This window comes from Cannabis sativa, chromosome 5 (assembly GCF_029168945.1).
Source record: "Cannabis sativa cultivar Pink pepper isolate KNU-18-1 chromosome 5, ASM2916894v1, whole genome shotgun sequence".
NCBI classification, from domain to species: domain Eukaryota; kingdom Viridiplantae; phylum Streptophyta; class Magnoliopsida; order Rosales; family Cannabaceae; genus Cannabis; species Cannabis sativa.
The window spans coordinates 35,287,225-35,339,559 of NC_083605.1; the positions used below are offsets into that span (position 1 = coordinate 35,287,225).

Genomic DNA, 52,335 nt, shown 5'->3' on the forward strand with positions numbered 1-52,335 from the left:
CCTTGCTCATGTCTAATTTGAGTGCTGAAAACCCCTTTTTACCACGTGTTCGATGTTGAATATTGTGTACAAGTTCAAAGGCAACAAGCACATTATCGGTAATTAATCGGTTAGAGAGAAAAGCGTTTTGTTTCCGAGAGATTACTAAAGGGAGAGCTTCTTTAAATCGTAGCACAATCATCTTGGAAATGATCTTGTAAATGACATTGCATAGACTTATTGGGCGAAAATCTATCATGGCCGAGGGTGAAGTAATTTTCAGAACAAGGGTGATGATGGCCATGTTGATTAAGTCCATGTTTTGACCGTGGTTAAGCACTCCCAGTACCACTGCAGTTACAGATTATCCAACTATATGCCAGTAATTTTGGTAGAACATTGCTGACATGCCGTCACTACCAGGACTCTTATCCAGGCTCATTGTCTTTAATGCAGCAAAATCCTCTGCCTCAGTGAAAGGAACAGTGAGAGAGGCATTAACTTCAGATGTTATCGATGTTGGGATGGTGGCTGTAACTGCTTGTATAGCAGATTGATCAGCTCCTGTAGCAGTAAAAAGTTCAGCAAAAAAATTCGTAATTATGTTCGACATTCCATCCTTTGAAATTATTTTGGTACCATTACTGTCCAAGAGAGAAGAAATTCGATTTGAAGCTTTTCGAGATGAAGCATATGCATGGAAGAACTTGGTATTTTGATCTCCACTACTTAACCAATCAACACGCGACCTTTGTTGTCAATATTGTTCTTCTTGTTCCAATAACTCATCCAAAATACTTTCAGACTTTTTTAAATCTTCAACCAGTATTAGAGTTCTTGTTGGTTGATTATTCAATCGGGTAATTTGTTTCTGGGCAGTAGCTATTTTCTCTTTCATGTTTCCAAAAGTAGAGATACGCCATTGTTGGAGAGAGGAAGAGCAAGCTGCATTTTTTTGCAAAAAATTTTCCATGGCAGACCCCGATCCTTGAGACAACCATTGCTGTTCAATAATGTTAGTAGCTTCTTCATGCTGAAGCCAAATTTGCTCAAACCTGAACCTGGTGCGTCTATGATGCTGCTGCTGGTTGGAGTCTTTCAGGTTAACATTGACAACTATAGCCCGATGGTCACTGCTATAGTAGTCTAAATGTTTAGTCACAATTGGAGTGAAAGTAGATGTCCAACAATCATTCACAAAACACCAACCAACCTTTCATTAATCGTGTTTAATGATTGTCTACCTTTGATCCATGTATACGGGTCACCCTCATATGGCACTTCATTTAAGTGGAAGCAGTCAAGTAAATTACGAAATTGCTCCATTTGAGTTTCATTTCGAAGAGAGCCTCCCAATTTATTATCATTTGAAAGGATCTCATTAAAATCTCCGATAACAAGCCAAGGAGATAAAGGTGAGACATCTTTGAGTCTTTCCAACAAAGTACAAGTGAGGGATCGTAATTGTGTACAAGGAGCTCCATAGAAGGCAGTAAAATGCCATCTTGGTTGGTTAGGAAAAGAAATATAACAGTCAAATACATTTGCATTATAATTTAAAATAGATACATCAACATCATTTTTCCATAACAACATCAAACCACCCCCCAATCCTACCCTAGGGACTTCAAGTCCATTATTAAAATGTAAAACATTACGAAAACGGGAAATAACATTCGGACCTAATTTAGTTTTCATAAGAAAAAGTACATGTGGGGATTGCTCTTTGACAAGCAAACAGAGATGGCGAAATGCACGTGGATTCCCCAATCCACGTGCATTCCAACTTAGGATTTTCATGGTTGATTGCGTGGTTGAGAATCAGCCACCGCTTCAAGGTCAAGAGAACCAGAAGAATCCATATCAGCATTGGAAACTTGCTGGTTTTGTTCATCCCCAGCTGACAAAGAAGGGGTGAACCGAGGCTGAGGCAGACCTCTGCATCTCTTAAGGGTTTCTCTCATTGGATTCCTATCATGTTGTCTCTTGAAACTTCGATTTGGAGAGCAATTTTCTTTCCCATAATTGCAGCTTTGGTAGACACAATAGTTGAAGGAGAGGCTAATGAATTGGTAGTAGAAGCATGAAGTATGTCGGTGTTGTTGCATGAGGCAGTGTGAGGATGGGGTGGATAGGTAGCAACAATATTTTGGTCATAATGTGGACCTGTGGGTGGAGTATATATTCCAGATAAGTCATCGTAGGAACCCAGTTTAGAGGTTAGAGAAGTGTTATGCACATCAGATTGTGCATGAGTAACAGGCCTGGTCTGTGGTGCTAAAGTAAATTCGGGTGTTGAAGTGTGAATTGTGAAAGTTGTAGGTGCCAATGATAAAGATCTAGAAGGCACTACAAAAATGAATGGAGCAGTAGGTGTCATACCAGAATTATGTGTAAAATTTTGCTTGTTATCATGTGACAGTCCAAAATGGGAGGCCTGAGATTTTGTTGAGAAGTTGTTGGATGGAGAGGGCATTGTGGAGGTTGCTGGTACAGAAATCATACGTGTTGTAATGGGAATTGTGACAGCAGTAGAAGCAGATGGGAAAGTCACCGAATGCTGCATAACCCCTGGCACATTATGCCTTTAATGGGATGACTCTCCATGGTGTAAAAGTGTTGGATGTGGTTGTGGACACCCGTTAAGAGAAGGGACAACAGTAATGAGTGAAGTTCTCGCTAATCGAGTGAGCAAAGGCCAAGCATTCCCTTTTCCAAAGTCAGTTCTGTACCTATCATAACCGGATGTAGGCAGTGGAGATCCCTTGATAGTAGGCCTATACTCAAGTTCAGGTTCTTCACCCCTATCAAGCTCTTCAAGGAAGGTTGTGCACTTATTGTAAGGATGACCCATTCTCCCACATTCCATGCAATATTCAGGTAATCTTTCATAACAAAATTCAACCCAGAATTTGTCCCGAACTTGGGAAAGGGTAATCATACGCCCTTTTAGGAGTGGCTTTGTTACATCAATTTTGACACGAATACGTAGGAAAGGTCCCTATCCTTCAAAAAGGGAGTCTTCAAACACATCAATGAATTCACCAATTAAGTTCCCAAGTGCTACAGCCAACCCTTTAGTTTTACTCATGAAAGTTAGCCTATAGACTTGAACCCAGAAGGGTACGAAAATAAGGTTGGAAGAAGAGACATTCTCACCAATAATAGGAGAAAATAAAATAACATGATGGTTCTGAAAAATGGAATGGCTCTTTCTCTAAAACTCTTTGTTTGTCCCCTTCACAACCAAATGTTAACATAAACATATCATCAACCTCAGAGATCTTGACAGGGAATCGTCCATCCCAATGCTCAACCATTTGTCTTTGAAGAGTAGATAACCACACTTTCTTGGAAGTCATGATTCGGGTGTAAAGCACATTATGGCCAACTGAATCGGATGAAAGAGTCTCACCAAAATCAAATTCGAATACACTCTGCTCCTCCTCTGTAAGTTTGATTGGGGCCTTCATTTTGTCTTTAAGAGGATCCATAGTTCAAATTGAAGGAGAACAAGCTTCAGGGGATACAAATCTGTTATAAATGATCTCGGTATATGATGAAGAATGTATTTGTAATTGAACAAGGTATGAAAAGAACCAGGAGAAACTGCAATAAACTGCTATGTGATCAAATATTCTACTAAGAAACTGCTGTAAACTGGCTTGAATTTAGCCAAAAAAATAGTTAAAACCACGAAGGACAACTCAACTGCCACATAGCACAAGTTTGGGCAGACGTTTTTCTTTCTTTTTCATTGTTGTTTATAAATACAAATAAACCAAAAAAAAAAAAAAGTTAACACTAATTTTCAAGAATTATCTTAAATTTCTATTTTTCACTAAACAGAAAAATAATAAAAAAAATAAAAAAAGAACACATTATTAGAAAGATAAAGATAGATATTAAAAAACATATATCAAAGAGAGAAACAAAAGAAGATAGAGAAGAAGGGAGGAGGAGAGATAGATTATTATATTAGTGGGATCCATATCATTGAATAAAATTAAATAATGAATTAATAAAAAAATAATTATAAAAATTGGTTAGATGATATGCTATATGATGGACACGTGGGAGACAAATAACATTTCTCAATTAAATAGCAAATATCAAAAAATAGAGCTGAATAAAAAAATATTTAAATTAATCTTAGTTTAAATATGTTACATTCAAGACCAAAATATTACAATGCACTTACTCAATTAGAACAAGCTATTAAGTACTCTACAAATAAGGTATTTAGAAAATTTCTCATAGTAAAAGAATCCTATATATAAGAGATATGAGGTGTTGACATAACATTTTAAAAACTCTAAATACCTCTATTTGCTATCTTCTTAATTCTCTCATTTTTTTTTTTAATTTTTTTATTAAGTTCATAAGATCATAAAATATATACTTCTATTTATTATCTCCTTAATCTTCTCATTTCTTTTAATTTTTTATTAGACTTACAAATAAAAAAAATACATTATACTAATATATATATATATATATATATTTATATATGGAAGAGGTTTCAATGGTTACATTTTTATTGTAACCATCATAGTTACATTTTTTTTAAACCATTGGATTACTATTAAATAGTTGTGATTAATTTGAAAATTAAATAAAAATAAATAATAAATAACTTGTAACCTAAAAGGAACCTAATAATTTATTTATTTATAAAACTTTAATTACGATTAATTATATTTTAAAAGTAAATTAATTATAATTATTAATTATTTTTTTGCAATTTATTACTATATAGGATCTTTTAGCAATTTAATTTTTTGCCCTTAAATTATTTATAATTTTATAGCAAAACATTTTATAATTTAAAATTATACACATATAATTTCATAATTTAAATTTTATTATACTTGTAATCTTAATATTAAATTATTACACTTAATTATTTAATTTTTTTATTTAAATATTTAAAAAGTAAAAAGTGAAATAAGTTGAAGAATTTTTTAGAAAAAAATGGCTATACTTGTTATCGATTGACTAGTTTGAGGCCTCATACTTAGTTCATCTAATTGTAACAAAATAATTAAATATCATTTAAAAATAATTAATTATTTAAAAAATTATTATAAGAATAGAATTTTATAATTTGTGTAAAAAGAAGTTTGATTTTTGTAAAAAAAATTATTGTAAATATTATAATTAAATGGCTTAATTGTTAAAATAATTAGAGTAAGGATTTAAATATAACTAAAAAATTATTTATAAATATTAATTGCAAAAAGAGGTCTTGCTAAATATTAATTAATTATTTTAAGAAAATAGTTAATTATAATTAATTAATTCTAAAAAAAAGAATGTTTACCTGTTAGTAACCTGCTATTACAAGTAAAAACAAATGTAACCATGATGGTTACAATAAAAATGTAACTATTGAATAGTCACCCATATAAATATATATCATTTTTTTAATTCCAATTATTTAAAACTAATCACATTATTTATTATTTTCTTAATATTTTCTATTTTTTCTTAATTTTTTATTAGACTTTTAAAGAAAAAAATAGAGGAAATTACACTTTATACCATTTTTATATTGTCCTCTTCTATTTTTACCTTCTTTTTTAAAATTTATCATTTTTACTTCTTTTTTTAAATATTGTACCAATTTTATATGTTTCAATTAAAAATAAAATTAAAGATAAATTTGATTAATTGGTATTTTCCAACTTACCCAAAAAAAAAAAATAATAAGTAGACTCATATATATTACTAGATGAAAATAATAAATTTCCCACTGCCATATTACTATATTAGAGTACCGTTCTTTCTTCTGCATCTTCTACGATATTGAAATGACTACCATAATTTGTATCGATGTCTAGTACACCCGTGAACTTAGTTTTAGCCCATGGTCCACTTCTCCACTGTGGCGTTGATCTGTAATCCAAATGAGAGCTTGTGGTGGTTTCAATTTTCCATCAAGTCAAGACAAAATCCTTTCCAGTTTTGACATTAAAACCTAACTCTGCTCATGGTAAGAATGTGTCTCTGATTATGAGCCTGTGTTTTCAATTTTCAGTTTTTCAAATTGTATTTTTAAAAGTGAAAATAGAATACAATTTTTTGTCATTTTAAAATTTTAATAGTGTTTGGTACAAGTTTTTTAAAATTATTTTTAGATTTTTTCTTACTAAAAAAAATCAATATTTTAATACTATACCATGACATGAACTCATTTTGTTTCGGGTTTAGGATCCGAGTATGTGAGCAAAAATGTAAAATATAATATGTTAGACAAAAAAAATTAATTTTAAAAATTGAAAACAACACTTTGATGTTTTCTGTTTTCTAGTTTTTAAAACTCAGTTTTTAAAAAATGTTGCCAAACGACCCCTATTATTTTTTAAAAACTGTTTTCAGTTTTTTAGAAGCCAAACAGCCTAAGCTCCCCATAAGTCATAAGTTCTGTGTACCATCTTTTCGATTTTAGTTTCCATAATCTGAAAGAATTGCTACTGTGGTATTATTAGATTGGATACATATATCATTATTTTTTAATTTCTATTATTAAAATTAAAACCTAATTTATTTTTTGTTTTTTTTTAACATAATTTTTTTTTTTTTTGAAGTAGCTTATATTGGAGAACATTGTCCCACATGGATTAAATGTAAAAGTATTGAGCCATATATAAGAATATGGACTACTCCACTCATTGCCAATTGATTTTGAGATGAAACCCCATGATTCTCAACATGGTATCAGAGCTATATCCCAGCCGCACGAGATGGTGCAAAGACGCCTGAGATCCAAACAAAAATAGCCACCATCTTGAAGGGGATATTTGAGATGGAACTCCATAATTCTCAACCGCCTAAATTCTTATTTTTATCATATATAATATATATAATTAAAAATTAATTTTATTAATCTTAATTCTTATATGGTGGATGATAATTTTTAAAGTTTAAGAATCATCACAACCATGAAGTTACGTACTTTTCAATCTTTTCTACCTACTTTTTGTGTGATTTTTGTTTTGATTCAAAAATTTTCATTCCAAGAATTATACATTGATATACATGTGTTTTTAATTAAAAATCTTAAAGGTTATTCATAATAGTAATAACTCATTAATTTTAATATTTAAGGCTCAAAATTATTATGTGATAATATATCTGCACTTATATAATTGAAGAATTATATTTTTTTAAAAAATAATGTGCTAAAGCTTCCTCTTCAGGCATGTTTACTAATAAATAATGTGAATCAATCGTAAGGTAATTATTCCTTTACATTTGTTTACTTGTATTATTAAAATTAGGAAAGGGAGAAGTTGATTAAATAAGGGAGAAAAGAAAGGGAGAACTTCCCCCACCAATTTTGTAAGGAATGCCATTAAGGGTAATTGATTTTTATTATTTTTATTTTATTTTTAATATTAAATATATAATGACAATTTTGTCCTTTAAAATATGTCTTGCAAAATAACTACCATATAATATAGTTTAACTCAAAAGGGCAATTTAGTCAATTTAAGCATTCCAATTACGTTTCCTAATAAAGTAAACAAGATAAATCACAACTATTCCATTTCTAAAAAATTTTAGTAAACAACATATTACAAATATTGATTCCGATTATTTTTCATTTATTCCGTTACATTTCTCCATTAATTTATTCCGATTCTGATTACTGTATAGTAAACGTGCTATTATTATGTAAGTTAAAGCTTATTATCAAACTGTATATTTTTCTCCAATCTTATTTTTTAGTCTATTATGCATACTACATTATTATACGATCAATTTTTTTTGTTGTGTGATGATTTCTTAGTTGAGTTATTTTTATTAATTTCAACATGTTTAATTGGGATGATTTTGTAAGAAGTTATTGTATAATATTAATTCTCTTTGAGGTGTACTACCGTCAACCTCCTGTTACAACCTCTTAGTCAACTTCCACGCCCGAAAACACATGTCAGTATATTTTTTTTCAATTTTTTTTTCACGAGAGTGTTCGTTATGCTTACAACATCATCCCTATAAATTTTTGAAATTTTTTGAATAGTTTACAGTGCCAAAAATACGTTTGAAGTTTTTTGAACGCGCGTGGTAAACTGGGATATCTGGAACTCTATTTTCGGTACTGTAAACTATTCAGAATTTTTTATAAATTTACAGGGATGATACTGTAACTATAACGAATACTGGTATGAAAAAAAATATTTCGGCATGTGATTTTGAACGTGGAGGTTGACTAAGATCAGGTTGTAATAGGAGGTTTTGATTAGCATTCCTCATTCTCTTTTATTCTATAATGGCTTAGTGAATGTTGATATTGAGTTATATATGTCATAATTTGGTATATTGAGTTATGTTATAATTATTTCATTTACTAATTAGTTATTTGTATTTTTTTAAGAGCCACATTCACCGAGTTAGGAATTCATAATAAAAATATATCTTGAGAACTAGGGCTTATCTTGGCTACCACGAACATCAATTACTTGGGGCTCCTGCTCTTTAGATCTAATCGCAAGGATGCTGATTTCAATTCCATCCTCGACAACCTTGTTTCGAAGTTACATGGTTGGAAATTGAAATTATTGTCTAAAGTTGGTCGTGCCACGCTTATCAAATCTGTGGGGCTGACTCTGCCAGTGTACACTATACAAACTACCAAGCTCTCCAAGAAACTTGCTTCGAGAATTGACAGTATGATTAAAAACTTTTGGTGGGGCTGTGAGCAGGGTAATCGTGGCTTGTACTTGAAGGCTTGGGACCACCTTTGTCTTCCCAAATCTAGAGGGGGTCTTGGTTTTCGTAAATCCATGGAATTGAATCAGGCTCTCCTGGCTAAGTGGGGATGGGCCCTTCTTACTGTGGAGCAAACGCTATGCTGGAGGGTGTTGAGAGCCAAATACCTGAAAAGTAAGCCTTTTTTTGGAAGCAACCTATAAAAATTCAGACTCTTGGTTCTGGAAAAATGTGGTCAAGACTAAACCTATCCTTAGAAAGGGCGACTGTAATTTTGTCTCAAATGGTGAAGATACGAATGTTTGGAAGACTCCTTAATTGGGTTGTTCATGGAAAAGAGTTTTACCCGACACCCATTTCTTCTTGTCATGAGAGGGTGGTTAAGGTGGCAGATCTACTCATGAGTAATGGAGACTAGGACATCTTGTTAACTCAAACTTTTTGATCTCCTTGTTTTGATGATTAGCAAATATTTGATTATTATTTGTTACTAATGTTTTATTGATTTTGTAGCAAATTTAAAAGAGAAAATAAATATTTTGGTATTTTTACCAAACTTTTAAAAGCAACACTAAATGGACTCAACAAGCATATCAAGAGCAAAAGATTCATCAAGGGATCAACAACTCAAGACCCTATTCAAAAGAGGTCTTCAAAATCCCAAAGTCAAAAAGTCAACCCGAAAGTCAAAGTCAAAGTCAAAGTCAAGGTCAACTCTCGGGAAAAATCAACTTGGGATCAAAAACATGCAAATCAAGCTAGGAGGCTCTTCTACATCAAGACTACTCAAAATTAAATGGTATAAATCTACTTTAGTCTTGTTAAAGTGATTTGCATAGCACACTAAGTTTTTATAAATTTGAATTTTAGCCCATTCACTAACTTGTGCAACAAGTTTTCTCACACGATAGTTCAAAAATTTTTTTGATTGAATTTCTAAATTACATTTTGTTTAACTAAGAGAACAAAGTTGGAATTTCTGAAATCGGATAATCGAGTAAGAAGTTATGCGCGTTTAAGTCCCGAAAAATGGCACTTTTGCCTTCCGGTCGGTCATCGAATTCCGGATGGCAACCGAATTCCGGTTGTAATCAATCCTCTAATTCCGGTTCCCCATCCGGACTTCCGGTTCATGGCTGACCTCACCTCGGGAAACGTGCTAACGGCTATAAACGGCTAGTTTTTTATCAAACACTATATAAACTCGATTTTTCTTTCAAAAAATAAGTTGGTTGAACATTTATTACATATATCTAACCTATCTAAGTGAGATTAAGGAGCTTCTAAGTTTGAAATCCAAACCAACACATTTCACACACTTTGAGCCAAAATTTGATTTTATTCATCTTAAGTGTGCTTGCTTTTCACTCTAGGTTTCCATTGTATCATCATATTTCTAGGTGATTTTAGCTTTCGTATATCAAACACATTTCCATATTGTGATCGAGGTGAGGTTGGCACCGGCTTTTGTAAACAACCCGAAATAGTGAGATTGGCACTTTAACAATCCGAGAAAGAGGTTAATAGTCCTCGGGGGGTGCGAAACTATTGTAAGAGGTTTGGAAATACCTTGGTGAAAATTTCTCGGTTGTAAGTGGTTAGTCAAGCCCGTTAACTTGGCTCGATATTGGAACTCAAAGCTAGGTCCATACTTTCAAGACCAAGGACGTAGGTGGCATAGTTCTACCGAACCTTGTAAAAATCGAGAGTTTGCATTTTCTAATCCTTAAACTCTTTACTTTACAAGTTTAATTATTTGTCTTAATATATTGCTTGCCATACTACTTCGCTTTTACTTGATTAATTGACTAATTGCATAATTTTGTGTTAAAAGTTTTAATTTTCCGAAATTAGTTTAAATTTCCAATTCACCCCCTCTTCGGGAAACATATCTTGGGCTAACAATTGGTATCGAGCAAGGGCTCAAATTATTTGATTAGATTTCACAATCTAGAGCATGGCGTTTCCAAGTAATTCACAAAATAACATGTTAGAAGGTTTTAGCAAAAATAGAGCACCATACTTCAATGGAGTAGATTTTCCTTATTGGAAAATTAGAATGGAAACTTACCTTCAATCTATTGACTATGATTTGTGGCATATTGTGTCTAGTGGTCCTTATGTTGCTAAACATGTCATAAATGGTGTTGAAGTAATTAAGACTTATGAAGCATATGATGAAAATGATAAGAAAATGCTTTCTAAAAATGCTAAAGCTAAATATGCTCTTATATGTGGTTTGGATAAGAGATATTTTTAAAAATATTGAACAAGCCTCTACCGCTTATGATATGTGGAAAATGCTTGAAGTTACTCATCAAGGAACTAGTGCTATGAAGGAAACTAAAATTCAAATTTATTCCACTCAATATGAGAACTTTAAGATGAAATCGGATGAAACAATTGCTAATATGTATACTCGCTTCACTACAATTACTAATGGTTTGAACTCTCTTGGCAAGGTACTTACTCAAAAGGATATGGTGACCAAGATTTTGAGAAGTCTCACCAAGGCTTATCAAGGAAAGGTGGTTGCCATTCAAGAAGCCAAGGATCTCTCAACACTTCCCTTGGAAGAACTAATTGGCTCACTCATGAACCATGAAATTTTCATGAGTGCTCAAGAAGAAGAGGAAGTTGAGAAGAAAAAGAAGACTATTGCATTCAAGTCTTCCTCCTCACATGTCATTAGTGAAGAAGATGAGGAAAGCTTATGTAGTGACATGGAGGACTTGGCACTCTTCTCTAAGAAATACAAAAAGTTCATGAAATTCAAAAAGAACTTTGGGAAGAGGCCACAAAGAGGGAGTGACTCAAAAGAAAGAAAAGCAAAGATGATCCACCAATTTGCTTTGAGTGCAAGAAGCCCGGACATATGAAGATGGATTGTCCAATGAGAAAGAAGAACAAATACAAAGGAAGGGCAATGTTGGCGGATTGGCTCAATAGTGACGAAGAGGACTCCGAAGAAGAAGGAAAGAATGAAGTGGCAAACATGTGCATGATGGCACTTGATGATGGGGTAAGCATTTCTAACCAAAATGATTGTGATAGCGAAAATGATGATGATAACTTAGATATGTCATATGATGAGTTGTCTAATTCATTTAAGGAACTATTTGATGATTTTGGTAAATTGCTTGTTAAAAACCAAACCCTTAGAGAGAAGACCAACATGCTTTTAAAAGAAATTGAGATTTTGAAAATAAATGAAAAAGAACTTATAGCTAAATCTCAATGTGCTACATGTGCTTCACATAAGAAAGAAATTATTGATTTGAAAGCCCATGTGAGAAGCCTAAAAAATGACATATATACCTTCACTAGAGGTAAGGAAGGCTATGATCTCATGGTGGGAAACCAATCATGTGGTTTTTCAAAAAATGGTATTGGCTATGATCCTAGTAAGAAACAAAAATTTTTGAGAAACTTTTGTGAAATCATCTAGTCTACCTCACTTTACATGCACGTATTGTAACCGAGATGGTCATACTATTTCCTATTGTCATGTAAAGAAATTTGCATATCTAGGCAAGACTAAATGGGTACCAAAGGGTTCTAGAACTAACATAAATGGACCCAAAGTTATATGGGTACCAAAAGCCAACAAATGAACTTGTTTTTGTAGGAATCAACAAGAAAGAGCCAAAGCTTATGGTTCTTGGATAGTGGATGTTCAAAGCATATGACCGGTGATCCATCAAGATTTTCAAGCTTTAAAAGCAAGGAAAGTGGCTTTGTCACTTTTGGAGACAATTCAAAAGGAAAAATCTTGGGCATTGGTGATATCGGTAACGTATACTCTCCATGTATTAAAAATGTGCTTCTTGTTGATAATCTTAAACATAACTTGCTTAGTATTAGTCAATTATGTGATATAGGTTTTCGTGTTGTGTTTGAATCCTCAAAATGCTCCATTGAAAATGTTTCAACCAATGAAGTTATTTTCCTTGGAGTAAGGAAGGATAATGTGTATGTTATTGATGTTGATTCTTTTGATAGTAAAAATAAATGTTTAACCGTTATGAATGATAATTCTTGGTTGTGGCATAGAAGATTAGGACATGCTAGTATGGATTCTATTTCAAAATTGGTTAGAAAAGATCTTGTTATTGGTTTGCCATCTATTCCGTTTGTTAAAGATAAACTTTGTGATGCATGCCAATTTGGAAAACAAATTAAAACATCTTTTCATTCCAAGAAAGAAATTTCAACTACTAGACCTTTGCAATTGCTTCATATTGATTTATTTGGTCCTTCTAGAATTGCTAGTCTTGGTGGTAAATACTATGCTTTTGTAATTGTTGATGATTTTTCAAGATTTACTTGGGTTATTTTCTTGACTCTTAAAAGTGATGTTTTGGAAAACTTTGTCAAATTTTGTAAAAATGTGCAAAATGAAAAAGGATATTCTATTACCTCCGTTAGGAGTGACCATGGTGGTGAGTTTGACAATGATGCCTTAGAATTGTTTTGTGATGATCATGGTTTTAACCATAACTTTTCGGCACCAAGAACTCCACAACAAAATGGAATTGTCGAAAGGAAGAATAGAACAATTCAAGAAATGGCTAGGTCAATGCTAAATGAAATTTCATTACCAAAATATTTTTGGGCCGAGGCCGTTAATACCTCTTGCTATATTTTGAATCGTGTTTTCATTAGGCCCAACATGAATAAAACCCCTTATGAGCTTTGGAAAGGAAGAAAACCCAACATTGGTTATTTTAAAGTTTTTGGATGCAAATGTTACATTTTAAACACCAAGGACAACCTTGGAAAATTTGATGCGAAATCCGATGTTGGAATTTTTATAGGGTATTCAACACATAGTAAAGCTTATAGAATTTATAACAAAAGAACTAATGTTGTTGAAGAATCTATTCATGTTGCTTTTGATGAGACTAACCCGCCTACAAGCAAAAGTTTAGATGATGATGTTGTAGGTTTGGGAGATGAGGTTCAAAATCTCGAAATTGGAGAGACTTCCAATGCTCCTTCACAAACTCCCAAAGAGGAACCACCCGTGGAAAAGGTAAATGAAAGCCAAGGTATGAACTCTAACCTTCCACATGAGTGGAAATTCAAAAGTGCTCATCCTATAGACCAAATTCTAGGTGATCCTTCTCAAGGTGTCACTACTAGAAACTCCCTTAGAAACTTGTGTAATTTCATTGCTTTTATTTCTCAAATTGAACCAAAAAATTTTAAAGAGGCCGAAGTTGATGAATTTTGGCTTCTAGCTATGCAAGAAGAAATAAATCAATTTATAAGAAATAATGTTTGGGAGTTAGTTCCAAGACCGTCACATCAATTCCAGTGATTGGAACAAAATGGGTCTATAGAAATAAGGTAGATGAGCATAAGGTCATTGTGCGTAACAAGGCTAGATTAGTGGCCCAAGGTTACAATCAAGAAGAAGGAATTGATTACGAGGAAACCTTTGCCCCGGTAGCAAGACTTGAGTCCATTAGAATGTTGTTAGCTTTTGCATGCCACAAGAATTTTATCTTGTATCAAATGGATGTAAAAAGTGCATTCTTAAATGGGTACATTATGGAGGAGGTTTATGTCTCTCAACCACCCTAAGTTTTCAAAATCATAAATACCCTAACCATGTTTACAAATTGAAAAAGGCTTTATATGGTTTAAAGCAAGCTCCTGTGAGCTTGGTATGAAAGATTAAGCACTTTTCTTATTTCAAATGGTTTTTCAATGGGTAAAGCGGATAATACACTTTTTATAAAAAGAAAATCCAAAGACATTATTATAGTACAAATTTATGTTGATGATATTATTTTTGGTGCTACTAATGATGCTCTTTGTGAAGAATTTTCTAAGTGTATGCATAGTGAGTTTGAGATGAGCATGATGGGAGAACTCAACTTTTTCTTGACTTCAAATCAAGCAACAAAAGGATGGCATATTCATAGGTCAAACTAAGTACATTAAGGATCTTCTTCAAAAGTTTGACTTGGCAAATGCAAAGTCCATGAATACACCCATGAGCACATCCATAAAGATGGACAAAGATGAAAGCGGTAAGAATGTGGACATCACCAAGTATCGAGGTATGATTGGCTCTTTATTATATTTAACCGCTAGTAGACCGGATATTTTGTTTAGTGTTGGTCTTTGTGCTAGGTACCAATCTTGTCCTAAAGAATCCCACTTAAGTGTCGTTAAAAGAATATTTAGATACTTGATAGGCACAATGAATCTAGGACTTTGGTACCCCAAGAACTCAAACTTTGAAATAGTTAGCTACTCGGATGCCGACTTTGTCGGTTGTAAGACGGATAGAAAAAGTACTAGTGGAACTTGTCACTTTCTAGAAAATTCCTTAGTGTCATGGTTTAGCAAGAAACAAAACTCGGTAGCTCTATCCACAACCGAAGCCGAATATATAGCCGCGGGAAGTTGTTGTGCACAAATACTTTGGATGAAACAAACTCTTAAGGATTTTGATATTGATTTTGAGTGTACACCCATAAAATGTGATAACACTAGTGCCATTAACCTCTCTAAGAATCCAATATTGCATTCTAGAGCCAAGCATATTGACATAAGGCACCAATTCCTTAGAGATCATATCCAAAGAGGTGATATTATGCTAGACTTTGTAAGCACCGAATTCCAATTAGCGGATATATTCACCAAGCCTCTTAGTGATGAGAGATTTAGTTTCATTAGAAGAGAGCTAGGAATGACCAACCTAAATGAAACATAAGGTTTGTTAGCTATAAAAAAAAATTCATGTCTCTTTACTCACTTATTTATGCATAATTGTTCCAAATATGATATTAATGAGATTTATATGCATACATGTGAAAATTTATTGATACTTGACCTATATGAACTATCCTTGTTGAAAAACTTAAAATTATAGGTCAAAATGTGGATTTTTGGTGAACTTTGGACTTGTTTTTAAACAAGTGAACATGTGAATTTTTGCATATTTGATTTTCTTATGTGTCTATATGCTTGAATATGTGAAATTGAATGTATTTAGTATGCCTATAGGTTTGCCTTGATTGAAATTTGCATGAAACAAATTTTTGGTACCTCACTTGTTGAATTTTTAGATTTTTAGGCCTAAAAGAGTGTTTTTCGCCAAACTCTCTCATTTTTCAACATTTTTCGATTCCGTAAGTTTGTACACCTCACATTTTATTTTATAAAACTGCTGGAAAAAGAATTTTTCAATTTCGTTGCATAAAACTCATTTTTGGTACGGTTCTAGTTTTCTTGGCAATTTTCGAAAAACTTACCGTAAATCGTCATTTTTCATTATTTTTCAGATTTTCTTGTTTGAGAAATTTTGTTTTATCATATTAAAGGTATTAGAATTGGTTTGGGGTCATTTGGGTCAAAATTGGATTTTTTAGCACATTTTTAGGAACTTTTTTTCGGTCTCGTACCAACCTAATTCCGTTGTACCATCCGAATTCCGATGGCACAGATCGCAAAAGGGGCATTTTTGTCTTTTTAATGCGATTTTTTCCCTTTTTAAACCCTACCACCGAATTTTTCCTCCCCCATTCAGATATTTCAACCCTAATACAGCAGCCACTCTTTTCTTTTCTCTAAAATTCTCTCTTTCAAAGCCTCACTCTCATCTTCCAATAATTAAAAAAAAAAAGAGAAGTGTGTTCTTCAATGGCTTCCTCATCAAGAGCTTCCAAGAGAATGGCTAGTGCAATTCAACAAAGGGAAATAAGGGCAAAAGCAAGGCAAGAGCCCACTCTCTTCTTCAATGATGAAGATCACAACAAGTTTGTCAATGATTTCTCCTCTAGGAAAATTCTCAAAGGTAAAATTTGTGATCTCCCTAGCCTTGATTGTGTTGATTTTAGTCATCATTTTGATACCCTAGGATGGACATCTTTTATTCAAATTAATACTCCATTGTATCCTAGGCTAGTTCAAGGTTTTTATGCTTGCATTAAACCTACATTAGAACCTTTAGGTGTTAGAGGAACCCTTAGAGGAGTAGCTTTTGAACTCAATGTAGAATCTCTTAATGACATGTTAGGAGCACCAAATGGTGGCATATTACTTGAACCCAAACTTTCTCTCAAAAATGATGCCATTTTTAACTTTGATGAGTGTTCTAGGAATATTTGTGGTGATGGCCCTTTTATTATGAGACCAAAAAGACACCAACTCACTTTAGAGGCTAAAATCCTCCACAAATTTATTGTTGCAAATCTTGCTCCTAGAAGTGGCCACCAAGATGAGATCAATTCCATTGATCAATTACTCATGCATCTCATCATAGCCAAAACCACACCCATCAACCTAGGCTATCTTATTTTAAAATTCATACTTGATGTGGACAAGCCTAATATGATTAAGGCACTTCCCTTTGGTTTTCTTCTTAGCTACCTTTTTCCTCTCTTAGGAATTCCTACCCTACATGAAAAGAAAAATGATCCTACCTCTAGTGACATTCTAGGATCCAAAACTTTCAAGGCTATGGGTTACAAATTCCTTAACAATGAGTGGGTGTTCACACCCAAAAGAGGGCAAAGAATGCAAAATGATTTGGAGAGTGATGATGAAGAAATTAATTTGCCCGCAAGTGAAAGTGAAGAAGAAGAAGAAGAAGAAGAAGAAGAGATGCCTCCTCAAGCTCCTCCCATGCCTACTTTTCCCCAATTTAACCTTGAGAAAGCTTTTACTCGTCTTCACACTTCGGTTGACAACCAATTTCAAACCTTGAGGAATGATCTCAACTCACAACTCACCAACCTCAACAATGACATCAACACCATGAGGAGTGACATGGTGCATGGGTTTGCTAATGTGCAAGAGGAGATGGCACAATGGAGGGCATACATGGATCGCTTTGGCCCCCCACCAAACTAGTTCTTGCATTATTTTTTTGGCTTATTTAGTCTCTTTATATTTTTTTTGGTTGTGTGCAAAGGCTTCATGCCTCTTGACTTTGTGTTAGTTGGTCCTTTTTCTTTGTTTTATTTATTTATTTTTTTTTTGTTGTTTGTTTGTTGTGTTGAATGTTATTTTGGATGTTATGTTTTTTTTTTTAATGCATTGGCATGTTGCTTTGTTTTTATTTTTATTATTTTTTTTTCTCTTTTCTTTTATATTTTGTGAATTCCTTGCCACCCTTTTTGATGAATCAAAAGGGGGAGAACAACTATTGATTTTTTTGGCATCATCTCAAATTTTTTTTGGTATCTAATCCTTTTATCATAAGTAAAAATTGACGGGGAGTTTACAAATTCATGCAAGGTAAAATTAAAAGGTAAATTTTTTTCTTGTACACATTAAGGGGGAGCTAATCCAACTTACTTTGCTTAAATTTTTTCTTTCCCTTTCAAAATAATCAAATATTTGATATCATCAAAAAGGGGGAGATTGTTAACTCAAACTTTTCGATCTCCTTGTTTTGATGATTAGCAAATATTTGATTATTATTTGTTACTAATGTTTTATTGATTTTGTAGCAAATTTAAAAGAGAAAATAAATATTTTGGTATTTTTACCAAACTTTTAAAAGCAACACTAAATGGACTCAACAAGCATATCAAGAGCAAAAGATTCATCAAGGGATCAACAACTCAAGACCCTATTCAAAAGAGGTCTTCAAAATCCCAAAGTCAAAAAGTCAACCCGAAAGTCAAAGTCAAAGTCAAAGTCAAGGTCAACTCTTAAAAATCAACTTGGGATCAAAAACATGCAAATCAAGCTAGGAGGCTCTTCTACATCAAGACTACTCAAAATTAAATGGTATAAATCTACTTTAGTCTTGTTAAAGTGATTTGCATAGCACACTAAGTTTTTATAAATTTGAATTTTGGCCCATTCACTAACTTGTGCAACAAGTTTTCTCACACGATAGTTTAAAAATTTTTTTGATTGAATTTCTAAATTACATTTTGTTTAACTAAGAGAACAAAGTTGGAATTTCTGAAATCGGATAATCGAGTAAGAAGTTATGCGCGTTTAAGTCCCGAAAAATGGCACTTTTGCCTTCGGTCGGTCATCGAATTCCGGATGGCAACCGGAATTCCGGTTGTAATCAATCCGGAATTCCGGTTCCCATCCGGACTTCCGGTTCATGGCTGACCTCACCTCGGGAAACGTGCTAACGGCTATAAACGGCTAGTTTTTTATCAAACACTATATAAACTCGATTTTTCTTTCAAAAAATAAGTTGGTTGAGCATTTATTACATATATCTAACCTATCTAAGTGAGATTAAGGAGCTTCTAAGTTTGAAATCCAAACCAACACATTTCACACACTTTGAGCCAAAATTTGATTTTATTCATCTTAAGTGTGCTTGCTTTTCACTCTAGGTTTCCATTGTATCATCATATTTCTAGAGTGATTTTAGCTTGTATATCAAACACATTTCCATATTGTGATTGAGGTGAGGTTGGCACCGGTTTTTGTGAACAACCCGGAAATAGTGAGATTGGCACTTTAACAATCCGAGAAAGAGGTTAATAGTCCTCGGGGGTGCGAAACTATTGTAAGAGGTTTGGAAATACCTTGGTGAAAATTTCTCGGTTGTAAGGGTTAGTCAAGCCCGTTAACTTGGCTCGATATTGGAACTCAAAGCTAGGTCCATAGCTTTGAAGACCAAGGACGTAGGTGGCATAGTTCTACCGAACCTTGTAAAAATCGAGAGTTTGCATTTTCTAATCCTTAAACTCTTTACTTTACAAGTTTAATTATTTGTCTTAATATATTTCTTGCCATACTACTTGCTTTTACTTGATTAATTGACTAATTGCATAATTTTGTGTTAAAAGTTTTAATTTTCCGAAATTAGTTTAAATTTCCAATTCACCCCCCCTCTTGGAAACATATCTTGGGCTAACACATCTCCATGCTCAAGTCCCTGTTTGACTCTGACACGATTACAAACATCCTGAAAGGGGGAAGGCCTTGCGGCCAAGGGAGAGATAGGTGGATTTGGACTAAGGAAGGAAGCGGTAAGTTCACCACTAAGTCTGCTTATTTGTTACAGGCGATGGAGAGAGCCCCTGCTTGTGTGGTGGCGCCGACCTTGTGGAACAAACTTTGGAAGTCCAAAATTCTAGAAAGACACAAAATCCTTTGGTGGAGTATCCTCTCGAATGCTCTACCAGTCCGCGGCCTCCTGGCTAGGAGAATCCCAATTGATGACGAGACGTGCCCTTTGTGTGGGGAGGCTGCGGAATCGATGGAACACATGTTCCTTTATTACAACTTTGCTTACCATCTCTAGAGGTCCTCCCCATGGGGGGTGTTCCCGATCCATGGTTCTGGTGGTCAGGTTTGGGATTGGGTTAAATTTCTTTAGAACATGAGGTTGAATGGGGTGGACCCAGACAAGCTGTTCATTTATGCTTCAATCGTCGTGGACACAATATGGAAACCCCGTAATGACAAGGTACATAATTGTCAACCGAGTAACATTGTGACTGCCATTGACTTTATCTCTCATTGTTATACAGATTATGGCTCATGTTTATTCCCTCCGACGTTACCTGTGGCTTCTCCTGTTTGGACCCCTCTGCCGGATGACTGGATCAAAATCAACTATGATGCCAAGGTTGGTGGAGAGTCCATGTGCATTGCGGCCCTGGCTAGAGATCACACAGGGACGGTGGTGTGGGCTGCTATTTCCATGCTCAACTTCAGAGACCCTCTGATTGGAGAGGCGGCGGCATGTCGTCTTGCTTTAGAATCAACTAGAATCAGAAATTATAACTATGTCTTGGTGGAGAGTGATTCAGAAATTGTTATCAAAGCGCTGAAAGGATTGCACTTTATTTGGAATACTGATAATTATGTCTCTTTTTGTAATCAACTCTCTAATTGTTTTTTATCTTGTAATTTTTCGTTTATTCCTAGAGTTTGTAACTTTACTGCTCATAATGTGGCTAGATGGGCTTTGACCCAAAACATTGCAGGTTTTGTAGAGCCATCATCGATACCTAAAACTATCCTTTGTAATGACTGTGAGGTCTAATTTTCTATCTATATAACGCTTTATTATCAAAAAAAAATTGATACGGTATTTAACGGAATGGTAATAATATAAATTGATAAAAACAAGCATACGTTATTTAATCTGTCCAAAAAAATGTGATATGTAAGTATATAAAATTGAAAATATAAGATACTTATGTCGTATATTTTTTAAAAGATAGTGTAAATAATATTCATGTATTTTAATTGAGAAATTTTGAAGGGAATTTTGTGCCTAGCATAATATTAATTTAATATTAGTTTTTACTTATTTTAATTTAATAAAAATTATAAAAAATTGCTATTAGTTATATGACGTGATCATAATAGTGCTAGTATTTTGGTACTCCAAATATTTTAAGAACATCACTATTTGGCACCAATAATACTTAATACTTTCTATATGTAGTGTTATCGATATTCTTTAAAAGTTATTTATTTTAAGTTATATGAGACTCGATACTTAATATAGAAATCACACAATATATGAGAAGATTATAAAAGTTTATTTTTTTATGGTATAAATAAATAATGCTAAGGAGTTATGAATTTTTTTGTTTTTTACATTTATATGGACTTTTTTTATACCATATTTTTGTAAAAAAAAAAAAAAAGATAGAAATCTCATATTTGTAAACAATAATAAGCTTTGCAGGAAAAGTCTCCCGAAAAATTGTCATTGATTGTCATTGCCGATAAAATCACAGGAAAAGTTACCGAAAAAGTTATTGTCTTCAGAAAAGTTACCGTCGTCGGAAAAATTACCGTCATCGAAAAAAATCACTGGAAAAGTTACAAGAAATAGATGTCTCAAATATAAACAAAAATAGAACCGATTCTATAATATAATGAATAAAAATAAATAACTCAAACCAGTTATAATTGATATATAACCGATTCTGTAACATAATGAATAAAAACAAATAAAATAAAATAACTCAAACTAATTATAATTAAAATGAAACCAGTTCTATAACAATGTTTTAATGAATAAAAACAAATAGCACGAAATAACTTAAACTGGTTATAACTAAATTAGAACCGGTTATATAACATAATGAATGAATATTTTAGAGGTAGATATGGTATGTGTGTAATTATTTGGTGGGTTGGAGCATGTTGAATGAATGTTTTTGTTTGAGCTATTTTATTTAACTGGTTTTTGTGTGTGAGTTTTTATCATAGTTGCTTTACGAAACCGATTTTTTTGTCTTAAATTTTTAACTAGTTGATAAATATAATCGGTTTTTTTATATTATATTTGAGTTATTGTGTGTTATTATTTGTGTTTATTTATTTTGTTATGGAACAATTTCTTTTCATATTTATGCCTCAATATTTTTTGAAATTGATCTCCATATTTTTTTTAAAAAAATATAATCAGTTTTATGATATATTATGTGTTATGAGGTTTTTTATCTCAGAACTAGTTTTGTTTTTAATTTGTGTTTCAGTGTTTTAGGAACTTTTAATTATAATCGGTTTGAATTATTGCATGTTACTTGTTTGTATTCATTATGTTATATAACCGGTTCTATTTTAGTTATAACCGGTTTTGAGTTATTTCGTATTATTGGTTTTTATTCATTATAACGCTGTTATAGAACCGGTTCTATTTTAATTATAACTAGTTTGAGTTATTTTATGTTATTTATTTTTATTTATTATGTTACAAAACCGGTTATATTTTAATTATAACCGGTTTGAGTTATAACTTTTTATTCATAGAACCGGTTATATTTTTAGTTATATCTGAGACATCTACTTTTGGTGACTTTTCTAGTGACTTTTTGAGCGACGGGGATTTTTTCGGCGACTATTCTGGTGACGGTGACTTTTTCGATAACTTTTCTGGCAACATTAACTTTTTCAGTAATTTTTCCAGGGCCGACTACTTTTCCAGTGACTTTTTCGGTACTGATGACTTTCCGAAAAGACTTATTGTTGTTTTACAAATATGAGATTTCCATATTTTCTTACAAAAATATGACATAAAAAAACTCATATAAATGTAAAAAAAAAAAAATAATAAAGAAACCCGTAACCATATGGTATTATTTATTTATGCCATAAAAAAGTAAACTATACCCTCAATTCTCATATTTATGAAAATTATCCATACTTAATTACATCAATAATAGTCAGGCAAGTCTCAAGCCAATTGAGGGCTTTGGGCCAAAAAATTTAATTGAGTTTTTTTATGTGAATTTTTTTATGTTTTTTTTTTATATATATATAATGGTGAAAATTTTAAATTTAGTAATTTTTAAATATAATTGGATATTTTTTTAATAAATATTAAATGTAATATCTTAAAAAATAAATTAAATATTTTTTTTTAAAAAAAAGTAGTTATATTTTTTAATAAATAATAAATAAAAAAAATAGTATTTTTACAAAATAAATTTGAAGCATTTTTGTTAAAGAGTTTTTTTGGGCCTGGGTGTCTTGGGTACCCTTGAGCAAGATGCCAGACACTTTTAATAGAGAAATACTAAGAGGAAATTAGATAGTATACTCATTTAATTTTAGATGTTTTGATTTTTACTTTTATTTTTATAATTTTTAAAATATACCTACTTTTATAGATGATGTCTCAATTATACCTTCAGATTAATGCAAATTATATGTTAGACTTAAGTAGAGAGTGAGGGTGAATTGGGCAACCCATAATGGATACAAAAAAGAGCACTATAAGAAATATTACTTTTACCAGCACAGTTCGCTACTGCACTAGTAAAAGTAACTTTTACCAACGTATTTTGCAAACTATGCTGGCAAAAAGATCAAAGTTTTACCAGCGCACATTTGCAGTGACTAAAATCTAACTTTTACTAGTATATTTACGTGCTGGAAAAAGTTATTTTTGCCAGTACTTTTCATTTTGTGCTGGCAAAAATTCTAATACCAACGTTGATTTGTCAACCCTTTTTGCCAACACATTAGAAGTAAATTCTATTTTACCAGCGCAATATTGCTATTGCTATAATTAAATATTAAATTTATTAGTTTAATATAATAATTTTTATAAATTATCGCTAACTAATCATAAAATAACACGTCTACAAAGTATTAAATACCACTAGTGCCAATTAAGAATACTCCTTTTAATATTAGTGGTCACCGTAGAGATTCAAGTAATAATTGTATGAGTTTGGCCGGTCAATTTAGAGATACAAGCTTCGAAGCAATAGTATTATTGGGGTCTCCCAAAATCATGCCCAACCTAATTCTTTTAACCAATCTCATACGGACAAATCTTTAAAGTCACTGATTCCAACAGATTGCTGATCTCACAAGTAAACCAAACCAAAACCCTAAAGCAAAAGCAAAAGCCAAAACCAGAGCAAGCTAAAGATAGAATTTAGAAAAAAATTAAAAAATTGGACCTACTCATTATTACTTATAACATCTTTTTTTTCAACTCAAAAGCGTATAGTATTATAATTCAATAATTCTATTTTTGGCAACTTAGTAAGAAAGCTGGAGCTAAAAATAGAGAAAAGAAGTGGTTCGGTGTGGTGAGATGGCTTCATTAACTGCTGCTACACCTCTCTCCCCTTTGAGGAATTTAAAGCCTTCTCTTATTGATCATCATCAAACTTTTCTTTTTTCTAATAGAAGAAGATCCAACAAGAAGAAGAACCAAGCTATTGTTCCTGTAAAACACTCTTTCTTTTCTTTTCTTTATTTGTTTATTTATTAGGAAGAAATTAACAGTTAATGTTAGATTAATTAATTTTGGTCAGGTTGCGAGGTTATTTGGGCCAGCTATATTTGAAGCATCAAAATTGAAGGTTCTTTTCTTAGGAGTGGATGAAAAGAAGCACCCAGGGAATCTCCCAAGAACTTATACACTCACACATAGTGATATAACCTCTAAACTCACCTTAGCCATATCCCAGACTATAAACAATTCTCAGGTAGCACCCAATCACATATTTATTTATTTTAATTAATCCATATGATTCCAAAAAGAAAACCCAGTTGCCAGATCTTCTATTTTTATATATATGATCCAAAAACAGAGGGGGAAACGAGGGAACACAGCATAACAGAAATTCCTAAAAGTGATTTTTTTTTTTTTTTTGAAAAGAAAAAGGAAAACTTGGGGTTATAATTAATTGATTAGAGATTGAATATTGTGACAGTTGCAGGGATGGTATAATAAGTTACAAAGAGATGAAGTTGTTGCAGAGTGGAAAAAATTCAAAGGAAAAATGTCTCTTCATGTTCATTGTCACATAAGTGGAGGCCATTTTTTATTAGACTTATGTGCAAGGCTTAGATTCTTCATCTTCAGCAAAGAACTTCCTGTGGTACTTTACATCTCTTTATTTCTTTCATTTAAAGCATAAAGATCAAAACTTTATAGTTAATTAATTTTGAAAAATGGAATATAGGTTTTGAAAGCCTTTGTTCATGGAGATGAAGATTTGTTGAACAATTACCCAGAATTACAGGAGGCTTTGGTATGGGTCTATTTTCACTCGAATGTTCCTGAGTTCAACAAGGTGGAATGCTGGGGCCCACTGAAGGAGGCTGTGAATGGGCCCTACTTTGAAAGTAAGAAGTTGAGGAAATTGAATCCCGCAAGTAATTGGGAGTTGCCTGAAAAGTGTGTTGAAGATTGTAACTGTTGCTTTCCTCCAATGAGCTCAATTTCGTGGTCTGAATCTGAACAAGTTTCCAATTGAACTCAAATTAATTGGGCCCACAAAAAACGCCATCAAAAGTTAAACGGCGTTGTTTCACCTCGTGGTTTGTGTGTTATTATAAATATAAATATATATTTTTTTGGATTAATTAATGTAGGGCTTTGTAAATTTGTCGATTTTACACTGTAAATACGTGTTATACTTTCTTCCACAAATTTTAATCAACAAATGTTATTCCTACTTAATTATACCACTTAAATATAGATTAATACAAGTAGGCATCTTATTCTTAAAACAAAAATTATATAGATAAATTAACTTAAAAGTTTATGGGAGAAAAAGTCATCTAGTCCAATTATAATCCATCTAACAGAATCAGATTAGTTGTTACATTTGATTCAATAAATAATCAACATTTGATTCAATAAATAATCAACCTCAACCAATCCAATTATCTTATATTTGTTATCCAATTGTATTTATATTTTTTTAAAATATATTTATCAATTTTATATATTTATTTATTTTATTTAAAATATATGCTAATTAATTTTATTATATGTACACACATGAGATTACATAAGGAAAAAAAACTAAATCCAAAATATCATAAATCACATATTTTTAGCATTAATAAATATATTTTAAAAGTGGTTATAAGTATAATCTAATAGTTTTATACTTCTTCTCACAAAAAGAGACCTCAGGTTTGAATCTGTAATACCCGTACATTTTACAAAAATATTAATTTTTATTTACAAGCGTTAAACGCGAAAAATCATAATGTTGTATTTTTATTTAATACTTGAAAATATTTACAACTTGCTAGTTTTTGTACAAAAGATAAAATATATAATAAATAAATATAATTGTGACATAAATTTTAATAGCGTAAATAAATAAATAGTGCGCCCTAGACTGTCGGCAGTTATATGCCCCTCAGCGAGTTCACACACAGGCGTTAAAACTTCCACTCGCCACCGACCTGCTAGACTTTTATTTACCTTGGTCTGGACATGGTAATTTGATAAGGGTGAGCTACTAAACTCAGTAAGAAAATGTGCGTCAAGTAGTCATATAAATAAAAATAAAGCACAACTAGAACGTACATGCACATATTCAGACAAATAGCAATACATAAACTTAATTTTATCACTAGTAACTAATAACTATATTCTAAGCTAAATCACATAAAATTGATTATGCCTGAGTCCAACTTTGGCAAATAAACCCGAGCTATTAGACTAAATGGCGGACAGCTGAGTTCAGTAAAATCATACCCACTACTAAATGGCCCCCTATCTACCATATAGAACCAACAGACAAGTATTTAATCATTATCTTCTCGGCCAAATCATCGCATAAGTTACAATCATCTAATTTAAATAATGTTTAACTACTATACATTATTTAAATAGCACAACACATCATAACCATAACTTTATTTAAATAATGTAAATTTATTGTACCATCCATTATTCAAACTACATGTACATATTTATTGCTTAAATAATGCAAATCCATATTGTACCGTCTAATATTTAAACAACATAATATAATAATGAACAAATAAAAGAAGATAGAAATCGTATACCTCACTCTCACTCCTATTGAACATTATTTCATACAAAAAACTTAAAAGTTTCTACTTAATTTCCTTACCTCGAATGTGGAGTCCTAACATTGATTGCAATGAAAGTGATCTTTGAGAAATGATTATCTTACGAAAAAAAAATCTAAATTTTATACGTATTAATTAGAATTTATCATAATGCTATATATATATATAAATGAGACTTTGACCTTAAATCTACAAACCCAAAATTACAAAATGATACCTTAAATTCTAAAAGAAATTTGGTAGAGCACTAAAAATTTGAATGTGAAATTGGTGGTGGTGGTGATGTAAGGCTTAAATCTTGAAGAGAGAAGTACAACTTGGAGAAAACTAGCCATAGATAGCTTCTGCTACAAAGGTTTAGTGGAAATGAAAGTCTTAGGCTCTATTTATAGGTTTGAACTTAACCACACCTCATTTACTTAACCTAACTCACTTCGCTTTATTATCTTAAGTTTATGTTCAAATTTAAATTAAGTAATTGAATAAACTAATTTTGGAAAAACACTTGGAATTTTTTTCTATCATTATATCCTGTTAGTTACAGAAGAATTCAAGTTATGAACTCTTTTATATGCAGTGAAGAAGAATGAAGCAGAACAAGAAAAGAAAGAAAAACAGGGGAAATGAACTTGATGGAATTTGAGAGAGAAATGTCACTGCTCAATATGAAACGATTCAGGCAGTGAGTGTATTTATATATTAAGTATGTTAGCAATTACAAAGGAGTTAGTTAAACCAACTAACTGTAACAAATTTTACAACTAATCTTTAATAGTAAAAGGCTAATTGATTTAACTAACACGTGATACAAAAACATTAAGTAATTGCTTCAGTTTGAATGGACTCATCTTCAGCTTCCGAGGTTTTGTAAAAATATCAGCCACCTGATTGCTTGAGTCAACATAGCGTACATCCAGCTTATTGGCTAAGACTCGATCTTGGATGAAGTGAAGATCCACTTTAATATGTTTGGTTCTTGCATGAAAAACGGGATTAGATGCAAGAGAGCCAGCTCCCATGTTGTCACACCAGAGAATAGGGGTTTGAAAAATGAGGAGAGATAATTCATCAAGGAGTGATTACAACCACATGATTTGAAGTTGCTAAGGTTAGGGCCCTATACTCGAATTCTGTGCTGGATCTAGCAACAACTTGTTGCTTTTTGGAGCACCAACTTATGAGATTACCACCTAGAAATATGTTGTAGCCAGAGGTGGATTTCTTGTCAATGGAACAACCACCCCAATCAGCATCCGTGAAGCCTTGGAGATTTAGAACCTGTGCCGGTTTGAATGCGAGGCCAAGGTTTTGAGTGCCAACCAAATATCTGAGAACACGTTTACAAGCTCCCCAATGTTCTGTGTTAGGTTGAGACATGAATTGGCTAAGTCAATTTACAGCAAAGGCTATGTCAGGTCTGGAGTGGCATAAATATTGTAATGCCCCAATGATGCTTCTATATTCTATAGCATTCTGCAAAAAAGAACCCAAGTCATGGTTTAGTTTAGCATTGGAGCACAATGGAGTGGATTGTGGCTTGGATTGTCAGCATGTTGGTTCTAGTTAATAAGTCTTTGATATATTTTTGGTGAGTGAGATAAATTGTATTATTGTCTTTTTGGACTTCAAAATCCAGAAAATAACTGATAGGGCCGAGTTGTTTGAGAGCAAACTTATGGGAAACTTATTTAACAAGGTGTGCAGTAGTACTACATTTATAGTGCTCTACTTTTATCCTTCTAATAAAAATTATTTTTGGTATAACATTATTATTAGTGTCATTTTCGTACACATAACATTTTTAAATATTCTATCTTATATGTTTTCTTAGGAGAAGTTTGCATGGCAACTTTTCGTTTGTACGTTCAAGAAGGAATATACGATGAGCTTGTAAAAAAGTTTTTCAATTTTTTTGTTTCAGAATACAGAGGATAACATAGCTCAACTTTTAGAATGGGAGATGGTCTTATATATTATAATTTATAATGAAGCTTTAAACTCAAAAAGAGTGAAATTCTAACCTAACACAATAAATATCCTAAATGTGCTAAATTTTGAGAGATAATATTTATTAGTACCGCCTAATGCTGCTCCACCAAGAAGAGTTGCATTCAATATCCATTATAAAAACGTGTGACTTCCTTCTCTCTCTCCATGGGTAGGAAAAAGAAAGAATTTCAGGAGCTTGAGATTCGGACCTTAGGGTTTGTGGAGCTGGAGCTGAAGCTGCCGGAGCAAGTGAAAGAGCCCCCCTCGATCCAACTGAACGTCGAGGTGTTGATGATCGATCCAAATGCAAAGCCTAGTTTCAAATCTTTGGCAGATGAGGCTGAGGTTACTGATTTCCAAACTTCAGCAAAGGAGACGTGGAGTAATTTCAAGGCTAACCAGGTAAGGACTCCCTCTACCAAACTTGAATTTATTGAACCCCTAAAACAGGGTGACTATTTAATTGCATAAATTAATATGGATGAAGTTGAATCTGAGGCTTCTCACTAGAAAAGCTCAGTTGTTTATGTGGTTCTTGGGGCGAATCTGCCATTTCGAGTATTTGAAGGTTTTGCCAAATGGATATGGGGAAACTTGGGAATTGATCGAATAGTGAGAATACATTCAGGCTTTACTCTAGTTAGTTTCAGAGACGAAGCTACTAGGGGCATTATTTTGGAGACAGGGGTTGTGCACTTTGATAAGAAACCGGTAGTCATCAGACCTTGGTCGACTGATATTGATTCGATGAACGTAGTAAAATCTGTACCTGTTTGGATCCGCCTCAATGGCCTCACTTTGCAATATTGGGGGAAAAACACCTTAAGTGCTCTTGTAAGTACCATTGGTAATCCCATTATGATTGACAAAATTACTAGGGATGGGTCGATGATTCGATTTGCTAGGGTCCTTGTGGATATGCCTATAAATGAGAAGCCTCCTAATAGCATCAGTTTTGTGAATGAAAAGAACCAACTCATGGAGCAGTCAGTCAAATTTGAATGTCTGCCAACTTCATGTGCTACCTCCGGCTTACTAGGTCATAATATCAGTTCCTGTGCTAAAGAGAAAGGGTATGTGTGGATCAAAAAAACCAAACTAGACCAAGTTAAGAAAAAGTTGTAGAAAAGAAGAATGATGAACACCATGATCAAGCAACTACTAATGTGGCTGCTGATGAAGCTTTGGTGAATTAGATTTTTCCTGAGGAGAAAGGGGAGACATTTAGTTATGTGGATACTACTGGAACTAATCTGGAAATGCAAGCTCATGTTCAAGATGACCAATGGATTATACCTCGTAGGAATAGCATGAAACCACAGCTTGACATGCCTAATAAGGATATTTTAACAACCTTTGTTAATGCCTTTGAGGCTCTTCTTGAGCCATTGAAGCTGACTGCTCCTCTCCCCTTGACTGATGGAGTGGTGTAACATCCTTTGTTGGAACGTTAGAGGCATGAATAAAGGCAATAAGCAAGTGTCTAATGTAGATATTTGCCGTTTGAATAAGGTTGGGATAGCTTTGCTTTTGGAAATTAAGGTTGTGCCCTAAATAAAACCCATTTCAATATAATCAGATTTATTAATTAATAAAGATCAGAAATCGCATCTTATGTTGCATGGTTCACATGATTTATTTCATGATTGTTTAATGTATAAATTCTATTAAGTCCAGAACATATGTATTTGTTCATGATTATAGTGTTGTCAGCACAGTAAAATATAATCATGATTATATGTTCAAAAGTTTTAATTTCCTGATTTGTCAGTTCACTAGAGTTAGACTGGCATGATAATTAGCGATAGGTATACTTACACCTTGGATAAGTGTTATGTCCTTTCCAGGGCATTGGCAAAGTTTACCAATATCGGATGTATAGAGTATACATTGGAAGGGACCGATATTGATCTTAGATAAGATATCATAAGCTTATTGTTATATCTTTCTAAGTCAATATCATTGGTTGATCTTAGGTATATGGATCTTAATCCTAACATGGTTAGGTTCGATCTCAAGAGTGTTATTTGTGTTCTTTGATTTGTTAGTTAAGCCTACCTTTTGGTCTAGGTGATAGTGATATGTACATTTTGGAAACATGATAGTACAATTGAGTGGGAGTGCTAAACATAGATATGGAATCTGTAGTTTCTATCTGGACATAGAAATGAAACGATGATTTCCTTCAAGCTTGGCTGAATAGAGATAAATGATTGAGATCTCATTTCAGTAATTATATTAGTTTGCTGAAATATCATTCATAGGTAGCTAAGTGTTTGAAGGATAAATTGTTGGGTTTTATGCCCTAAATAAAACTCCATTTCAATGTAATCCATTTTATACAATATCAATAAAGAAACAGAAGTATTTTTCATTCATTTATATGTTTTGGTTCACCTTATCAATTGTTTGTCTATTTGATTTATAAATTCATCCAAACCCTTTTCACATACTTGATCCTGTTTATTGTGTTGTCAACACAGTGGAAAGTAAACATGACTATGTGATTAAAGATTCCTAGATTTATCAGAACACTGGGGTTTTACTGATTTGACAATCTACAACAGAGTTTACTTGCATTTGGAGAAATGCTATGTTCTTTCCAGAGCATTGGTTAATGTAAAGCTTGGGTTGGATGCATGGAGTATGCATCGGAAGGGACCGATATTGAACTTTGACATAGATTTATTAAACTTATCGTAATATCTATTCAAGTCAATATCACCTAGTTCATCCTAGATCAAATAATCTTAATCCTGATATGATTAGGTTCAATCTCAAGAGTGTTATTCGTGTTCTTTGATTTGTTAGTTAAGCCTACTTTTGGGTCAGGGTGATACGTACATTTTGGGAACACGGTAGTGCAATTGAGTGGGAGCGCTAACATAAATATAGAATCTATAGCTTCTATCTGGCAAATAGAAAGTAAAGGATGATTTCCTTCGAGCTTGACCAAACAAAAATAAATGGTGGAGTACTCATTTCACTTAGCTGAAATATCATTTATACGGGGTTAAGTGTTTTTAGGATAAAATACATTGTAGGGTGTTACGGTAATCTAATCCATTTACAGTGTAGATCATCTATATAGAGGATCATTGATCAAATTAGGATTATAACAATGGATAACTAATGGCGTGTCGATATGGTGGAACATATAGAGCGTTCTATATACTGAGAGTGCAATTCTAAGTTCTATGCGTGGATTCAACGAAGAATTAATAAGTTAGTGAATTTAAGATGTAAATTCTTGATCTGCTTATTGGAAGCTCAAATATATAGACCCATGGTCCCCACACTAGTTGAGACAATACTACTTGTAAGACTCATTTAATTGGTTTTGATTAATCAATTATAATTCTCAAATTAGACTATGTCTATTTGTGAATTTTTCACTAAGCAAGGGCGAAACTGTAAAGAAAGAGTTTCTAGGGTATATTTGTTAATTGAGATGCTTTGTTTGGTCTAATTAATAAATATGATAAATGAAAATATTATTTAATAATTATTTATAGTTATTAAATAGTTGAAATTGACATTTAAATGGTTGAATTTGAAAATTGGCGTTTTTGAGAAAATGAGATGCAGAAATGATAAAACAGCAAAATTACAAAAGTGAGGCCCAAATCCACTAAGCCATGGCCGGCCACTTATGTAGGCTTTATCATTTAATATTTTCATTATTTTAATGCCAAATAATTCAAACCTAACCCTATGTGGCATGCTATAAATAGATAGTGATGGCTTCAGGAAAAAGTAACTTTTGCATCTTATTCCTTTCAGAGAAAAACCTGAGTCATCACACTAAACCTAACCGCCACTCTTCTTTCTTCTTCTTCCTTGATTGTTTCGAACCCTCTTAGTGATAGAGTAGTGCCCACACACAGCAAGTAGTACCTCAATCATAGTGTGGAAGATCGTGAAGAAAGCAATTCAACAAGAAAGACATTCGAGCTCAGATCTTGATAATACTCTGCGACAAAAAGGATACAAGGGTTAGAGATCTGAGGGGAAGGAGACATATTATTCCGCTGCACCCAATGTAAGATTTCTCATACCTTATATGTGTTTATTTATAATCGTTTTAGAAGTTCATATATAGGGTGTTAATCAACATACTTGTGAGTAGATCTAAGATCCTGGTAAAATAATTTCCAACATAAAATACATTGAAGGGTAGAACGGTAAATTTGTCCCTATTCAGTGTAGATCATCTATAGAGGATCCTTGACTATTAAGATTGTAACAATGGATAATCATAACGTATCTATATCGTGGTAGATATAGAGCATTCTATATAACTGAGAGTGTATTCAATTCCAAGTTCTATAGTGGTTCAATGAGGAATTAATAAGTTGAGAATTTACTTGGTGAATTCTAGATCTACTTATTGAAAGCTCGGTTATATAGGCCCATGGTCCCCTCATTAGTTGAGATAATACTGCTTGCAGACTCAGTTAATTGATTTTAATTAATCAATTATAATTCTAAAATTAGACTATGTCTTATTTATGAATTTTCAATAAGCAAGGACTTAATTGTGAAGAAAAGAGATTTTGGAGTCAATTTGTTAATTAAGAGACTTTGTATGGTCTAATTAATAAATTACATAAATGGCAATTTTATTTAGTAATTAATTATAATTATTAAATAAATAGTTTTGGCATTTATAAGGATTGAATTGGAAAATATAGTATTATTGAAAAGAAGAATAAGTGGTTGAAAAAGTGGCAAAATTGTAACTAGTAATTGGCTCACTAAAGTGTACAGCCAAGTGTGGAATTTTTCCTAATATTTTATTCTTTTTTTAATCCATATAATTCAATCCTAAGCCCTAGTTGAAACACTATAGAAGGAACATGATGCTCTCATCTCATCCACACTTTAACACTTTGTCAAACTAATGTCATCTTGACTATTCAACCAAACCTAGATGAGAGAGTTCCTTCTATAGAGATTTCACCTCCTTCATTATTCTTCCTATTTCGGCCTATAGTGAGTGAGTGACATGCCCACACATTGCAAGTCAAGTACTCAATCATAGTGAGTAAGACGGTGGTAACCAAACCCGAAGGGGAGAAAGAGATCCAGGTTCAGATCTTGATAATGCTCTGCTACAGAAAGGAATCAATGGCTATAGATCTTGAACGGAATGAGTCATTATATTCTGCTGCAATCAATGTAAGGTTTTCTTAAACCCTTATGTGTTTATTTCATTGTTTTAGTGAATTCATATTTAGGATGTTAATTCAACATACATGTTAGTAAATCTAGATCGTGGTAAAATATTCCCAACAAAAAGATGATAAATAATAATTTCCTCAACTAGAGTTATTACACTAGTATTATTGTTGAGGTTAGGCTGCTTGTTCTCTGACAAAAGCAGTTCGTCATGTGGAAGTTTTGGAAGATGATGAGCAGTTTGTTCATTGTAAAATAAAGGTAGTGGGCTTGAATTATATATTTATTCTCACTGCTGTGTATGGTTTGAATATTGTTGGTGAAAGGAGATCATTATGGGACTCTCTAAGTGGTTTTGGGCATTTAAAGATTTTTTGGTTGATCTTGGGAGATTTTAATGCTATGTTCAATATGGAGGACAGAGTTGGGGGTAAAGCAGTGGCTCATTCAGAAGTTGCGGATGCTCAAAATTGGCTCTCTTGGGGATAGGTTGATGCTTTAAAATGCACCGGTTCCAATTTTACTTGGTCTAACAAACATGAACAGTGTGATAGGATTTTTTTCTAAACTTGATAGAGTCTTCAAGAATGAAAGTTGGTTCGATCTCTTCCCCAACATCGAGGGAGTTTATAGTTGGGACACTTGCTCAGACCACAACTATTGTGTTATCAAGAAGTTAGAAATAGGCAAAATGGGTTGTAAACTGTTGCAACTTTTGGATGGATCACCCTAGCTTCAAAGATACTGTGATGGCTAACTGGAGTAAAAGAATGATGGGCAAAGACCTCAGCAAAATCATGGGCAAACTCAATAGACTGAAACACTGTCTTAAGGGCTTTAGCATGGAGGAATTTGGCGATATTACCCAGATCTATCAATTAGCCAAAGATGATTACAATACTACCCTGATGTGTCTTGCTAGTAATCCTACAAATATCACCTTGCATGCTGAAGAACAAGCCTCTAAGGAGCAATTTGAAACAGCCCATAAAAGATATGCCAACTATATGCAACAACTTAGCAAAATCAATTGGCTTCGTTATGGTGATGACTGTAACGTCCCCGCTTCAAGCCTCCATTGGGCCCTTACACCCACGGAATGAATGGCTCTTATACACGAGTACGTCACTCTGGCTGCTTCCTGGATTGATGACTGACCCTACAGACCAACACAAGTGTTTCCAGCGTGCTTTGTCCTCACTCACACGCATCCTGGGAAAACTTCCCAGGAGGTCACCCATCCTTGAAATTGCTCCAAGGCCAAGCACGCTTAACTGTGGAGTTCTTTCGAGATGGGCTACCGAAAAACAAGATGCACCTTGTTGACATAGGTAGTACCAATCAATCCATTTAAGCTCTCTTCAACTGTGTAGTCCCATACCTACACAGTCTCAGAATAATCCCACTTGACCTTCCCCAGGCGGTGTGGGATTGCACAGCTTACCCGGTATTTCCCCTTACGGATCACGGGACTACTGACTGTCACAATCACCCCCCCTTACGAGGTCCGACGTCCTCGTCGACCACACTTCCGGCTGGGTCAAGGCTCTGATACCATTTGTAACGTCCCCGCTTCAAGCCTCCATTGGGCCCTTACACCCACGGAATGAATGGCTCTTATACACGAGTACGTCACTCTGGCTGCTTCCTGGATTGATGACTGACCCTACAGACCAACACAAGTGTTTCCAGCGTGCTTTGTCCTCACTCACACGCATCCTGGGAAAACTTCCCAGGAGGTCACCCATCCTTGAAATTGCTCCAAGGCCAAGCACGCTTAACTGTGGAGTTCTTTCGAGATGGGCTACCGAAAAACAAGATGCACCTTGTTGACATAGGTAGTACCAATCAATCCATTTAAGCTCTCTTCAACTGTGTAGTCCCATACCTACACAGTCTCAGAATAATCCCACTTGACCTTCCCCAGGCGGTGTGGGATTGCACAGCTTACCCGGTATTTCCCCTTACGGATCACGGGACTACTGACTGTCACAATGACAACTCCAAGTTCTTTCATGCTAGTTTAAAGAAAAGAAAGGATGTTAACCGCATAACCACCTATATGGTTGATGGTGTGGTTATCGATGACTATGATAGTGTCATTAACCACTATTTTGAACATTTTAGGAATTTCATGGGGGCTAAAAGTTTGGCTTCAAGCAGGCTTAATGAAGAATGTTTAGATCATGGACACAAGTTGTCTTTACAGCAACAAATCCAAATCACTAGACTCTTTTCGAAAAAAGAAGTAAAGGATGCCATGTTCAGCATTAACCAACTTAAAAGTCTGCGACCAGACGATTTTGGTGCTAGCTTTTTTAAGGGGCTTTGGTTTGAAATAGGAGATGAAATTTCTGATGCAATCCTTTCCTTTTTTGAGATAGGGTTGATTCTAAAGGTCATGAACAGAACCACCATATCTTTGATTCCTAAATCAAACAACCCTGCTTCAGCGGTGTACTACAGGCATATTGCTTGTTGCAACACTTTATAAATGTATTTCCAAGCTGTTGTGTTCTAGATTGAGTGAGGTCTTACCCTCTCTTGTCCATAGAAATCAATGAGCGTTTATCAAGAAAAGATTGCTTGCTCATAATATTCTTATTTTTACGGATTTGCTCAAAGGCTACACTAGGAAAAATTTGTCGTCTTGTTGCTTGATGAAGATTGATTTTAGCAAGGCTTATGATACGGTTGATTGGCAATTCATCTCAAACTTACTAATGGCTTGTGTTTCCCAACCGAGTTCATTAAGTGGATCCTGGTTTTCCTTTGTGGTACCTCATATACTCTGATGATGAATGGAAGATTGCATGGTTCATTTCAAGGAAAAAAAAAGTTCCTCATCAAGGAGACCCCATTTCCCCCCTCCTTTTTGTGCCTGTTATGGAATACCTCACCCGGATGTTATCTCTTGCTTCAAGATCTAATGGCTTCAGGTATCACCCAATGTGTAAGCAATTGAAACTCATCAATCTCTGTTTTGCTGATGATATGGTTATTTTTTACAAGGGTAATGCCTCTTCTCTTACCATAATTAATGAAACTTTTGCGAAATTTTGCAATGCCACGGGTTTAGCTACTAACAAATGAAAATCCTCCATTTATTTTGGGGGAATTTCGACTGAAATCAAAAAGAGTCTGCTGGACATTATTGATATGGAGGAGGGATCTTTCCCTTTGAAGTATCTCGGGATTAAACTGTTGGAAATATTTTACCACGATCTAGATTTACTAACAAGTATGTTTCATTAACATCCTAATATGAATTCTAAAACAATGAAATAAACACATAAGGGTTTAAGAAAACCTTACATTGGGTGCAGCAAAATATAATGACTCCTTCCGTTCAGATGTCTAACCCTTGATTCCTTTCTGTAGCAGAGCATCACCAAGATTTGAACCTGGATCTCTTTCTCTCCTTCTTAAGCCCGATTTTCCTTCTTGTTGGTTGGATTCTTCACAGTCTTACACACTATGATTGAGATACCACTTGATGTGTGTGCGCACTCACTCTATCACTCAAGGTTCAAAAATTGAAGAAGAAGAAAAGAGAGGAAGAGGGTGGCGGTTAGGGTATAGGTAGAAGGCTTAGAATTTTTCTCTGAAGGAATGAGATGCATCATCTTTTCCTGAAGCCATCACTACCTATTTATAGGTAACCACCTAGGTTTAGGTTAGATTTATTTGGCATTAAAATAATGTTAGGCTATTTTTAGCCTATGTTTTGGATCTAATTTATGTGCGTTTTTAGCTGTGTTGGGACGGAATTACGCTTGTTTTCTATGTTTTCAGGTTCTTTGGAATAAAAGAGGTCTCGGGTGCAGAAATTCGTTAAAAGATGTGCTGAGCCGAAGAAAACACAATTTCTGAGTAATTGTGCACATCTGGCCGCGGCTAAACACAACCTGGCCGCGGCTAGATTTCGAAATTCTAGGAGGCTTCAGTCGTCGCGGCGATGAAGAGGCTCGCCGCGGCCATTTAAAAGATACAGAGAGACCCCTTATTTTCAATTATCTCGCCGCGGCGAGAGGAAGCTTAGCCGCGGCGAGATCCCGTACGGACCAGGGGCATTTTCGTCCATCGAACCCTAAATTTCAGCTATAAATAGAAAACTGCGATTGGAAGTCTGGGGGAGCGATCAGAAACCCTAAAATACAGCTGAGAGCGGCAGGAAGAGCACAGAGATTGAAGTGAAGATCCAGAATTCATCCACCAACAGTTCTTTTCTTTATTCCTCTTTAATTTCTTTATGTTGAATAATGCTATAGGAATGGTTATGGATTTGTTTTTGAACTAAATTTCCCATTTAGGGAGGATGATGATTGTTGTTTAATGTTTTGCCTAGTTAATGTTTAATTACCATTCCTCAATTCTTGTGTGTGAAATTATCTTAATTTGTTCTTAATTTCATGTTTAAGATTGATCACCTTGTGCATGCTCTATGATCTCAATTCGAAATCTGAAAAGTGAGAATTGAGAATGCTAAAATTAAGATAATCAATGTTCTATGTGAAACGAAAGTATTTGCATGACTTATGTGACGAGTAGATTATTACTTAATGCTGATTTCATGTTAGTTTAATTAAGGAATTAATTAGATAACATGTGGTTTAGAATCTAGAAGATCTGAAAGGAGCTAGGTTATTTCATAATCTGTCATTCACTCCAAGAATAGGATAGTAATTAATCATTAACGATTTGGGTAAACAACAACAGGATTCTCCTCCCTATTATCTCATCTTGCTCAACTTTAAATTGTGTTATTAAGTTTTCTGAATTTCTTTCATATTTTACTGTTTTTAAATCATAATTGCTTCCGATTTACTGAATAGAATCATAAGTATAATTTAGTGGTATTTAATCCAATTTCCTGTGGGATCGACCTCACCTGTGTTAGATTTACTACTTGATTGCGTATACTTGCGTAGCGTTTATAAAGAATAGCAACAAGTTTTTGGCGCCGTTGCCGGGGAATTGTTAAAGATTAATATTACATAAAATTATACTAACTTCTACTTTGGTATATTTTCTCTTACTGATTTTCTAACCTTTTTCTTGCAATAATTTCTTGATCTATTTCAGGAATCCTAAGTGCATGCGCCGTCAAGGACAAACAGTCATATTACCAGTTGATCCTGAAATCGAGAAAACTTGCAGGAGGAATCGAAAGAACAAGAGGCAAGAAAGAGTTTCAGCAACTGCTGAAACATCAAAGATCATGGCTGCCAATGTGAACAATAATGCTGGAAACAATGGGGGTAATAACGGTAATAATGGAGGTGCCGTGGAAGATCAAGCTAATGGCCGTAGCTTGAGAGATTACATTCTCCCAACTCTTACGGGGGTTCAGTCATGCATTAGGCCACCGGCAGTGGATGCTAACAACTTCGAAATCAAGCCTGCCATACTACAAATGGTGCAGTCTTCAGTCCAGTTTGGTGGACTCCCTTCTGAAGACCCCAATCTGCATCTATCGAACTTCATGGAGTTATGTCAGACCTTCAAAGTCAATGGGGTTAGTGATGACGCCATCCGTTTGAGACTGTTTCCATTCTCACTGAGAGCGCGAGCCAAGAGTTGGTTGATCTCCTTGCCACCAAATTCTATAGCAACATGGACAGACTTAGCAACAAAATTTCTGTCTAAATTCTTCCCTCCAGCAAAGTCTGCAAAGCTGCGAGGAGAAATAAACAACTTCTGTCAGCAAGATAATGAATCTCTCCATGAGGCTTGGGAGAGGTTTAAAGATCTAATCGGAAAATGCCCTCATCATGGCATAGAAAAGTGGATGCTGGTTCACAATTTCTACAACGGGTTGGTTGGTAACACTAGAACTCTGATAGATGCAGCAGCTGGTGGAGCTTTTATGAGAAAGAGTGCTAATGAGGCTTACGATCTATTGGAGGAGATGGCTCTAAATAATCAGCAGTGGCCAACCGAAAGGAGTCAAACTAAGAAAGTAGCTGGTGTGCTAGAGGTTGATGCCATCACAAAGTTGACAGCTCAAGTTGAGGCCTTGACAAAGCTGATTGCAGGGCAAGCTAAACAAGCCCAAGTTATTTGTGAGATATGTGGAGGCAACCATCACTTTTCAGAGTGTCAGGCAGATGTGGATAATTTGCCAATGGATCAAGAAAAAGCCATTGGGAACTACTCCCAAAATAATAATTATGGGCACAACCAACAGGGGTTCTACCAGCAGAGAAATCAGCCCCAACAAAACCAACAACAAAGTCCTAGTGGAGGCTCCAATATCCAAGCTGATTTATTGCTCCAATTCATGATGGAAACTAGAGCCTCTATTAAAACTCTAGAAACTCAAATGGAACAATTGTCTACTCAAGTGGCAAACCAAGCTCAAGGAAATTCACCTAGCACTAGTGAGGCAAAAGGAAAAGAGCAATGTAAAGCAATTTCCTTGAGGAGTGGAAAGAGTTATGAAGGACCTAGTGGCAAGCAACCAGTTGAAGATGGGGTTCAGGATCAACAGGCACAGACACCGGCACCAAAGGAAAAGAAGGCTACTGGTAGCCCTGGACCACCACAACAGTCTCCACCAATCAGTATTGATCATCATGTGAAGATACCTTATCCTCAGAGACTCCGAAAGACCAATCTAGACAAGCAGTTTACAAAATTCCTAGAGGTCTTCAAAAGACTACACATCAACATTCCTTTTGCTGAAGCCTTGGAACAAATGCCCCGTTATGTGAAGTTCATGAAGGAGATATTGTCTAAGAAGAGAAAAATGGAGGACTATGAAACAGTGGCATTAACTGAGGAGTGTAGCGCCATTTTGCAAAAGAAACTACCGCCCAAGCTTAAAGATCCGGGTAGTTTCAATATTCCATGCTCTATAGGGGGTTCGGTGGAAACTAAAGCTCTATGTGATCTGGGAGCAAGCATTAATCTAATGCCTTTGTCTGTCTTCAAAAGGCTAGGATTGGGAAAAGCAAAGCCCACAACAGTGACTTTACAACTAGCGGATCGTTCTCTGACTCATCCTCGTGGGATAATTGAAGATGTACTGGTGAAGGTTGGTAAGTTTATCTTCCCTGCTGATTTCCTAATTCTTGATATGGAGGAAGATTCAACTATTCCCATTATTTTGGGAAGACCATTCTTAGCCACGGGGCGAGCATTAATAGATGTTCAAAAGGGGGAGTTAAAGTTGCGAGTGCAAGATGAAGAGGTCAATTTTAATGTTTTTGCCCCAACTGACATTCCTACCTGTTGCAAGATTGAGGTGGTGAAGGGTTCTTTTGTTAAAACTGATAAGAAGAAAGCAAAGCCTAAAGAGCGACTTCGAACGATTCAGCGTCGTTGGAAAAGATTGATGTGTGGTAGTTCTGAAGGTGAGCTTACTCTTGTGCAAAACTCTGAAATCAACACTATTGGTGGTAAATTTTCTTCATTTAGTACGAGGGCTCTTTTGGATGCAAAGGGTGGACTTGATCCCTTCTGAAGGGGCTCAGGTAAGTTTCTCCCACCCTGGTTTATTTTCACACATTGGGGACAATGTGCATTTTTAGTTTGGGGGGGGGGGGAACTTAAATTTTTTTCGCGCGTTTATTTGTTTTAGTTTAGTTTGTTTTAGTTTTTAGTCTTGTGTGATAGCTAAATTGAAAGATTGATTGAATTGTTGTTATTCACTTGTGCAATGGATTAAAACATAACTGTGTGCTTGACTTGCAACTGTTTGAATTAAGATGGATGTGTGCTAGGAAGTGATTCATGTAGATTTAAAACATTTGCTATTCTCACATATCACCTCTGTTCTATTTGGTTTGTGGAATGATTGATTGTACATGGAATAGAATTTGTATGACATACTCTCTTGAAGCGAAATCCTTGATATTTATTTTGTTTGGAAAGTGATTTAGGCAAGTTTTCTTTGGAACGATTGAGCCTTTCAAGCCTACCTAGAAATATTTACCATAGTATACCCAAAGTTGAGCCTTAGCCTGTTTTAAAAAATTTTCACCACTTAACTGAGCTGAATTTGTATCTTAAACTCTTTTCACCCTGAACATACCTTATTATGCCATGAGCCTTGAAGCAAGTTTGGGGGGATAAGTGCTGTAAGTGGAAAAATAAAGTGTAGGAATGAGAGATTGAAAAAAAGAATAATATTGTGTGTTGTGCCTATGAAAAAGAAGAAAGAAAGAAAAAAAGAAAAATGTCTTCTTGAAGAAAAAAAGTTAAGAAAATTATGAGGTACACACATAAGAAAAATTGCAATCTCTTATTTCTGTTTTTGGGATATATGGAAAGAAAGCAAAATAAATGTCTAAGCTTGTTTGGTTAATAGTGCTTATGGTATAGTATAGCCTAAATGACTTCTCACCTACCCATGTACCTAAGCCATGCGATGTTAACCGAAAAAGACCTATTGATTCCAAATAGAAATTTGTCAACATTAGTGGAGAGAGGTATGTCGTTCAAAATTATTGATCATGTGTTAGTGGGATGTTGGAAAGTTTAGAACAGTTGTGATATTGATGGCAATTGCGATGTTTTATGTTTGTATGAATTACTTACTTGTAAATTGCACATTCAACTTAGTTCTTAGAGTTGGCAAGTTGAAATTCTGGTTATTGATGGATTGAAGTTGTGCAGGTGGTGGTAACAATTAAATTGTTGGAAAGTTTAGCTATCATTGTCAGTTTGTTTAGTTTAGTCCTAGTTTACTCGGGGACGAGTAAAGAGTCAGTTTGGGGGAGTTGTTAGGCTATTTTTAGCCTATGTTTTGGATCTAATTTATGTGCGTTTTTAGCTGTGTTGGGACGGAATTACGCTTGTTTTCTATGTTTTCAGGTTCTTTGGAATAAAAGAGGTCTCGGGTGCAGAAATTCGTTAAAAGATGTGCTGAGCCGAAGAAAACACAATTTCTGAGTAATTGTGCACATCTGGCCGCGGCTAAACACAACCTGGCCGCGGCTAGATTTCGAAATTCTAGGAGGCTTCAGTCGCCGCGGCGATGAAGAGGCTCGCCGCGGCCATTTAAAAGATACAGAGAGACCCCTTATTTTCAATTATCTCGCCGCGGCGAGAGGAAGCTTAGCCGCGGCGAGATCCCGTACGGACCAGGGGCATTTTCGTCCATCGAACCCTAAATTTCAGCTATAAATAGAAAACTGCGATTGGAAGTCTGGGGGAGCGATCAGAAACCCTAAAATACGGTGAGAGCGACGGGAAGAGCACAGAGATTGAAGTGAAGATCCAGAATTCATCCACCAACAGTTCTTTTCTTTATTCCTCTTTAATTTCTTTATGTTGAATAATGCTATAGGAATGGTTATGGATTTGTTTTTGAACTAAATTTCCCATTTAGGGAGGATGATGATTGTTGTTTAATGTTTTGCCTAGTTAATGTTTAATTACCATTCCTCAATTCTTGTGTGTGAAATTATCTTAATTTGTTCTTAATTTCATGTTTAAGATTGATCACCTTGTGCATGCTCTATGATCTCAATTCGAAATCTGAAAAGTGAGAATTGAGAATGCTAAAATTAAGATAATCAATGTTCTATGTGAAACGAAAGTATTTGCATGACTTATGTGACGAGTAGATTATTACTTAATGCTGATTTCATGTTAGTTTAATTAAGGAATTAATTAGATAACATGTGGTTTAGAATCTAGAAGATCTGAAAGGAGCTAGGTTATTTCATAATCTGTCATTCACTCCAAGAATAGGATAGTAATTAATCATTAACGATTTGGGTAAACAACAACAGGATTCTCCTCCCTATTATCTCATCTTGCTCAACTTTAAATTGTGTTATTAAGTTTTCTGAATTTCTTTCATATTTTACTGTTTTTAAATCATAATTGCTTCCGATTTACTGAATAGAATCATAAGTATAATTTAGTGGTATTTAATCCAATTCCCTGTGGGATCGACCTCACCTGTGTGAGATTTACTACTTGATTGCGTATACTTGCGTAGCGTTTATAAAGAATAGCAACAAATAACAGAAAAATAAATGGTAAATTCCTAGTGTGGCCGGCCATAGGATGTTATTTGTAACGCCCTAATCTATAGGAACGCCACGTGTGTGAATTTATAAAACTAGTTTAATACTAATATAGTAATTAATTATTAAAAACTGTGAGGATAATAAAAACTTGACTAAAATAAAATACTAAAAACGGACATTATAACGGCAGTAAAAAGGAGTTCCGGAAATCCCTGTTATAAAAGATTTATCCAAAAGATGATATACAACAACAGTTCAAAATACAATTCAAAATACAGCAGACACAAGACACAACCAGTCTAAAACAACTCCTGTCAACTCAACACGCAAGCTGGTGGGGTCAATATGTACATTGCTGGAGAAGATCGCCATCTCATGGTTGTTCTAACTTTGCCTTGCCCTTACCTGCGCCACAAAGCACCCGTGAGTCACATAGACTCAGCAAGAAAAGTAATAAAGAAGGATACATTAAATAGCTAATTATACATTTCATTATCACAAAATGATTAAACTATAACATTCAACAGTAGGTAATATAATCAATCACATGCATAGAAACAGATATGCTCATATATTTGTATTGCCTAATCAAGCAAGCCCGTGTCATAATGCAATATCATATATAATATCATTGCATCACCTAATCAGGTGAGCCCGTGCCACAACTTGACGCTAATATATCGCATCGCCTAATCAGACGATCTCGTACCTACGCTCGGTACTCATCATATGCCACTGACGCCCGTACCTTTGCCTGGTACGTCGCCAAATGTATTGCATCACCTAATCAGGTGAGCCCATATATCGTGTCCATAGTATCATTACATTATCATTGCCTAATCAGACAATCGACAATTTCAGAACATGTCATGCCATGTGGTACATTATACTTTTCTTACCTCAAGTTCCGGATCAGGTATGTTGGCCGACCTGCTTGGAGAACGATCGATAATCTCGGGCACTATGTCATAACAATAGTAAATCAATAAGTGTTTATCCCAAAACACCACTTAACACTCGCGTAAGACAATCTTAGGATTTTCTACCAAACTCTGTGGTATAATACACTAAAATAAAACTTATATTTTGGCTCTAAAATATACACCATATTGTAGAGCTCGTCGCAAGCTTCGAAACGGTATATAGAACGTCCAAAATAGACACCCGAGTGAAAAGTTATGATAAAAATACGATTTCTGATCTCCTATGAATTTCTAAAAACTATGAAACACGAAAATCTCAATTTTCGCACTCACCGAAACACTACCAAAACTTATCCAAATCACTCCAAACTTCACAGGGCACATATATACCATGAATACTATCATTCTTATGTAACAGAAGTTAAAATCGAGCCCTTAAATGGAAAACGCCATTAACGCTCGGACTAAGCTTTAAAAAGTTCCAAACTTGATTTCTAACCCAAAACTACTTCAATTTCAACAAGAAAACATCGGAACTAGTCCCATGACTACCCGAGAACAATCCTATAAGGTCAGAACCTTCATAACTATTCTAATTCACAAAACCCCTATACGAAACCAATTGTTATTAAACTTAAAACGAAATTAAACCTTACCTTAAGCTTCTTCGCTCTGAGAATTCGCTATCCTGCTACTACCGGAGCTTAGATCGCTAAGTTTTGGATTGAAAATCAAAGAAAATGGATATAAAATGAGAAAATTTGGTTGAAGGAGAGAAACGAGGGTTCGTCTCTGTTCTCTGATAAGTTATATATATATAACTTAATAATATATATATATATATCGTATTCAAATTTTTTTAACGTTAATAATAATAATAATAATAATAATAATAATAATAATAATAATATAATATTAATAAAAATTTTATTATTAATAATTATTTTATTATTTCTTAGTTACTAAGAAACTTTTACTTCTAGAGCGCTACATTAAATTCTACATACTCCTAATTATCCTAATACCTATATTATCAATTTATCAAAATATTCTCATTAATTCTATCAATTAAGCCTGTTATGACATTTCTAGCCCCCGATCGAGTCTCCAAGGTTGTCAAACCTGAAAATATTTTTATTCCACATATAGTTCATATTACATTCACACATACTATATAAATCTCCGTAATTTAAAAATCACGCTTATTTATCCACTTATAGCAAATTTAAAATTTTATGTTGAACTAAATTAGTTGGATTATCATCCCACTCATTACCTGGTTAACTCATAATATAAATATAAACCCTAATTATTAATTATTAAGCTTATTGGGATATTACAACCATCCCCTCCTTATAAGAATTTCGTCCTCGAAATTTACCTGAATAACTCGGGATACAACTCCCGTATCTGTGACTCTAATTCCCAAGTCGCTTCCTCAACTTTACTATTCCTCCATAGGACTTTAACCAGAGGGATCGTTTTATTTCGAAGTACTTTCTCCTTTCTGTCTAAAATCTGGATAGGTTGTTCATTATAAGATAAGTCTGTCTGGAGCTCAATATCATCGTAACTCAAAACATGTGTCAGATCTGACACGTACTTTCTCAACATAGAGATATGGAAGACATTATGCACCCCGGATAACGCGGGTGGTAAAGCTAATCGATAGGCCACCTGTCCTATCCGCTCCAGTATCTCAAAAGGACCAATGTATCTAGGGCTCAACTTTCCTTTCTTTCCAAATCTACGCACCCCTTTTATAGGTGATATTCGAAGAAATACAGAGTCTCCCACTTGAAATTCGATATCCCTACGCTTTGGATCAGCGTAGCTTTTTTGTCTACTTTGCGAAGCAAGCATACGAGATCGAATCTTTTCAATGGCTTCATTGGTCCTTTGGACCAATTCAGGTCCAAGATAACGTCTCTCTCCAGCCTCATCCCAGTGGATAGGCGATCGACATTTCCTACCATACAACATCTCGTAAGGTGCCATACCAATGGTACTCTGATAACTATTATTATATGAAAACTCAATCAAGGGTAGGAACTTGCTCCAAGATCCTTCAAAATCTATTACACATGCTCGCAACATGTCTTCCAATATCTGAATGGTTCTCTCAGACTGACCATCTGTTTGAGGGTGAAAAGCTGTACTGAATCTCAACTTGGTTCCCATAGCTTTCTGTAAACTCTCCCAGAACTTGGAAGTAAATTTGGGATCACGATCTGAAACAATTGACTTTGGGGTTCCATGGAGTCTCACTATTTCCTTAATGTACAATTCAGCATACTGCTCCACAGTATAAGTCACTCGCACAGGTAAAAAGTGCGCTGACTTGGTGAATCTATCCACTATCACCCATATGGAATCATATAACCCAGTAGTCCTAGGCAACCCCACTACAAAGTCCATAGTTATATCTTCCCATTTCCATTCAGGTATTCTCAAGGGCTGAAGTAAACCTGCTGGCCTTTGATGTTCAGCCTTAACCTGCTGACAGGTTAAACACTTTGAAACGTATTCAACAATATCACTCTTCATTCCCGGCCACCAATATATTGCCTTGGTGTCATGATACATCTTTGTTGTCCCCGGGTGTAGGGAATACGGAGTAGTATGGAACTCATCAAGAATTTCTCTTCTGATCTGATCATCTGTCGGAACACAAATTCTACCCTTATATCTTAGTAGTCCACTTGGAGTCACAATGAAATCTTTTGTAGCACCAATCTCAACTTTTTTTTCTGAGTTCAATAAATTCAGGATCATTTTGTTGGCCAATCTTTATTCTTTCCAGTAAATCAGACTGCAATGTAATATTTGCCAACTTCCCGACTACAAACTCAATCTCAGCCTTAGCCATATCCTCAGCCAATCTTGGAGAGATTTCCTTCAACTCATAAACTCGCCTGGGCCTTTCCGCTAAGTGCATCTGCCACTACGTTTGCTTTGCCGGGATGGTAGAGGATTTCACAGTCATAATCCTTGACTAACTCTAGCCATCGTCGTTGTCTCATATTCAAATCTTTTTGAGTGAAAAAGTATTTCAAACTTTTGTGGTCGGTGTAAATCTCACACTTCTCACCATATAAATAGTGACGCCAAACCTTCGTGGGCAAAAACCACGGCTGCGTTCTAGATCATGAGTGGGGTAACGCTGTTCAAAATCCTTCAATTGCCTAGAGGCATAAGCAATAACCTTCCCTGATTGCATTAACACACAACCCAAACCTTGTCTTGAGGCATCACAGTATATCACAAACTTTTCGTCACTGACTGGCAGGCTTAGAACTGGTGCGGTAATCAATCTCTTCTTTAATTCTTGAAAGCTATTCTCGCATTTATCAGTCCACATAAACTTATAACTCTTTCGGGTCAGCTCGGTCAAAGGAGTAGCAATTTTGGCAAAACCTTCTACAAATCTTCTATAGTACCCTGCCAATCCTAAGAAACTTCTAACTTCGATTCTGTCGTCTTAGGTCGTGGCCAATCTCGAACGACTTCAATCTTCACCGGATCTACCGAATCCCATCCTTACTTACCACGTGTCCTAAGAAACTCACTTGGGACAACCAGAATTCACACTTCTTGAACTTTGCATAAAGCTTGTGTTCTCGAAGACGCTGCAATACCATACGGAGGTGTTGTTCATGAGCTTCTTCCGATTCAGAATAGACTAGAATGTCATCAATAAACACAATCACAAAGTTATCTAGAAAGTCCTTAAATACCCGATTCATTAAGTCCATAAATGCTGCTGGTGCATTAGTCAAGCCGAAGGACATCACTAAAAACTCATAGTGCCCATATCGAGTACGAAAAGCAGTTGGGAATATCCTCTTCCCGAATCCTCAACTGGTGATAACCAGATCGAAGGTCAATTTTGGAGAAGATGGTCTTTCCCTGTAACTGATCAAACAAATCATCTATCCTTGGCAAAGGATATTTGTTCTTTATTGTCAACTTGTTCAATTCACGATAATCAATGCACATACGTAACGATCCATCCTTCTTCTTGACAAACAAAACTTGGTGCACCCCAAGGAGAGGTACTCGGCCTCGTGAATCGTAGATCAAGTAGGTTACGTAATTGGACTTTCAATTCTTTCAATTCTACCGGTGCCATTCTATATGGAGCCTTAGAAACTGGCTCAGCCCCAGGTACTAATTCAATTTCGAAGTCAATCTCTCTTTTTGGTGGTAATCCCGGTAACTCTTCCGGGAATACATCTGGAAATTCACATACTACTCGAACCTTTTCCGACCCCTCAGGTGTATCTTTTGTGGTATCCAACACACTAGCCAGGTATCCCATACATCCTTCTCGTAATAATTCCCTGGTCCTAAGTGCCGATATCAAAGGAATCCGAGATCCCTGCACCTTTCCCATAAAAACAAATGGAATCTCACCCTCTGGTTCAAAAGTCACCATTTTTCTCTTACAATCTATAGTAGCATTGTACTTGGTCAACCAATCCATTCCCAGGATTGCATCAAAATCTTCTAAGTCTAATTCAATCAGATCCACTGACAATTCTCTCCCTTCTACTAACACTGGGAGAGACCTTACCCACCTCCTGGAGATTACCACTTCTCCAGTAGGTAACAAGGTACCAAATCCACTAGACATGATATCACATGGCCTACTCAATTTCTCAATGATTCTACTAGAAATATATGAATGTGTGGCACCAGAATCAATCAAAATAGTAAACATAATACCACTAATAGATATCTCACCTGTAACAGTCGAAGGGCCAGCTTCAGCATCTGCTTGGGTCAAAGCAAACACCCTAGCAGGAACCACAGGACTTTCTTTCTTAGCCTCGGGCTTTTGTAGCTGTGGACAGTTGTTCTTGAAATGACCTGCTACTCCACATTGGTAGCAAACTCTAGACCGGCATTCACCCAAGTGATGTCTCTTGCATTTTGGGCATTCAGGGTAAGGCTGCCAAACCTCATTTCTACCTCGACGAAAGCCTTGGTTACCTTGAAACTTTCTGTTTGGACCCACAACCAGTGGTCCATCTGGTTTCCTTTTTCGGTCATTGGGGCTAAAGCTTTTACTCACTCCAGTACTAGATGAGGTTTTCCACACGTCCTTCCTCTGAGTACTCTTTTTACGAATCATGCTTTCAGCCCCCTCAGCAGTGAGAGCTAAGTCCACAATCTGAGGATAAGTCTTCACGATCCCTGATTGTTTGGCTGCCATAATCACATCTCTAGCAATATACTCTTCAAGACCTCTGATAAACTTAGCTTTTCTTGCAGCATCACTGGCCACTTCATCAGAAGCAAACTTGGCTAGCCTGTCAAACTTGGTAGCATATTCAGTCACAGTCATGCTACCTTGAACCAATCGTGCGAACTCTTCAGCTTAAGCGGCACGAATGGATTCATTATAATATTTCTCATAAAACAGTGCCCTGAATGCATCCCAAGTCATAGTATTCAGATTATGACCTTGGGAAACAATCTCCCACCATATCCGGGCATCATCTCGTAACATATAAATAGCACATCGTACCCGATCATTATTTTCTACCCGCATGAAATCAAAGATAGAAGCAATCATAGTCATCCACTGTTCTGCTTTCAGTGGGTCTGGGCCACCCTCAAACACAGGTGGGTTTTGTTTCCTGAACCGCTCATAAATTGGTTCCATACGATCCCCCACATTCGGTGGCACTACCTGAGGTGCCAGTATAGGTGCAGGACGAGCCTGTTGCTCTCTCAGGTCTCGAATCTGCTCCCCTTGCTGCCTAATCGTCTCTTGCATGGCAGCAAATAGTTGTTCCCAGTTTTGAGGGGGTGGAGGATGCTCTTCCCCACCACCTAACCCGAGCTCCAGCTCGCGGTTTAAACGGCCAGATCGCCGTTGCATGATCCAATATCCTGCAACCCAAAACCTTCAACGATTTAGAATTCAAACAATATCAACATCAATATGCATATGCTATTCACACACTACTTCTTCTCATCATACACTATACTTGTCTAAACAGGTAAGGCAATAGCAAATAACATAAACACTTACTATACCATGAGTCGACCTGTCCTCGCAGCAAATGTACATATTCGACCAGTCTTCAGGACCTTTAAAACCATGGCTGCTCTGATACCAAGTTGTAACGCCCTAATCTATAGGAACGCCACGTGTGTGAATTTATAAAACTAGTTTAATACTAATATAGTAATTAATTATTAAAAACTGTGAGGATAATAAAAACTTGACTAAAATAAAATACTAAAAACGGACATTATAACTAAGAAGAAAAGGAGTTCCGGAAATCCCTGTTATAAAAGATTTATCCAAAAGATGATATACAACAACAGTTCAAAATACAATTCAAAATACAGCAGACACAAGACACAGCCAGTCTAAAACAACTCCTGTCAACTCAACACGCAAGCTGGTGGGGTCAATATGTACATTGCTGGAGAAGATCGCCATCTCATGGTTGTTCTAACTTTGCCTTGCCCTTACCTGCGCCACAAAGCACCCGTGAGTCACATAGACTCAGCAAGAAAAGTAATAAAGAAGGATACATTAAATAGCTAATTATACATTTCATTATCACAAAATGATTAAACTATAACATTCAACAGTAGGTAATATAATCAATCACATGCATAGAAACGGATATGCTCATATATTTGTATTGCCTAATCAAGCAAGCCCGTGTCATAATGCAATATCATATATAATATCATTGCATCACCTAATCAGGTGAGCCCGTGCCACAACTTGACGCTAATATATCGCATCGCCTAATCAGACGATCTCGTACCTACGCTCGGTACTCATCATATGCCACTGACGCCCGTACCTTTGCCTGGTACGTCGCCAAATGTATTGCATCACCTAATCAGGTGAGCCCATATATCGTGTCCATAGTATCATTACATTATCATTGCCTAATCAGACAATCGATAATTTCAGAACATGTCATGCCATGTGGTACATTATACTTTTCTTACCTCAAGTTCCGGATCAGGTATGTTGGCCGACCTGCTTGGAGAACGATCGATAATCTCGGGCACTATGTCATAACAATAGTAAATCAATAAGTGTTTATCCCAAAACACCACTTAACACTCGCGTAAGACAATCTTAGGATTTTCTACCAAACTCTGTGGTATAATACACTAAAATAAAACTTATATTTTGGCTCTAAAATATACACCATATTGTAGAGCTCGTCGCAAGCTTCGAAACGGTATATAGAACGTCCAAAATAGACACCCGAGTGAAAAGTTATGATAAAAATACGATTTCTGAT

At 35.0% G+C, this 52,335-nt stretch overlaps 2 protein-coding genes, 2 long non-coding RNA genes and 1 other non-coding gene across 5 annotated transcripts; 2 read left to right on the forward strand and 3 right to left on the reverse strand.

Moving 5' to 3' along the window:
- The first annotated feature begins 23,843 nt into the window (after positions 1–23,843).
- LOC115716985 (protein STAY-GREEN homolog, chloroplastic) lies at positions 23,844–25,591 on the forward strand. The gene is made up of 4 exons (XM_030645910.2): positions 23,844–24,349; positions 24,438–24,611; positions 24,840–25,007; positions 25,092–25,591. Exons 1-4 carry the CDS (start codon positions 24,215–24,217, stop codon positions 25,383–25,385), a joined length of 771 nt encoding a protein of 256 aa, XP_030501770.2. The 5' UTR covers positions 23,844–24,214; the 3' UTR covers positions 25,386–25,591.
- Positions 25,592–36,199: 10,608 nt separating this feature from the next.
- Positions 36,200–36,631, forward strand: LOC133038296 (uncharacterized). The gene has a single exon (XM_061116396.1). The coding sequence runs from the start codon at positions 36,200–36,202 to the stop codon at positions 36,629–36,631; it is 432 nt and encodes a 143-aa protein (XP_060972379.1).
- A 3,180-nt stretch (positions 36,632–39,811) lies between these two features.
- On the reverse strand, positions 39,812–39,918 carry LOC133038597 (small nucleolar RNA R71). Its single transcript, XR_009688095.1, has one exon. It is a non-coding gene; the product is annotated as a small nucleolar RNA R71 (small nucleolar RNA).
- Positions 39,919–44,283: 4,365 nt separating this feature from the next.
- Positions 44,284–45,082, reverse strand: LOC133037884 (uncharacterized). Its single transcript, XR_009687870.1, has 2 exons — positions 45,023–45,082; positions 44,284–44,528 (listed from the first exon to the last, which is right to left on the reverse strand). It is a non-coding gene; the product is annotated as an uncharacterized LOC133037884 (long non-coding RNA).
- Positions 45,083–51,331: 6,249 nt separating this feature from the next.
- LOC133037883 (uncharacterized) lies at positions 51,332–52,092 on the reverse strand. The gene is made up of 2 exons (XR_009687869.1): positions 52,034–52,092; positions 51,332–51,539 (listed from the first exon to the last, which is right to left on the reverse strand). It is a non-coding gene; the product is annotated as an uncharacterized LOC133037883 (long non-coding RNA).
- Positions 52,093–52,335: the final 243 nt, after the last annotated feature.

Coding starts and splice junctions, on each gene's coding strand:
- LOC115716985 (XM_030645910.2), top strand. CDS start 24,215: ATGGCTTCATTAACTGCTGCTACACCTCTCTCCCCTTTGAGGAATTTA. Junction 24,350..24,437: donor AGAACCAAGCTATTGTTCCT/GTAAAACACTCT, acceptor AATTTTGGTCAG/GTTGCGAGGTTATTTGGGCC. Junction 25,008..25,091: donor TCAGCAAAGAACTTCCTGTG/GTACTTTACATC, acceptor AATGGAATATAG/GTTTTGAAAGCCTTTGTTCA.
- LOC133038296 (XM_061116396.1), top strand. CDS start 36,200: ATGGTTGATGGTGTGGTTATCGATGACTATGATAGTGTCATTAACCAC.